The sequence below is a fragment of the Ambystoma mexicanum genome, chromosome 7p (genome assembly GCF_040938575.1).
Source record: "Ambystoma mexicanum isolate Mex_15411 chromosome 7p, UKY_AmexF1_1, whole genome shotgun sequence".
Taxonomy (NCBI): domain Eukaryota; kingdom Metazoa; phylum Chordata; class Amphibia; order Caudata; family Ambystomatidae; genus Ambystoma; species Ambystoma mexicanum.
This window is the reverse complement of record NC_090939.1, coordinates 58,298,619-58,370,707: the sequence shown is the minus strand read 5'-3', so window position 1 is coordinate 58,370,707 and position 72,089 is coordinate 58,298,619. Positions and strand designations below refer to the sequence as shown.

The following is a 72,089-nucleotide window of genomic DNA, read 5'->3' as shown; positions in this document are numbered from 1 at the left end:
CCAGAACCACCAGATCTTGCAACACTCTGTGCTTGACAGTGCCCAGATTCCACCTAAAAAGGGCTGGGGGGGCCAACTTCACAGTACTTGCCTCCCAACTCTGGAACACCCTACCTCTCAACATGAAAACTATCGAGTCCTTTCAGATTTTCAGGAAGCAGGTCATCAGTTGGCTCCTAAACAAAGAGTAGCTTCACTAACACCTGACCTCACACCCCTACTCGGTAATTGCTCCATGTATTGTATAAGACTGTACATGGAAACTGTATATTGATAATTGTATGCCATTCAAACTGTAAACTGTACTCCATTTTGTTATATATGTATTATAAGTATGTATGTACGAAGTATGCAACTCCAAGATACTTTTCAATGTTGTAACCATCTTCTTAAGCGCCCTTCTAGCCCTGGGTCTGGAGCGCTATACAAATTAAATAAACAAACAAACAAACATACCTACATACACACACACATCCATGCATACCTACAAACGGAAAGCACAGCGGTAATTTGCTTGTCTTGGAAGCAAGGCCACGCTGAGCAGCATGGGTTTGAGATCTGGTCCTGTGCTTAGAGGCTGGACTCATGCTGGTGCATCATATAAAAGTCCAATTTAATTTTAATTTTAATACATACCAGGAGATCATTCAAGAGGCGAGAACTATCTAAGGATAATTGCCTTCACTGGATGTTAGTCTTCTCGGTGAGCAGGATTTTGAGAAATGCCCAACCTTCGCGGACCTCCACTGGGTGCAACGTTCTCAATCAGATTAAATGGGCCTCTACAAGGGCGGTGTCTTGGATCAGGCAGAAAACGTCTGGTTCTCTTCCGTCAGGAGGAAACAGACAGCGACATGTGATCAAGATTCCCAGAAGTCATCTAGAGACACGCAAATGAGCGGGAACGCTCCGTAAGAGGGCACCAGAAGAGTGTGGTAGATCACCTCAAAGCAAACCGTCCCAACAAAGTGTGGGGTCACAAATGATTGCTCATCAGCGCCAAACTCAGCAAAGGCAACAATATATTTGCTTCCTCTTTAGAAGAGAAATCGTGCCAAAAAGATTAGGGAAACCCCCAATTTTTAAGTAATACCCCAGTAAAGAAATTCCATAGAGATGCTCACCACATTTTATCCACATTCATAGAAACCTGTCCGTGCTCAACAGACAATAAATCACCAATTTTCTGACAAATTACTTTTTATTGTTATAAATGAGTAGAATGTTTCAGTCTTTACAGCCAATCGGGATCCAGTGCTTTGGGGCAATATTCACCAGGGTAGCCACGGATCCTGTCGCCTTTCAGGATTCCAATGTTCTACCTGGCACTCCGCGCTCCCTTCCCCGCTACCTCACTGCTCTCTGCCCCCTCTCCCACTGTTAGCGTTTGCCTGAGGCGGTGCCGCCAGCAGTTTGAGGAAGTCAAGTCTTTTCTTCATATCCACAGCACAAAGGCGGAGCCATGGAGTAGCGAAGACAAAGGCGTATGTTACTGGCACCCCCGCATCCACCTGGGACCCCTGCCCCGCGTGCTAATGGCGTTTTTGACTGTGAAAGCAAAATGGCCCTTATGTAATATTAACCCCTTCATCAGCAACCATGCTTTGGTCGGGTCCATAAATCGGACCTACAGGCAAATAAGAGGCCATATTGGCTGCTGGCGTGGGCAATAACACTTAATGAATGTACCTCAATTTAAAATCTAGTTCCCAACAAATGTATAGATGGTGTCTCTGAATACATATCGATTAACAATTACAGTGGACTATCCAACACATAACGTTATTATCCCAGATAATTCAAGGGTTATGTGAATCCTATGTTTCCGCCAAGGCAAGCTACTTAAAGACTTGCAACTATAAAACCTGCCTCAACACCTAGTAAACTACAAGTCTCCGGCACATTGACGTGCAAATAACACATATTCACAAAGAAATATAAAATACATTTACGCCGATGTTGGCCTGCAACACAACACATATCAAATATATCTCATGCTCTATGTTAAGGGTCAACTAGTTTCTGCCTGAAGCCTACAATTATCTCACCTTCATTCTTCAGGGCCAGGCATGGATTTCTGTGTGGAAATAGACATGTCCATTTGTAGGTATTAACTTTCTACAGGGTATTATATTCTTGAGATAAATATACAGCATCATGTTTAAGAATTCACTGAACTTCTTAGGTATGCAAATGGATATTCGACTTTGAGCAATCCAAGTTATAAACGTGAATCGTTTCCCAATTAATCAAGGACTGTATGTCATGGCACAATTGGGCGAGGCATCTCTGCTTGGAAGAATGTAGGGGGACTTAAAGATGTTCCTACTAAGAATATTTTTAAATGTTTTAGCAGAAAATAATAATTGACTAATCTTTTAAAAAAATACATTTAATATTTTGATCTTCCTTTTGTATTGGACCAACCTATCAGTGGAGCCAACTTATGTATTACCCAGGAGGTGCCGTTCACAAGATTTTAGTGCAGTGACTGTGAAAGAGTATTAAGGTGGTAGGGATTGGATTTTCGTCGGGACGGGAGGGCAGGGACTGCCTGAGCCTTGGACACCAGCATACCCATCTCCCTTGCAACCTATAGTTTTTTGGTAGAGTTATATCCAAACACCACCACAGGGGCCCTAGTGAAAACATGGTCTGGAAAAGGCAACTGGAAATCAATAGAAACCAGCATGATTGAAGTCTTGCTTAAAGTCTTGATGGGACAGTCATGATAGACAACCGAAGCAGCACAGAAGATGAGAGGAATACATTTGTTCTTTTTGGGGCCCGGCTACACATTAGGGAGACATCAAGTCTTTGCTGAAGAAGGTATAAGAAGCATTTGGCAGCGCTGCACAATACCAAGGATAAGATTGGCTCTGGGTGGCACCTGAGAGGTGTTATGTCCCTGGGGAAGGATTCTCATTGCCTATGATCTCCATGACAGGGCAGAGGCTGCCACCTGGATTTCTTCATCCCTCAAGGCTTGGGTAAGATGAACCCGTTCCCCGGCTCAGATCACAATAGGCACAAAGACAATGCGCGAGCTTTGTACACTTCCTGGGGTGGTAGAACTTCCTATGGCATTGGCCCATCCCAGCAGTCAGTGCCAAGGGAGCTGCTAACCTGGCACTAACGCGATGCCGCCACACCCAGAAACATGCCTTTAGCGTTAGCAGCCTCGGCTACTGACAATGAAAGCTTGATCTTGGCTTCGTAGGGGGAGAACGGTGACCAAACTCAACAGAAGATGAGAACGGTTGCCTAGGCTCCAATGTTTGAGGTTGGTAAACAGGAACATCGTCTAACGAGGGTGTAGGTGAGGACCTCTCTCAGCACACGCACTTAACAGCACTTTAATGTGCAGTGCTGACGTCAGCTAATTCTTAAGAGTACTTTCAGAGAAATACATTGATTTTCAATGGCTTTCTAACATGGCGTTCCGACAGTTCCATGCCAATAAATTGTGCATGATAGGAGGGATGAAAGATATCTTGTGCATGCATGGGCCCTTTGCCCTCCACTGCAAGATAATGAAAAGACATCACTGCTGGACTACCCTGAGAGAGGCAGGTGAACTTGACCTGGTCAGATTACAGCCATCTTCACTCCAAGCACCTTAGTTTGGATGGGTCGAAGTTCTGAGCTAGGATCTAGCTAGTGGCAGTCTGACAGGGATGGAATAACTAAACATCTAGCCCAAAGCACGGATCATTGCTAATCTGCTGCTTCTGAAAGATGTAGATCGAGGAACCACAGAGCAAATACCAGAGGCCATCTTGGATCCCCACAAGAAAGAGCTACCCTTGCCACGGGGATACAAGATGATATCAACAAAACGCAGGGACTGGTCCATTCAACCCAACATCTGATCCACAGCTGCCAACTACCCACAATGCAACCCTCACTGTCCCTCTGATCTGACATTATAACTTCTGGAAAGAGAGGACATCAAGAATGAAATGTCCACCCAGGTGCCATCTTCTAGTCGGCTCTCCTCGCCTGCAGCCTACGCCAAGTTGTAGGACATGTTGGTGTTTTCATCCCTTGCCAGTGACATGTCCTTGGCAGTACCATTCTGTCGCTCCTAAGAGATGACTGCCTGGAAGGGTTCAGATCATTGCATTGATCTTAGAGGGGCGTTTTTCAAGATTTCTTTTTTTGCTAAGACTCCTTGCTATTCCATGTGCCTGTGACACTTGTAATATTTCTGTTTCCTGAGCGGGCCCATTAGATTTGCACATATTTTTCTGCAGCACCAATTTGCCTCTTTGCTTTCCTCGTTCCCCTTTCTGTGCAGCTGAGTACGTAAATTAACTTCTATTTCTTCTGTGGAACTGCACTACCTTTTGGAGGGGAAAATATGCCAAACAGGTTCTTATTGTAAGTATGTTTTTTATGAATCAGGTACAGACCAGCAACCCCTAATTTCCATTTGCCAATGTCATGACAATCTCTTCCTCCAACAGCATCCCTCTGTGAAGGATGGCCACCTAGTGAGAGGGGAGAAGCCCCAGCTTTTGTTATTTTTATTAACTGATAAAATGATGTCTGTAATCCATCCCAGATAGGGTGGTTTGCTAATCAGGCCCCCCTTTCATTAAAGACTCTGCCAAAAGCATAGTGCACACGTGTACCTCCGCATGAGTGTCTGGATCTGCAGTGTTACCGGACTGGTTCAAAGGTCACATGTGCACCGTTTGGCAGCTGCTGTGACACCAAAGTCACTACAGAGACAGGAGGCATTTAACCTCTGCACCTCTGATCCAAAACATAATAATTGTGAGACGATTCATCAGGTGGCAGGGTATGCTCTAAGAATAAGCGACACCTGGTTTTGGTGTGGTAACTGATAGTGCACCCAATTACTAAAGCCACATCAAATCGGTATCATCCTCAAGTCAACTGGGACCAACTTGGCATTTTGTCCAACGGTATGCTCCTCTTTGGAATTCACATCACCCCATGGGCACCGAGCCCACTGTTGGCACCGTGTCCAACAGCATACTATTTGCAATCCACAGCACCCCACGGGCACCAGGCCCAACATTGACACTGTGTCCAACAGCCTACTCCTCGTTGCAATCCACAGCACCCCATGGGACCGAGGTCCAACGTTGGCACTGTGTCCAATAGAACACACCTAATTGGGATCCACGGCTCCCCATGGGCACTAGGCCCACTGTTGGCACTGTGTCCAACAGCATACTCCCCATTTGGATCCACTTCTCCCCATGGGAACCAGGCCCAACGTGGGCACCATGTCCAACAGCCTACTCCTCATTGCAATCCACAGCACCCCATGGGACCCAGGCCCAACGCGGGCACCATGTACAACAGCATACTCCTCATTGCAATCCACAGTACACCACGGACACCAAGCCCAACCTTGGAATGGTGGCAGTCCTTCCTGAGTAGCAAAGAATAGCAAATGGAACTAGGAACTTTCTTTGCTAAGGTTCATCAGCCATCCATGACACTCCAGAGAGAGAATGGACTACATTTAAATGTGTACATGTTGACCTTCATTCCCTTCTGTGTCGAACATTAAGTATTCTTCCTCTCCTTTGCAGAGAAACCTCTAATTTACATCCATTTTAGGGGTCCTTTGGGGTCCTTCCCCACTCTACCCAGCAGCCTGAAGGCTGTGATGGACTAGCTGAGAGGGAATACCCCTAAACTCAAAGGTACAAACACTGAAGTCAACAGTACATACTCACCCTCCTGCTGTCACCATCTTACACCACGTACACAGCTACACAAAATGAATTAACAACCTAAGTGTTTCAAAATGAATATGTTTCCCAGGTCGCTGCTGCAACCGAAGTGGCCTTCTTCAAGCTTAGACAACTCAGGAACAATGTACTCCACATAATGCCATTGACTTCGATCGAAGCAGTAGCTTTTGGATCACTATTGAATGAGCTACATTGAGACCTTCCAGAAGATCCACACATCCATTCTCAGGAGACACAGAAATCATCAGCGGCCTGAACAATCACAACCCAGTAGTTCTGACACTAAAACAACTCCATTGGCACCCGGCGAGTCCGTTGACCCTCAGAGCTGAACCTCCACACCTTGCAGTTCGCAAAGCCCTCAAAACATGGCTGTTTGTTTAAACCAAGAGCTCTTGTGCAAATCTGCGATTGTTACGATGAATGCAACTGTATAACTAAGCCGCGATCTCCTGTAACGATGCCTGTATGCTTTATGAATGTAAAAAATAAATAAATAGAAATAAGGACACACCTCAAAATAGACTTTAAAAATGACCAACTGGCCCATTCTCTGCCAAACTCTGCAAGATGGCTACAGAGACTATCCAGTCCTACATCAAGAAACGTCATGAAAGGAGATCGACAATTCTGCTCTCAAGATGCTACGCTCTGGTCCAATCTCCCACTCGACCTCAGGTTATCCCCCACCTTCATCTCATTTAAGGACACCCATCAGTCGTTCCTACTCACTAAACTGCCAAAACTGGGACGCACAAAGTGCCACTCCTGCTGAAAGAGAACAACCTGGAATAAAGGTAACTGGCCCCTGAATGAATTATTAAGAGACAACCAGCAAATGACTGAATCCCTGAGTACCCGCGACCCTCTCACTGCTTGGAATACATGGACGGAGACATCAGAGTTTGCGTAGCAGAAAGTCAATGGACTTGCAAATTGCACGGATCACAAAAACATACTTATCCGTACATCAAGGTTTTTACATTTTAATTTCTATAGCATCTTAGTTGTCCCCAAAAAGGATTTGTACCTGATTCTGAAGTCTCACAAACCAATTAGGGTTTACAATTAAAATGTCTTAATGTCACATTCCTCCCCACCTTAAGCAAACTTGACATCCAATTGTAATGACAGATAAGTTGAGGGATGTTGTCCGGGTATTATCCAAATTGACCTTTTGTCCTAATTGACCTAATTATAGTGGTCCTAATTGACCTTCTGCACAATTGACCTTTATATTATTTTTGTTATTTTATATATGTATTGGGTTGGTTTTGGATTATAAATAATATAAGGGGATTGGGTGGTGTGTTGAGGGGGGTTTTGGATTGGATTAGGGGGAGGTGGGGGGTTTCCCCCGCATTGATGTCTTAATTGACCTTTTAAATTAGGTACATTCTCCCGATGTCAATTCTCCCGAGGTCATTGTGAAAAGGTCAATTAGTTTACAAACGTTGTCCGACTGTACCCTTGTTGCGCAGATAAGTGTGAGTGTCTTCAGAAAGGAATTGAAGCCATGGTTTTGGCAAAGAACCAACAATGCTCTAAGACAGTCTGGGATCATGAATGGCAGTGGCGGAGCTTTCGGACATTTCATACATGTGACCCGTAGATAGATAGGTGGAGCAAGGAGGGAGTAGGAGCAAAACTGCATCCCCCCATCTACAAATAGTAGATGGGGGGACATAAAGATTCAGAGAAGGGTGTTAGAGTGGAGGTTACAAGGGGGAAAGTAGCGACAGATTGCCTAAATTGGGTGTTAGAGAGGGCAAGCCACGTATGGATTGCAAGACAACAGGAATTTGGAAAGGGACTGCTTTATCACAAACAGCCATCCCCCCATGGAGGCAGTTTTGGGTATCGGGGGAAGGGCTGGAGAGATTATAGAGTGTGAATGTGGCAAAGCTGAACATTTTGTCAATTGGAGAGAAGGAGCAGAGAGGGGAGGCCAAGAAGGATGGCACAATAGTCGGGTCACTAACTAATGCACATTTTTTGTCAGAGCGATAGTTGCATTGGGGGAGGGAGGATTTTCTTGATTCTGAGTACACTACCCCTGGCAGCAGGAGAGCAAGCAGTAATAAAGTGTTGGCGATTAAGATCACTGTCAGAAAGGACCCCAAGATTGGGTGATTTATAGGAAAGGGGGACAGGTCAGAGGACATGGGATAGGCGAAAGAAGGAGAGGGGGCATTGGAGGAACGGAGGTGGATGAAGTCAGCCTTTGAGGAGTGAAGAAATTAGGAGGCAAAGTAGAGAAGGGAAGAAGATTTGACTGTCTTCTGCAACAAGTTTATAGGAAAACCCCAAAAAGGAGAGGAGTTGAGCAAGGAAGAACATGAAGTGTAAAGGAATATGAACAGGGCCTTTGGCGAACCCAACTGAGAGTGAGTTTGTGTCAAAGATGGCAATGTTCCATGAGATTGCGAAGGTAAGATTGGAGAGACGGGAGTCAAGTGACTTGAGAGTGGTATCCTGTATGCTAAGGTCATAAAAGGTGCAAAGAAAGGGATGCAGAAAGATCCTGGAGGATTAGGGGAGGTTTTTTGATGGTGAGCAGAGGTCAGGAGACATGAACAAGTGATGTTTCCATAGAATGGTGGCTGCAGAAGCCAGATTCTATTGGGTTACAGAGTTGGTTAGCATCTAGGTAGGTGGAGATCCTGTTCGAAATGACCTTTTTGAGGATTTTAGAAAAGTTGGGAAGGATAGAAACAGGTTGATAGTTGTCAGGAATGTTATGGTTAGCGGAAAGCTTTTTCAGGAATGGTAGGACAAGAACTACCTTGAAGAAGAAATAAAAGATGCTAAGAAACAGGGAGAGGTTAAAGAGGGAAGAGAGATGGGAGCATGTGAGAGGTGCATGTTCCTTTATGGCCTGTGGGGCAAATGGATCAACACAGCACAAGAAGGGTTGGCAATCCTCTGGATGGGTGCATGGTCGGTTGAAGAACTTGGGTGTGAAGGAAATCAGGTGGGAAGGGGGAGAAAGGGCAGGGGGAAGACAGGGATAGGAGTGTTGTGAGAGTATACCAAATTGTGAGATCTTGCAACAGAAGGACCGACTAGGAAATCATGTTTGAATTTAGGTTAAGAGCAAGGTTCCATCCTCTCCCCAGTGATCTTCAATTTATACATGGAGCCGCGGGGATCCTCCTAGACACACACAACATCACATTCACCAATACACCGATGACACACAGCTATATCGCAAGATGACCTCCGTCAAGGACACCCACAAGCTCAAAACCTGCTTCTCGCTGAACCAGTCTTGGATGTCCAGTGCATACTTGAAGCTCAACCCCTCCAAGATGGAATTCCTACTCTTCAGCAACAACACAAGACATACAGACATGGCTATCAACCATGATCCCTGAGGGTTTCAAACCAGAGCTCACCTCTTGTGCCAAGTCGCTTGGGTTCCACATCGACAAACACCTCTCCTTCAAGACACACATAGCTAAGAAAACTCAGACGGCTTGGTATCAGCTCTCCCTCCTGTGGAAAGTGAAGTCCTCCCTCTGGGCAGCTTTAGATCGACCGTTCAAGCACTGGTCCTATCCCACCTGGATGGAGGCAATGCCTTTGTCAAAGGCCTCCCGTCATCCCCCCCTTGTGCCCCGAGAAGTGTCCTACACACACCCACACACCTTCTCAAGGGTCTAAACAGATACAACCACATCAGCCCGGCCCTCGACGACCTTCACTGGCTCCCACTGTACGCACAAAATTACCTTCAAGTCTTGCTGCATCGTCTAAACCCAAACTCGACACTCTCCATCTAACTACCGCCCAATTTCCAACACCCGCTTCATTCTAAATGAGCATGTGGCATATAAGCAACTTAGCCTCTTCACAGCTGCCAAGTCGGGGTTGCAACCTCTCTGTGGAACAGAATCTTCTCTGATCTCCATCTGGGATGACCTAGACCTAAAAAGAATCTCTGACTCGGAAGGGTGTGCCGCACTCATCCTCCTGGATCTGTCTGTGGTCTTTGATACAATCGACCACACAACACTGAGGAACAGGCTCGTCACCCTAGGCATCAAAGACTCCACCCTTAATTAGATCTCCTCCTTCATCTCCAACTGCTCACACATCGGTCTCCTTTCCCCGTCCTCCTTTACCCCACCTAGTCACAAAAGGAGTGCCACAAGAAGCCTCCCTCTCACCACTCCTTTTCAACCTCTACCTTAGCCATATGCCAGCCCATATTCGCTCACACAACCTTACCTGCTACAACTGCAAGGATGATACCCAGATAATTTTCAAAATCCCCAAAAACGAAGCCTCGCTACATCCTGACCTCACCTCCTGTCTCTTAGAGATCGACAATTGGATGACTAACAATCACTTAACCCTCAACCTGGGCAAATCAGAAATCCTAACATGTGGCAAAACCCCTCTAATCTCACAACGTTAACCATGGCCGTCTGCCCTTGAAGCTCCACCTGCCCCCTCCACCTACGCCAAATAATTTGGATGCACCATGGACACAGAACTATTCCTCTTAAAGCACATCAATTCTGTATCCAGAACCTGCCACTTACACCTACGCATCCTAAAATGAATCTTTCCATACCTCACCTACACACAAAGAATTTCTGCCATACTGGCCATTTTCACCTCCCGCCTGGATTACGGCAACTCTCTCTATCTGGGTGTCCCAGCATGCCAGCTAAGGAAACTTTAACTTATCCAAAACACAGCAGCCAGACTGCTCTGCGCCCTCTCGGCCAGAGAACGCATCAACCCTGCACTCAGAATTCTGCACTGGCTCCCAGTTAGCCTAAAAGTCACCTTCAAAGCCATTTGTATCGCACCAAGCTCTCAAGCATTCGGGCCCTAAGTTCCTCCCGAATGAAATCATCCACTACCAGCCACCCAGAAACCTCACATCAGGCTCAGCTCTCCTCCTAGCCATCCCGCTGTACCACTCCACCAGAGTATGCGGCTCAGCTTTCTCTATCCTAGCACCCACCATCTGGAACACCCTTACTCTACACATCTGATGCACCAAAAACGACCTCTCCTTCAATAAAACCCTCAAATCCTAGCTTTTTACCACTCTAAACTGAAACCCCCATAATTCTGAAGTATATGAACTGTTCTCCCCAGGCAGGCCTGGCTGCCTTCATGGCGTCTCCGACCTTTCTTGCTCCAAACACTTGACAGTGCTGACTGTGTTCATGGGGGCCCGGACCTCACAGTCTCTCATACACCGATAACGACGCTGCCTTCCCTCAAGCACCACAAGCAGCTTCACAGCACTCTCATAGACAATGCCACAGGATTGATGAACGACTGCACCAGCAAATTCACAGAAAACCTGGCTAATCACAACAATAGCAGTAGATTGAACCAAGACCTCCTCCACCGCAGTCGAATACAAAACCTACATAGAAGAATTCTGCCATCCTGTGGCGACCAGGAAACTACTGTTGTTGCAGCTAACTGTTTCGATCACAGCCGCGAGAACCAATGGAAGAAGCTAAATACCTGAGCAGGCGCCCTAACATCAAAGCGCCTCCAATTGATGGCAATGGTACAGATAATACACCACTCCACCGGCCGCAGGCACGGCTAACCACACACATCACACTGTGTGTACTAACTACTGCTTATCTGCATATATGTGTATATCCTGCTTTATTTCTAATATGTGTATGTACATAATTTTTGTTGTTGTAACTAAGCTTCGCAATCTCATGCAAATGCTGCGCACTGTTACCCGAGGGTATGCCTGCGCATTACAAATAATAAACAAACAAACAAACAAACAGTACATCAGTATACAACAAGGACAATGACAACAATCGCTCTGTTATGTATCTGAATTGTTGTACACCTCTGTAAAGCCCTCCGTTGCTTCTCGAAGCTAGGCCCGCTCTCAATAAATATCATAATAATAATGATAAGAGATGGTGTTGGAAGGGGGAGTGTGTGGAGGAGAAACATCAATGGTGAAGTAGGGGATAGAGTGGACATAAGGGAAGGGTTCAACAGTGAGGTTAAGGAAGATAGGAGTGGAGGATGTCAAATTTGAGTCATTTCCCTTGGACATGACCAGATACATTGTGAAGGGAGGTCAGGGCATGGTTAGAGGGAAGGAAGTCAAGATGATGAATGGAGGAGATTTTGGGAAGGTTGAAGATGCCCAGGATCAATGTTGGGGCTTCTGTGGGAATAGAATGAAGGAGAAGGTGAAGATCGGACAAGAAGGCATTGAGGGGACGCGGGATAGTGAGAGGGCTGGGTGAGAAAGGTTGGGTCACCATGAACTCAAAGGAGAGTGGAAGAAAGTCAGATGGGCAGAGGAGTCAGCCATATCTATAATTAAGTCAACTATGTGGCCTATTTTTTGACGAGTGGGAGGAGTGGACACATATCCCACATGTTTATCGACATATTAAACAGATAAGACTAGTCTTCAGGACACTTCAGTAGTACGCAAGTCACCTTTTGTCAAACTGCCTCTAAACTGAGGCCGGCTACATGGGTTTAAAAAGATGAGCGCCGGACCAAGTCCGGTGAGGGAGTCGACCTTGTTGACGCACAGTGGAACGATCTGATGGTCCCATGAAACTCATCATAATAATCGGTCTTGGAATCTCAGTTTGATGGATCCTGCCTGAGGACAGCTGCTGGGGGTTGTGGATGCCAGAAGATTTTTCTATGCAAGTGTCTTAATGTTAGGTTGTGAAACTACCTAGTGTTGTAATATCCTAATATAAGCTATCAGACCTGTTCTGGAATGTTCTATGAAGAGATAAGGGTCCTGATGCCCCCAAGAAGTACATGACCGAGAGTGGGTACACGCTGCACGCCTAATATCAAGAAAACCTAAACAATCAATGGTACAAGAAGTAGCTATGCTGGTTTAAATGATCCAAGCCAATGTGTTTGCTGCAGCCCTGTGGTCTTGGTTCTCTGGGAACCTCCAAAGGAGCGAAAGGAATTTTTAAAGAGCCCAAGCGACCTTTGAGCGATCAAGAGATCAACATATCTAGTGGCTGGCAGCAGAAACCGGGCACAAACTAGAGCCACAGTCAGCTCCTATGTGGCCCGCGTATGCCATACACAAACACATACCAACTAAAACAGGGTGCCAGCGGTACTGATCTTGTCCTCCTTTTTATAAGTAGTAAGTCATAATAATGTTCTGCTTTTATATATCACTTCTTCCCGTATTTCTCCTGCTCCTAAGTGTTGTAATAATAGGTGTTATTACAAAACTTAATGGTAGCCAATGAATCAAGCGTAGAAAGATGGAAGGATGAGCCAGCCCTGCTGCAGGGTCTGAACTTGCGTTCAGCAGATAGGCTGCTTGTCTGAGTGGAGTGCTTCACTTGTGAGCTCCCCTTAGACTCACTGTACACCATTGACTATTTCAGCACTGAGGAGGAAGTGATTTGAGAAGTGCAATGCAAAGAGAAGGATAGATATAGAAGAGATCAACATGATCACAAATCTATGCACAAGAGACATTAGCACCCTGGTGGGGAAGCCAGCCAATCAGGTGGCTTGGAACGCGGGCTTGGAACGCGGGCTGAAACCGGCGATCTCAGCCCGCGTTCCACTCCGCCTGATGGCCGGTTTCCACCGGCACATCTTCCCTTCCCCCTCCGTCACGCTTTCTTTTTTTCCCCACCTTCCCACCCCCAACTTACCTTATTTCAATGGCGGCACTTGGCGCCGCCACAGCCGCTCCTTCATCTCGGCTCCCACAGGCCGCCATGGAAAGGGAAGAGGTGCTTTGTACGGAGCCCTGCCTTCTCTTTCCATGGCGACCATCTTAAGACACGATTTTCAGTCATTGAACGGGATGTCCGCGGCGTCTTGTTCAATGACTGAAAACACTTTTTTTTAGCACTCCGGTTTACCGGTTTGGTAACCCGGGGTGCTTATGGCCCAGAGCCCTCGTTCCACTCAGGCCATTAACTTGGGCTGCCAGGCCGTTACCCCCGTCCCATCCCTTGGAACGGGAGCTTAACGTCACAGTATGAAAGAATCCTGAGCCAAACAATTACAAAAAGTGTGAGAAACTACGCTGGGTCTGGGGTGAGTACTCGCTGTGATCACCAGGATACCAAAGTTCAAGTTACATACATACCTTAAAGGGGCCCGGGTTCCCAGGACGGGCCCGACATCGAAAGAAGATGCAGATCTAACGCCGGTTAGTGTGGAAGAACCGGGACTTCCAGCACCACCAGTCTGAACAAAAGATGAGTGAGGACTGTGTGGTGCTCCGGGGCACCGGAGCAGGACGCAAGTTCCCAGGGTCACCTGGGTTTATGGTTTTACTGCAAACACGCAGTAAATGACAGTGGAGGGGGCCAGCCTCTGGCAGCAGGATCACCCTCTGGTGATGGTACACTGGGGGCACCCAGCACACAATGCCCAGGCACGGTGGTCACGCCGGCCCATGCTGCTTATAGGGCTGTGATCACACTGACCCAAACGCACACAAATAATTACAGGAGCCAGGAGTTGCCGCTAACTGGGTCTCCACTGCAGTCCCACCTGTGCCTGCACTGGCCCCTTTTATTAACATTCATGACGCGGAGATGACCCGCGTCTCGTCAGGAATCAACACGCCCTCCTTTAAAAGGGCACTACATTACAGACCGCAGGGCATCTGTGCTAGTGAGTGGCGCTGCGGAGAGGGGGGCATCCCAGTGTGGAATTGTGTGGACCTTAAGCCAGTACCAGCACAGCCGAATTAGCCACTAACCTGGCCTTAGAACAACCTTAAATAAGGTTGTGTTTGTCTCCTTTATCTAATGACTGCCCAACTAGTCACATTGAAGCCTTGAACCTTCTCTTTCTTGCAGGATTATTTAGTTTTACATAACAATAGAACCATAAAATACATAGAAAACAAGGTTCTGTGTCATTTCATCGACAGATTTGTTTTCGATGAGTTCTTTTACAAATATTTTTCAACGAACAACTAATTGAATGTTTTTATTTTTTATTTTTGGGGGTTCTCCCAAACCCCCCTCCCTTTAACACATTTTTTTCAATGAATTTCATAGGTTTTTATTTGTGCAACTTAACCATAACGTCCCTTTAACAAAGTTTGTTCATTGAATTTCATGGGTTTTTACCAGTGCTTTCTATTTTCCTACAATTTACTAATATCATACTTACCAAATATAACAATATTTGTGTCCAATTTACAAAGTGTCACCATAAAACTCTGCCATTTCCTACCTTATAGAATCATTTTTAACACGTCTATACACTTTTTGCAACTATTTCAACTAGTTTTGCATCGTAGATATCTACGAACGTCTGACTTCAATGCGGACCTTCCGGACAGTGCCACATGACAATACGCTGGCGCACGGCACAATGACGTGTCTGAGAATCCTGCCCGCACTTCACGATAAGATCCATCCTTCGCGGACAGTTCGGAGCTGCTCTTTCTACTGATCTAGGAACTTTCCACTTCAAAATTTCCCTTGCACACCTCCTATGCCTTTTCGTACTCATTATCCATTACCAATCTAGTACACAGTACATACTTGGAAGAACTTTATCAAAACTGCTATTTATCTTAAAAATTGCATCAGTTATTGCCATCCCTCATCCCCAAGAGCCACCACCAGCTGGAGGACCTTCACAACAAAAAAAAAATAGCGCACTACTTTCAAAGACAATGAAGAGGACCAAGAAGATGAGGTAGAGGAAGTGCCTACTTCTAGCACCCAGAGAGAATCATGGGTGTGCCAGTTCGAAACCACTGTTGGGAGTGTACCAAAGGCTAAAGCTACCAAAGTGAAATGCACTGAGTGCAATTTTGTACTCAGTCGCAGACTACCTGGACAGTACTCCTCCGGGACCACCTCCATGCGCCGCCACACCAAATCCAATGAATGCAATGCTCTCAGAAAGGTTATTCCTTTCTCAGCAAGTAGTAAGCTGTCTTCCTCCACCTCATCTTCCTCAACAAATACTATAACCACACAGCCTGATGTCTGCGGGCATTGGTGCGTTATAAATAAATAAATAAATAAATAAATAAATAAATAAATAAGGAGGGCTACGGACCATTATCGTCCATTGCATCCCCTGAAATGGGGGATAAAGGCCATTAGCACCCCTGGTTCCCAAATCGGGAACCAAGGGTGCTAAAACATAGATTTTTCTTCCTATAGCAGGTTGCCTGCGGCGTCCCGCTGTAGGAAGGAAAATCCTTTTCCAGGATAGCCAACATCGAAAGAGAAGGCGGGGCTCCATACAAAGCCCCTCTTCCCTTGCCATGGCAGCCCGCAAAACCCTATGAACATATTACCACAAACACTTTTTTTCCCCTTTCAAACCTATCCTACCTTCGAATATCTTTACCACATAGCCGGTCCCAGGTAGACTTAGCCACTTAAACACAGTTTTTCATCCCAAGCGGTCATGGCGAGTAGCCAGATTGTCCGTGTCATAACCTTATGCCATGAACCAGACAATCTGGCTACTGCCCACGGCCACAGGCTATACCTCAGTCACCAAAGGTATATGACTATTTTTTGTACCTACATTATTACACTTGTCAAAAAATAAAACACGGCACATTTGCAAAACCATGCTTTAATGTCCTTCCCAATGCTTCTCACGCGTTTGCTCAAAATCCGCCCATGTTTTATTTTTTAAAAAGTGTCAAAATGTATGTACATACAATAGTCAAATAACCTAGCCCACACTCGACAAAATCCATTCAGTCTTTACACAAACATTGAAGGTTTGGTCTATAATCTTTCTCAAAACCTTTGTCCACATTCGTCAAATAGCAACAAAGTTATAAGCCATCAAAAAATGTTGAGACGTCCCCTCTAATTTCGCCCACTCTTGAGAAAATCCCACCAAACTTTACAAAATCATTTATATCTAGATCCAAAATCATTTTGCCAAATGTTGTGCAGATTCGTCAAATGACACATTTATATGCCTTTACAATATTTTGGGACCCCCCACTCTAATTTTGCCCCCTCTTGACAGAATCCCAAAAAAATTTGCAAAACCATTCAGGATTAGTTCTAGAATAAAATGGCTAAATTACATGCAGTTTCAGTGAGTGGCGCAAAAGTTATAAGCCATCCAAAAACTGCTTTTCCCCAACCCTGTAATGCAGAAATAGGTGCAGATGTCCTAAGACATCTGAAGTGTCGCGAACACCGCAGGACTGTCCCAGGACATCAGACTGTTTGCGGACCTTCGGGGGGTGAAACAACCCGTTTTTTGGCTTTTTATGGCCATATCCAATCAAATCCTCATCCCCCCACCTCCCCAGAGACGGTTTGTCGAGTTTGACAAGTGAAATGCTGCTTTTAAAAAAAAGTTTTCACCACGCTGTTTGCGGACCCCAAAAAAGTCTGTGAATCCAAGATGGCGGGCGTTTCAAGAAAACAGACGCGTTTCACGTTTTCTCACCATCCAATCAGCGGACGTGTCCCGGTGTCCGCAGACTACGCAAAAGTCTGCACACTTTTCTGGCCAATCGGAGGCCAGTCCGTGTACAGCACAGCCAATCAGAGGCCAGTCCGCAGACCGAACAGGGAAGTGAGTCCGCGGACCGGACATAGATATCACTAATATTTGTGCCTTATGTTTTGGTTATTTAATAAAAAACTACTGGACAGATTTACAGCAAATAAAGCACACTTTCGGGAGTTTGGTGAGGATTCGTCCAGGGAGAGCAAAGGTATAAACTGCCCAAAAAGTGCTCTTCCTATGCAAACAGCAACTTAACCATAACTACATAAGTACCTGGTTTACTTTCCCTAATAGGTTCTTTTTTGATTGTGGTACTTGATGCAGTATTAGTTTCTTTTAATCTCTTTGGAGGATTTGCAGTGACATCCTGTTGCATTTCTGTTTGATTTAGGTTTTTTTTAGAACATTTTACTTTTTGTGGAATAGGATATGTTTTTAGATGGGGGGTGTATAGTGAACAAAGTCTATTGTATTCTGAAATGCAAGGAATATCAGTGTTTACTTTACTTGCATCAAAGTTGATTAGAAATAGACAGTCAAGTGTACGTAAGCATGATAGTGCTACGTAGCTCATGCCTTCTTTAAAGACTGTGTTACCAATGTCTATCAATGCTTTGTCTAGGGTGAGACCTTGTGATTTATGAATGGTGACTGCGTATGCAAGAGTTAGAGAAAATTGTTCTCTTCGTACATACATGTCTTTGAAGAGAAGGAATCGAGCTGTTGAGCGTCCTATCCTTTTCACTTCTGAAAGTTTATCAAAGAGAATATTGACAAACTGAATGTTTGGGTAAGTTTGAAAGCCGACAACTGTAGCCAGTGCTCCCTTAACTAGTCCTTGATCCACGTCAAGGTTACGTTTAAGCATTACTCTGCAATTTAAGGATAATTTTAATATTTTTTCCAATCCAGCTGTGTTGGAGAGTGAATTTTCTAAATTATTTAGTCTCGTTGTGGCTTGTTCACACATGGGTAGTGTCATACCATGTATGTCTAGTTTGTCTGTGGCGCTAATTTCAATTATTGGTTGCATTTCTTTTTTGAATATTGTTTCATTGAATTTGAAACAGCTTGCAAGAGTTGGCATTAGGGCCATACAATTTACATTTTTGTGGGCTAATTGTTCCATAACATCCGTAGCACATGCATTATGGCCATAAAGTGCATGAATGTGCTGGGTTTTCAATATTGTTTGTGCTTCTTTAGAGAGTATACCAACTCTAATACTTTTTAAGATGTTGGCATAAGGGAGATCTGCAGATTGCTGCATATTTTCTGTTCATTCTCTGTATTGGAAATGTTGCCAAAGGTTGACATTTCCAATGCTGCCAACAGTTTTACGGCAGAGTTTGTGTCCTAAGGTTTTAAAAATAGGCTCACCTTTCACAGGTGTTAATTGAAGAAGATCTCCGAAAACAATAATGTGTTTTCCTCCAAAGAGCTCTTCATAGTTTGTTTTGAGTACTTCTTGTAATCTGAGGTGAATCAAGGCCAACATTAGGTTGGAGACCATGCTCACTTCATCTATTAGTAGCATTTTCATTTGTTTTAATACTCTGCGTAGTTCAATTGCAGCTTCTGGAGAAAGTTTGTAATAGTCTACTTTGTTTTGGTGTTCTACTGGCAAAAGTAGTAATCGGTGTAAAGTGACACCGCCTATGTTGTAGGCAGCTAAACCTGTGGGGGCAGTGACAACAGCTGCAGTTTGTTGTTTGTCAATTGTTGAAGGAATTTACTGATTTTGATTAAGAATGTTTTGCCAGAACCAGCTTCACCACTGACGAACAGTAGTATAGGTTTGTAATTTTGGCAGGTGCATTCTTTGTTTGCATGTTGTACACCATGTGCAAGTTCTTTTGTTACTTCTTCAAAAATGCTACGTTGTTCATTGTTTAGTTTTGATTGTAGTATAGTTAAGTCTTCTTTATCTTCATACTGACACATGGTGTTTTCTACTTCTGTCATAGCTAATTCTGCCTCATTTGTTATTAGTGGCTCTCCCAGTGGTTCTTGGCTTCGTGTTACAGAAGGTTGACTACTGTCAGAGTGTCCTTATCTAGTTGGGCCTGCAGTTCTTCATTGCAACTTCATGTTGCTGTTCGTTGTGCACCATTGTTTTGTACTGTGTAAAGTTTACATCAGTTATCCTGCTTTCATTTGCTTTGAAAGCGTCTTCATAGGAGTCATAGTTATCTAGTATTTCTTCTTCTTTTCTCCATGGTTTAAAGAGTTGTAGCAGGGACATGTAATATAGTTCTTTATGTTGAGGAGTCTTTAATGACAATTTGATATGATTAATTAATTTGGTTTGGGAGTTTTACTAAGCTGCCTTCACAATTTGACACTCTGTATTTACCTTTTTTTTCATCGGGTTTTATATTATTTTTGTATGTGAAGTTTTGGGCTATGTGGTATAGACACATGGTTTCCAAAGTGGTACTTCTGTTTGGGTAGTATGTGTCCAGCAAATAGTTTTTTAAAATGTCTTGGCTGTTGGATACAGTGTGCTGTCTGATGACAGGTCATTCCAGAGGTCTTGTATCTCTGTTTTTTCTGCTTTGGTTAAGTATGCTGTAACATATTGTGCAACTGCAGTGGAATTGTCTGCAATGTACTGCACATCTATGTTTGTATTCCATAAGTGGGCAATGATTGCATTGTAATCATTGATATATTTTTTTCTTCTGTTCTTTTTATGTAATATGTATTTTTAGGTGATTTGCCTTTAACACTATGTCTAACTGAAGACATGAAGCTGTTCACTTGACCTGTTTTTGTAACCGGTCTAGGGAAACCAAAGCGGCATTTGGTGTAGTATTTCCCTTTGTTTTTGTATTTGCAATGACAATATTTGCCACATTTGTGTCTTTGAAATTGTAAAGTTTGTGCTTGGAGATCACTATTTGTTGCTTCTGATGGAATTTGACAAGTGAGATATTTTTCAATAAACTATAAAACAGTGGCGTCACTGTCTTGACCAAATTTAGGAGCATCTTTAATCCATAAAAGCATGTGGATATGTAGTGCTCCTCTGGCTTGGTATTCTTTTCTCCAAAAGAAGTGTTGCACTTCTCCAAGGGGAGGAGCAGTTTTATTACAAATAAAGTATAGCATTGCAATGAAGCGATGGTGAAAATATCTTGAAACATTAACAGGATCTAGAGAACAAATTTCTCCAGGTGTTAGTATATCTATGTTTGTTTTGGTTTTGTTTGATATGCATAGGAAATCATATAAATCTTCCCATGCATATTCTGCACAACTTAGTGTACCAAACCAAGTTGGTGGGCCAAGGATTCTTAACATACAACGTACATCTCCGTGATGTCGAAACCAGTATTCTTTAGTACCACGCATATTTGCTAATAGATTTGTAATATTTGATTGTAAAACCTCATCTTTTTGTTGCACTTTTTGTAATAATTGTGTAGCTGGCATATTTTGAAAGTGGGATCCTGATTTTAATGTGTGTGCAACTCCGTAACATAAAGTTGCGAGTTCACTTTCAAAGAGTAGGTGGAATATGTATTCCACATTTTGTCTAAATCTGGGATCTTCAGAATACATCCGTAATGAGTGATATGCTGATGCTGTTATTTGAATAGGTCTATCATCGTACCTTCCTCCTTTACCAGTAGGAAAAAGTAGAGGAATAGCATGTGCTTCTATACTTTTTTCCCCTATGCTGATTGGTGATCCTTTTGTTTGACGCATTTGGTACATTTCTAGTGCATCTTCTACGGTGTCATTAGAATGCAATGGGTGAATTGTATAATGGTCTAAAGTATTGGATATTGTAGCAGGCTTTAGGAGCTCAAATTGACCAGCTTCTTGTGTCTCTTGAATTATTTCAGTGGTATCCTTCAAGTTTTCTTCAATATTAATTTCTTTGTAGTAATCATTATTGTCTTTTAGATATTGCAAAGCTTGTCTAACTTTATGTAAATCTACCATTTGTTGCCAATTTTTTTGTCTTTTGTAGATACACCATTTACTAAGATAATTAAAGATTGCTCCATTGGATGTTGCACTCCTAGAGTGTGCACATTTTCTTTTAGATCTAATGGCAAATACACTAATTTTCCACAAATACCTTTCACTAATTCAGAGGGAGGTAATTTTGCTGTTTTTGGTTGAAGGCGTATTATTGCTTGAAAGGGGTGCACTGTTTGAATTATGATGCTCTCATATAAATTGAGTTGTTGTAGGGGTTTTGGTAGTGGATATAATTCTAAAATATTTGTGATAGCACATGAAGGAGTTTGTTTGTTGTCAAGTTTTGTAGTGCAGTAACTGCAAAGTATTAAGGGGTCAGTTATTTCGTATTTGTTTTCTGCTATAAGGTAGAGAGCTAATTCAGACCATTTAGAATCTTCATTGTTTTCTATTTTATATGTTAGGTCTACATTTTCTGTGTTACTTTTATAGAAAGTGCTACGGCAACATACACACACATGGTTTGGTATTTCAGCAGATGTACTTTTAAATTTCAGTATTTCTTTTTTGTATGTGTGTAGTAGAAGGTTGCCATGCATAGAATTGTTGCTAATTTGCTTTAAAGCTATTTCATTCTGTAAGTGGCTTTCACATGCAAAATATTTTTTCTGGATATAGTCGATTTCTTCATGTAGGTCTTTTGCTGTACCATGTAGAAGAATGTTATTTAAATTGGCTAGTGCTAAAGCAGGACTTTTAGCATAATACAGTTTATAGACTAGATTTCCTATAGTTGAATGATGTGTTGATATCATTTTGATATAATTGAAGGAGGTTTTGCAAGTAGGTCCTGAAATGCTGGCCAATGAATGTCCTTGTAGTCCTGTGTACTTGCGCACTGGACAGGTATCCATATTTTGCTGTAGTTTCATTTTCATTTTATCTTTGCCTTTCACATATTGATTGAGGAATTGGCGTAAAGACTTGAAAGATTCTTTGGGAATGTTACACATTGACGTGCATGGCCATTTGTATACTAGACGTTCTGATTCAGTTGAATGGAGAGGTCATTCTAAGTTTTCTGGGGATATTTTTGTAAGTAGTATTTCTTGTTCCATTATGGTATTATTAAGTTTTTCATAACCTCGTCCACTGCTGTGTATGGCAATTGCATTTGTTGGCTTTAGTTTGTATGCTTCTTCACTAAAATGTGGTTCTTTGCTCATAGTGTGACTCCATTCACCTCCACAGATACTTAAGAAGTTATTTCTGTTGACATTTCGTTTATTGAGAAGTGTTTTTGTAATTTAGTCATTAGTTTTGTTAGTGGTTTCATTTTGTTTAACACTAAAATAAATACGTTTCTTTTGAGACGGATTTCACTGTCTATCAACGCTTCTAAGATTAATTTCCTACGATAGGTTCTAAGGGTTGAGTTTGTTTTCTCTCCTGTTTTTATAAGATTTTGCAGGACTCTGTGACGGCAACATTTTTGCTAAAATACTTTTTTTGGTATGCTTAGTTTGCACTTTATCAATATTTATAGGAGCAGTTTCATCTGTAGTGGTAGCTGATTTTTTGTTAATTGTTTTGTGGTTTGTTTTACATTTTGATAGAGGAGGCAAAGTTTCTGTACTTGAAGCTTGTTTTGTTTCGCTAAATGACTGTATTAGCTGTTTTGTTTTAACTTTTTTTTACAAATTCTGCTAGAGATGGATGCTTGTTTTGGACACTTCTATTTTCATTTGCTCTGTTTCTGTGTTGCTTTCTACGGACTTGATTTTTGGTAGGCATTCTTTAGGGTATGTTGAAAAAAATAAAGAAGGTATAGGTTGGGGTGTTCTTAATGTGTGTGTGCTGTTTGCATGAGTGTGTGAGTAAGATAATAAAGATGTATGTAATGGTGTGTGATTGTGCATTGGGCAACTACAACTAGTTGGGATGTCTATTCTTGAATGTATGTGCTACTAAACTGGGGTTCAGATGATAGTAGAAAGTAAGCTGGTTGTGTGGAGAAGTAGAAATAGTAAATCTAATGGTATACAATTAAAGCAGTTGTTCGTTCTATAATATGAAAATTCTAGGGGTTGAGTTGGGTTATTTGTGTGTCGAAATTGTGCGTCATTCTGCCTGTAAATCTCTGTTTAAGAAATGGGGATTTGTAGACAGAATGGTGCACAATCTCTATTTTTAGACACAGAAATAGCATGAATTAACATTACCGTGTGTTTGAATAATAGTACAAATATTATGGTGGTATTCAACTTACTTTTTTTTTAAATTAGCAGGTTTCTTCTTAGTTGTTCTTTGTACTTCAAATTCGGGTGATTCTTTTCAGGAGAATGGTCTTCACTGCAATTGTAACGGAAACAAATCAGGAATTTTGTTTGTATATAGTATTGTTTTTAATTTAGACATTGATTTTTTTGATTGACATTGACCCTCAGCGCCTTCCTCAAAATCATGAAAACGATCGTATTCACATAAGATGCGTTGCACCAGTTGAATACATATCATATGTTCTTAATGCATAAACTGTATTGTAATGACTAACTGTACCAACCAAAATATCATTAGTATGCCTTGTGGAATTCATAATGTACCAATGAATACCACTATTTCTGTAACCTAGCTCTTGTAAGTAACAGCGCCTCAATGTCATGGGCTGCTTGCGCAGTATATAACTATAAGTAAATAAATGTTTACATATTTGTACAAGTATTGTTGTTTGATTTTTGAACATATGGTGTGCATGCAATTTTGTTCGAGTATGTTAACTCTTCATATTGTACTTTAAATATGTTAGTTCAACATGCTTTGAAAATGTGTGTGTAAAAAGAAATTAAATAGCAGATAGGTTTGGAAGTGACAGTTGATTTTAGGAGATGGAAAAATGACAGTAAATTCATTTTATAGATTATACAAACTAAAAGTCAGTTAATCTGTAATCTGTGTACATGAATCTATAAAAATTGTACATGTACTATATAGAAAATATGCAAACCTGTAGTTTGTGTTCATGCATATGGATATGCATGCAGCTGCAAGTAGAAATCTTGGAGGCTTGTACAGTATTTCTTGTAGAAGGTGCTTTCCAATGATATGACACTTGTACTCAGAGAGATTAACAGAATATTTAAAGTAGTGATCTATGATGATGCAGTTAGATGTAGAGGACTTGGATGTGATTGGTGGATGTTCATGTGACTTCTTAGCTATATCCAATGAGGGAATGGCACAGAAAGTGAAAAGGAAATTGTAGAAGGACTGTTCATGTTACGATATGTCTGCGGACATGGTGGTAGATTTTTGGGTTGGGGAGCCATGCAAATGAGAATGAGCAGAGAAAGGGATTGGTCAGGAAAGTTTAGTGGGTGTGTTGTGCCAGGAGAGAGTTTCTCAGATACTCTTTTTGCTGAGAGAAGAACAGATAGCTATGGCTGCGTGTTTAAAAAAACAGATTGTTTGGAATTTGGGAGACTCGTGGATACATTGGTTGAAGGTGCATGCAGAAAGCTATGGAGTAGCTGTAGATCTTGGATTGGCACATGTGGAAGTGCACTGCCATGGAGTACGTGGAATGAAATGGTTGGACTTGCTACCTCTGTGTGCTACTTTGGAGACAGAACAACATCCAGACATAATTGTAATTCATTGTGGAGGGAACAGTTTAGGACATGTGGTCTGAAATGTCTTTGCAATTTGCAATGAAAGAAGGACTTGGGAAGGTCATGGACATGTTTCCAAATTCTCAAGTAATTTTTTCACGGATTGCGCAGAGACAAATGTGGCTTCGTTCTTCTTCATTTGGTCCACTAATGGAGAAAGCAAGGCGCAATGTCAATAAGGCTGTTTGTGCCTTTCTAAGAGATTTAGGCATGTCCTCTTTTCACAATGAAAATATTATGTTTCGTAGTACATACATTTTTCGCACAGATGGAGCCCATTTTACTTATGCTGGCAATTAGATTTTTTGGAGAAATTTACAAAATTCATTGCAACCTTTTTTGGAATTACAGCATCCATTTTATAGTAGGTGTTGAACATTTCAAATTTTTCAAACACAAATAAACACCACCAAAAGGCTCTTTTCAGAGCCACCACTTCCTCCCAGATAAAACTGCAATGGTTATGATAGGGTAGCACCCCAACATTTTAGACTTCTAAAAAATACACTGGCCCTCATTACGACCCTGGCGGAAAGTGACTGACCGGACCGCAATAGCGTAAATAGCGTTTCCGCCATTGCACGACGGAGCAAAGTGCGGCTAATTCCGACCCATCGGGCACAAGCACTACGCCATGGCGGAAGTGCAAAGTCCGCGAAGGCGGAAATGTCCCCAAAACGGCCCTCACCGCCGCCGTACGGCGCCCTAGGTGCAATACCGCCACCCATCTTAGCGGTCACCGCAATGAGCGGCAACCGGAAAGTACGGTGACCGGAAATATACGGAAACGGAAGCAAAAACATGGTCCCGGAACGGGAAACAGCACGCCGTACACCTATAAAACCACAATTTCCACACAACCATTAAAAACACTACCCTGAGACTCATCCCAACCCGTCATCCACCCTAGAGAAACCAAAAAAAATGGGAAAAGTAGCGAAAAAAGCGTGCGACCGCAAGCGGCAGGTCCACTTCTCCCGTGAGGAACTCAACGTGCTCACAGAGACCCTCCAGGAGAATGCTGCCGTCGTCTTCTCGACGCAAATGACCAGGACGGCACTTGCGAACAAGAAGGCCATATGGGCCCTGGTGGCACAGCGGGTAAGTGCGGTGGGGACCGCACCCCGCAACCCACAGCAATGCCGAAAGCGATGGGACGACTTGCGGATACGCGTACGGAGCATACTATCCGCCAACCGGAACATTGCCACAGCCACCGGGGGAGGATCGGAATCACCCATCAAGTTGACCCCCTGGGAAGAAATCTGTGCCTCCACCATTGGAATGGAGACCATAGAGGAAGTCGGAGGGATGGAGAAAGGAGTGCAGACATCCGAAGAATCAGGTAGGTGGGCCAAATAAAACAATGCTAAATCCACAATGTCCAATCATGTGAAGCACCACGTGTCCACATAGAGCAACAGAAACACATGTCCAGGAGAACGTCCACATACATAGGCCTGATAGCACACTTTAAAAGTCACATTAAATACATAAATAATTAAAAATCCTAAAAACACCAAGTTCCGTCCAGGGCAGCCCCCAACGTAGATCTGGGAGGAACCTGCGCTCCACAGGCAGGGGTGCCCCTGATGCCCGGAGAGGGGGCTTGCAATAGCGACTGCCCACTGACAATGAGCATCTTTGGACACTGGTGTTCGGGGGGGAGGTAGGAGGGTGGAGGGGGTGTGTTGGGCTCACTTGGGTGGCGGGTCGATGGGGTGTGTAACATAATTTCACATATGCCATAAACAATGCACGATCATCCAATGAGATGTGTGGACATTGATCTTTGTGTACGAGGCCATTATAGGCGTACAGTCCATATTGTGCATGTTCCAGACACACACAGTGCCACAAGTCCCGTGTCCATGTATCAGCCACCAGGCGTGAGTGCTAGAAGCATGCATCTATGATATGCTGACGAATGTCACGGCCCTCCTGTGCCTCGCAGACTCCTTGAGGTGCTGCCACATCCCCACCCTCATCATGACCATCTTCAGGTGCTTGCAGTTCTGCGTCAGGGGGCATGGGCACATTTCTACGTACGCACATGTTGTGGAGCATGACACATGCCATGACCATCTTTGCAACCTTCTCATGGCGGTACAGGAGTGCCCCGCCAGACCTGCTGAGGCAGCGGAAACGAGTCTTCAGTAGGCCGAATGCCTGTTCAATGACTACACGGGTACGTGAGTGGGCATGGTTGTAGTCCTCCTCATGCTGGTCCTGTGGGTTCCGGAGTGGTGTAAGGAGCCATCTCTTCAGTGGATACCCGGCATCACCTGTATGTGGACAATAAAGGATGTTTGTGGAATGACATTGCTACGTACGCACCCCCCCCCCCTTCCTGCCAGGTCATTGCCGCATCACATACCCCACATTATCATGCATGAAATGAGACTCACCGAGTAGCCAGGATCTGTTCCCTGCGTGTCGCTCCATGTAGCGTGGTATTGTTGAGTTCCTCAAGACCATGGAATCATGGGTTGATCCAGGAAATCGGGCACAACAATGTGTAATGATCCTGTTGGAGTCACACACCATTTGTACATTCAGGGAATGAAATTGTTTTCGGTTGCGGTACTGGGCCTCCATGGCATGTGGGACGACCAATTCCACATGGGTGCAGTCGATGGCACCAATGCAGCCCGGTATGCCGGCAAGTGCATGGAATCCCACTTTTGTGTTGGTAATTTCCTGCTCCGAGCGTGGTAGAGAGATGTAGTCGTCTGCGTGCTTCAGGAGGGCATCGAGCACTTGCAATAGTGTCCGTGAGAACAGTGGCTGTGAAATGCCATGCAACTGTCCGACTGTGTGCTGGTAGGTGCCTGTGGCCAGGAAGTGGAGTACAGACACCACCTTCAGTAGGGGTGGGATGGCGGTTGGGCTATCTATCATGCTGACAAGGTCAGCCTGTGTCATGTCCACAATGGCGGTTATGGTGTCCCGGTCCAAACGGTAGAGGGTGTGGATCTGCTCATCAGTGAGGTTGAACGGATGTGCTCGGAGGCGTGGGATTGCGGGCTGCCTGCGTGGTGGTAGTGGCTGTGCTGGTGGCCCTTGCTGGCCCTGCCTTGCCCTCCTCCTCCTCCTGCGTCTCCTCTGTGCGGCCGGTTGTAGTTGGTGTTCGTCTTCTTCTTGTAGTTGGAGTACTTGCAGTGCTATCAGGTCCCCCAGGGCCAACATCGCTAGTCCTGCCGGTAGCATTTCGGAGTGGGTGTGGTTGTGGGAGGGGGTTGGGTGTGCAATTTATGTGTTTTCAGGCTGTATTGCCTCCATCTGTGGTGATTCATTCCACCTGTGCAAGCTGCTCTCCCCTTTGGGCGAGCACGTCCCGCACACAGCGCTGCAATCCGGCGAATGGCATCTTGCTATTACAATCATGTATTTGTTCCCGATGGCAGTGAAATATTGGTTCATATGTTCATTCTGCTATGGTCCCATTGTTTCACATACTATCTTTGCAGTCGTGAACAAACTTGTGAAGGGTCAGTGGAATGTAGTACTCGATTAACGGTGGACCCTCATGCAGCACTGTACCGAGGTTCACCGACGGGCGGGGCGTCCCATTTGTGAGTGAAGCCAGTTGCCATTTTCACACACTGCCGCACTAGATGGATGAATTTGTGATTTCAAGCGGTCACAGATGCCTTTTCGACGTGATGTTGCAAATGAGGAATTCGAAGGACAGCGCTTTCGGTTTTCAGCTAGCGGCGAGGAGTTGCCCACAGGTCTGACTGCAAATATAACGTTCTATTGTTCGATGTCCTTGGGACAGGGGCCATGGCGAGAATGCAATGATTGATATGAATGGTATGGGATGCGCAATAGCGTAGTGGACGATGAGGCCGGACGTTCCCAAATACATGTTACTTCACAACACTGGAATTACGGGCTGGAGCACAGTGGATTTTGCAGTCTGCATTACGCACAGACTCAATGGAAATTTCACATGTTATGTGAGTATGAAATCAGGCGTTTTCATTACGGGATGTGGGAATGATGTATGGATGCATGGACAGATGATTTAATACAGAGTTTGCCATGTACAGGGCTTTTTGGAATCTGTCCACCTCCCCTGCGCTATGTGATGCAGAGCTGCCATAGTGGGACCATCGTCTATCTGGCCTTGTTGAACCCTCCCTGTCTCGACGCGCCTTCAGACACTTGTGTCTATGCACGTTACTAATCCCATCTAATGGATTCTGTTCTAACAGATGCATGCACACGAACACTCGTTTGTAATAGTGTTTTCACCTCGATATGTGTAGGTATGATTCGCAAGTGGTTTTTGGGTGGGAATAATCCTTTGGAGTGGGCTAGCATGCATATGGCTGTGGATTTAGTGTGATCATTGAAGTGGGTGATTCAAATGAAGTTCTGATGGCCATGCTATTCTTTTTCATTTCATTTGGGTGACAGGTATCTCCTCCCCTTTTGCCACTGCCATCTGTATGCCACTCCTGCAGATGGATTTTACTCCCGACACCTGCTGCTTCGTGTCAATCAGTGGAGCACCATTTCGATCTTATGGGACGATCGGCAATGGGCCACATGCCCTTACGCAGTACTAGTGGCTAGGAGCAACATTTCGGCCTTTCAGCTGGACTAGTGCCTACCTAATGGGACGGCCCTGCGGTTCTAGGCGCTTCCATGTTGCCTTTTTGAACGTAAATGTAGCCCCTGTGTACCATGAAGGAACAGGGCGTCACACAAGAAGAAGCTGGTCATTTATTGCGGATGCAGGCCACAATGATGGAATATGTTTTGGAGTTCATGACCTGATGGCTGTATGGGCTTGGTGATTTTGTCGTGCATTAAATTTCTATTCTGATGTGAACCGTGTAGCGTTCTTCTTTGCAAGTGATGTAGCATATTCCTATTTGTGGAGCGATGTATTGTGAGGAGATCTGCATTGGGTTCCAGCTTCGGAGTATAGTTGCGTGGTACTGTACTGGGCGCGTTTGCCTACGAAGCCCAGTGAGGTCAGGGATAGGGGCTGCCATTATGACTGTTTTGATGATGTGGTGCTCAGGGGCGGGGGATTAGCTTTTGTGTAACAGTTGCCGGTCAGCCAGGTGGATTGGTGGAATGATGTGATTATCAGTATATGGCTGGTCACAGGTGCCTGTGTTTGCGTGCATTTCTTGGAAGGAGACTGGGGTCATGTCCATTTGAATGGCTTCTGTATTCGTGCTGTCTGTGCCCTGCAGCTCCCATTGGCCCCTCTTGGGATGAGCCTGGCTGCTCAGTCACTCTGCCAACTTGTGTGGTGCATGCTTATGCTGATGGTTGGTTTGTTTACTGGCAGGTGTACAGGGCTGGTGCAGTGTCACTCAGGGTACTGCTTTGAATGTTGCCTTACACTGGTGTCAGTCGATGAGGGGGGGGCCTGTTTTTGTTTGTCTCATCTTTCGGTTCATGTTGCTGGACTTGGCCCTTCACATGCCTGTGCTGCATCAGTGCGGCAATGGTGCCATGGCAAATATGGATGGCCACTCACAAGGCACTTGGAGCCCCCTACATTCATTTGTCCGTTGGCATGCATGGATGACTTGTACATTTCACTGGTTGCATTGTGTGTCTTCATTGCACCTACGGGGAGTTGTGCAATGTGGCCAGGGAGTGGTGTACAGGCACTCAGTAGGGCCGTTTACGGTTGGTGCGCGATGCCGTACTTCTCACCATGGCGGAATGGTACTTTCCGCCATGCTTGATGGCGTTAGGTGCATGTCCGCTAGGGTCAGAATTCGCGTACCGTTGCGCCATGGTGGTGTTTACGGTTTGGCATGGCACGTGTGCGCGTACTTGGTGCAGTTAGCGTTGGCGTTCACTACGGTGTCGCTGATGCCATCGTAGTTTACGGTGACAGGTCATGATCGCACCGAGCGCTATTCGATGGCGGTATTGCATTTCCGCCATCGTTTTTCGATTTCCGCCAGGGTCGTAATGAGGGCCACAGTGTCCTGCTTCATTTATTTTCACTTCTATTTTTTAACTGTAAAAGGCCGCTCTGAAAAGAGCCTTTTCTTTTTAGATTTTTGTTGTTTTAAATTTTTTTTGTTTTTTTTATACAAGACACACTAGGAGAGGAGGGGAAAGGAGGGTAGGGGGGGGACACCAACCACGGGGATAAGAAAGGGTGAGCTGAGAGAGGAAGATGTAGAGTGGGTTTCACTTGGGTGGTTAGCAGACTTTTTCGTGCTCTGAAACAATAGCCTCAAAAGCACTATGAAGTCTCTCTTCCCTGCACAGTACTGCTTCGCAGTACATACACACAACTGTGACCCTCGAAAGGTAAGGGTCATCAGCATTGCGTATGGCCTGTGAGGCAGCTTGAGGAATACGATGTCCCACAGGAGAGTTCCTTGTGGTGACAGGATCGGAAACAGAGGATGAAGTAGAGCAAGTCAACCTGCTACGCTCCTCACAAGGTACAACTTTGTGAACGGCCCCCAAGTGGAATGACTTTAGGTGTCGCTTCATGGTAGTTGTCCCAAAGCTGTATGAACCATGCCTCCCGCAACTGAGCACCATTTTGGTTCGCACGCGCATTAGGGCCATTACCATGAATGGTAATCACGCCGAGTGCTGGTAGTAGGGACTTCCACTACCTCATTCTCATCATCCTCTTCTTCCTCCTGTGCATCCTCACCCCTGTTCCCCTCTTCAGGCCCTTGGGTAGGTGGTGGTGGTGGAGGGGGTGGGGGTGGTGCTGAGGCAGATGCAGCACCAGGTGGCAGTAGTGGAGCCACGGATGCCATCAAGTTCGCAATGGAAATCTGCAAATTGGCAGGAAAATTTGCTGTGCTCTGTAGGATAGCCAGAAACACAATGAGAATGAGCTCTAGGGTGTGGTCTTTTATAGGGGTGCTTGTGCATGGTTCGCGGACATTCGTGCTGTCCGCGGACAGATCGAACAGAAAAAAGGTTTCAAAAAGTCACAAAAAGTATGTAGAAACTCAGGATTACTATGTGGGACTTCTATGGTGAGTTTTTTTGGGAAAATATTATAGATTACTTGAAAATGTAGTTTTAAATTGTTCGGGGGCACAAACAGTGTTCGCAATCACAACATACGCTGATCGTGGGCGGGGTCACATGCTAGCTTCGCGAACATGTCCGCAAAGGGAGCGGGTGTCCGCAGGGCACCAAATGCATTGAAACTATTTTGCGCATGCACGTTGGTGTTCTACGGACACTGTTCGGGTCCTGGAGTGATTAAAAGTGCGTCACAAGTGAAACGAACAGTTACGGACAGGCGTTTGTTCTTAGAACAGTTTCAACTTGTCTGCGAACAATACAGACAGGCATAGCGACCTTAGGACACCCCCATTTTGTTTATTTACGAACATTCCCGGACACTTGATGTGTTCTGAGAACAGTTTCAATCTGTCTACGAACAGTACGGACAGGCATAGTGTCCTCAGGACACTCCCATTTTGTTTATTTACGAACACCCCAGGACACATAATATGTTCTAAGAACACTTTCAACTTGCCAGCGAGCAATACGGACAGCGTCCTCAGGACACCCACATTTCGTCCATTGATGAACATTTCAGGACATCGGGTGTGTTCTTAGAACAGTTTCAACATGCCAGCATCCTAAGGACACTCCCATTTTGTTTCTTTACAAACATTTTAGGACACAGCCTGTGTTCTTAGAACAATTTCAACTTGCTTGCGAACAATATGGACAGGTATAGCGTCCTCAGGACACCCCCATTTTGTTTATTTATGAACATCCCAGGACACATAGTGTTCTTAGGCCACCTCCATTTTCATTTCTTTATGGACATTCCGGACTCCCGTGCTGTCCGTGGACACCTGAATTTCTTTTTTTTTAAAAAAACAAGAAATTAATTAGGACACAATATAATAATTTTACTTTATTTTACATATATGTTACATTTATGACAGAGAAGGTGAGGCAGAAACTGAAACAAAAACAGGAGAATTAGGGGTTTCAATAGGATTTATATGAGGTGAAGAAGGGATGGAAGTCTCATCAAAACGTTTTGGTTCATAGAGAGGGTTTGGGGATAATTGACTGGGATATGGTGAGGGGGGACAGGTACATGTGGGACAATGGTATGTAGTTGTTTGATTGAAGTGATCCTCCGCAAAGTTTTTCAAATTATAAAAATTTGCCAAGAGTAGGTCCATTTTTTCTTTTATGTGCTGAAGAGTCTTCTCCAATACAGCTTTTTCATTAGTATTTTCAATTTTTGTATGGTCTGTACAAACAAAAAATATATATGTTAAATGTATATAAAATAATATTAATTAATTGGTTTATATAGTAAAGTGTCTACCATTAGGTTCACTATCTTCTGACATTTCCTCACGTGGGAAATTCTCCTCTAGCTACTCCAGAGTACTAGACATTTCTGTGAGAAAAAAAAAACATAATATCATTGTTTTTTGTATCTAATACAGAAATTTTATAAATATATGAATAAAATGCAGTACACTTACTATTTTAGGTAAGGTGTGTTCTGAGTGGTCTGTAGATCTGCTGTTGTTCTTAGTTGTGTAGTTTCTGTGAGGTAATCATGTTGGAAGCCTATCTTTCTTCTTTTGGTATTTTCCATTTTAGAAAATATTGTATTTAAATGAATGGTTAGTGTGTTATATATATGGGCTACACTTCTTATTTATTACTAAATTTAATGTGTATGTGTGCTGGTTTGTGAATTTGTAAAATGTTCATATGTTATGACATAACAATTAAACATACCCCCCCAGACTTTTTGGGTATTTGTGCTGTTGTCCGAACATGTCCGCAGACATCAAAAGAGTTTGCGGACATCAAATTCAGTAGAGGGGGTTCAGTATGTTCCATATTACATGTACATAAAGTCAGAGTTATTATTGTTAAGTTTCGCTACTAAAAACCTATGAAATTCAGTGAAAAAACTTTGTTAAAGGGACGTTATGGTTAAGTTGTGCTACTAAAAACCTATGAGGTTCAGTGAAAAAACTTTGTTAAAGGGACGTTATGGTTCCAAGTAAAACCGAAAAACCCCTGAAATTCGCCAGTTATGGTAAGCTAAGCAACCATAACTCGCACCACCACTGTGCACTGCTAAGACTAACACCCGATACATCAAAGATGACATCACAAATGTCATTATGACATCACTGATGACATCACATGTCTGTCTCCCTCTTTTATCCTTTACTGACATAAGTAGGCCACATGGTTTTCTTCAGTAACAGTCATGAACTAAAAATTGTAAACGTACTATATTTGTAGACTTATCCTTCAAGTATGTTCTTACAGTAATTCCCTTAGGGTCCAGTCATATCATATGAAACATATACAAATGGGAAGACAAGCTAGAAAAACAGCAATTCTTTCTGTGCATGAAGATAATCAGTAGAGTTATCAACACTTTCTCATAGTTCTGTTGTTTTTTTATTACTGTATTTTCCCTGTATATGCTCATATTTGTATACATTGTACTCCCACTACTTTCCTTAGGGTCCAGTCACATCATGTAATACATGTACATAGGATAAATAGCAGCTTTGAAGCAGAGCAATCATTTATTTACATAAATATAATCAGTTAGCTTATGAAATATTTCTACTACTACTTCTGCTTTTTTGCTTACTTTACTTTCCCTGTATATACCCATATCTGTATGTGCTCTTGTCTCTTTGTGTTTTGTTTGTAATAATGCAATTATGTAATACGTGGGTTTTATTAGCTACTTATTACATATTTCACAGTACGCAAAACTCTAATAAGAAAACAGTTATCTTTCATTATTCAACATATTAACATTATGAATATTATACCTTCATCATAATTGCTGCACACAATGTCTATGTTTCTGCATGAGTAGCTTCATATACTGGATAGAACTTCATAATAGAATGCTATTTATATCAATGCATTGCTTAATGCACTAATTAGCTCATGATATTTTTTCCAATGATCCTTAACAGTTTTTTCTCAACATTATAATAAGAATCCCTTGTACATACATTTCCTGAAAAGTAAATACACATGTGATGTCATCAGTGATGTCATCAATGACATTTGTGATGTCATCTTTGATGTTGTGGGTGTTAGTCTTAGCAGTGCGCAGTGGTGGCGCGGGTTATGGTTGCTTAGCTTACCATAACTGGCGAATTTCAGGGGTTTTTCGGTTTTACTTGAACCATAACGTCCCTTTAACAAAGTTTTTTCACTGAATTTCATAGGTATTTAGTAGCGCAACTTAACCATAACGTCCCTTTAACAAAGTTCTTTCACTGAATATATATATATATATATTTATCAGCATCTAAGAAGACAGCTCGCCTCAGCTAACCATGTGTCTGCCATCCTAAACCAGATGCAAACCTGGATGAACGTAAACATGGACTCCTTGGGCAAGGCCAAAAGGGATCTCCTCACACTCAGAACACGTACATCCATCCTCCTGCCAAAACCCAGTAATCCTGGACCATTACATCTTTCACAGCCATGAAGGTCAAAGTTCTTGGCATGACCACTCAGTCATTTGAGGCTCATATCGACTCCATCATTTCTTTTGACTGCTTATCTTTCTAATATAGAACTTTTTGCCTCACTCTCAACTGTTCAACTTGAGCCGCCATAGCCACAAAACTGGACTATTCAAATTGCAGCATAAGAAGGAGCCGCCTCCACTCCAATGAAGAAACCAGCGGCCTCTAGGCGTCATTGGCAATGCAAATTCCATGCATCAGTTGCCTTGGCCTATAAAGCCAACCCTCAAAACACGATAGCGCCTTGCTGTTGGAGAGAGACGTGCATTCAAATCCCTGGTGCTCCTCCGCAAAGCTCTCTGCGGTAACGTCCCAGTATGCTTTTGACAACTTGTGGAAAGCAAAATAAGTACCAAGCAAAACAAATCTGTTCATGGATTCTTTAATGGAAAAATAGCCAAGAAAATGCGTGGGTACGAGTCAAAGCCTTCTTGGCATATGGAACATCTGAATACCAGAGCCGTGTCCCTGGCCTCTCCAGGGCCACCTACATGTGGTTTTGCCACCACATACAATGCTTGGTGCGGAGCCACAGCCTTAAAAGCAATGTGGCACAACCTACATTGAATCTTTCCACAGACTCAGCAAACACTTGCATTAATTCAGTAATAACTTGCTTGCCTCACACCTTTACAAAACCAATTTTATTGAGAGCAGAATATTTGCAGTGAAAGGCTCAATTCAGTGGAAATCTCTACCCAACATTTAAGGGACAACACCAACTTCCACCACTTTTAATGGAATTTGAAAACGTGGCTATTCTCCCAGACTTTCTTGGCGCGTTCCCTTCTTGTTTTTCTTGTCTCCTTATCCAGGATCCTTGAGACGTCCCTGTGACAAGAGTGCTCTACGAATGGCCAAATTGAAGACAATGTATGTGCGTCCAACGAGAAGAACTGATAATGGCACCACATGACTGTCACAGGGTGTGCACACACAATAGTTCCAGGGATAGGCTTCTAAAACTGCAACAAAATAACAAACAATTATAAATACAGGTGAAGGCCTACAAAACGGGTCTGGCTTATGATCTAAGCCAACAGGCAACTATCAGTCGCTCGGTAAACGGATTACACCAATATCAAGATCAGTGATGGTACAATCTGTCTCGGATGCCATTATTGCAGTATCAAGGTACACATGGATGCCAATTGCCACCTTCACCTCAAGGCAAGTAAACAAAGAAACATACAGAATGTCATAAAATCGAGGGCAGGCTATTGGAAAAACCCTCAGGTGCTAAATGTGATCACATATTGCATGCATGGGATAATGTTTCTTCGTTCAGTTACCATACCAACCTTACATCATAGATACAAATAAACAGCATCATCTTTCTAAATGTATACGACAGAACCAATAAATGAATAGAGAACCCATTCAATAATTCATTTGAAAACCAATCCCATCAAACCATTAAGACTATTACCATCAATCAGCACCTTCATTGAGCTGTTTTCAGAAATGTCAACCGCCTCAGCCAAGCCCTAGAGAGTTACTTAGCTACTAAGAAAGTAACTGTTAAGTCATCAGTCCAAACACCTAGGAGCATCCCTTGCACAGATGATCGTTTTCCTTTGGAGGCCAGCAGGGCTGTCAAGTGTTGCCTCCTCAGTTCTAGACAGAGAGGACACATTAGAAGAAAGGGAGCTTCACTTTTTCTTAAATCCCTGCAGTAGGAACATTTATCCGATACGTTGTTATCCCAACAATACAGCCGCACTGCTAGGGGAACAATGCCAAACCTAAGCTTCAAAAAAAGAAGCCTCGAAAATTTGGGATCTAAGTATTTCTCATAACCAACCCTTAGGTTTTTGTTCCAATAGAGGGTGACAGACGCAGTACTTTGCATATTGGAAGCTAACAATTCATCCTCTCTCTCAAGATACCGCGTCTTGATAATATCGCTAGTAGGCATATTACTCGACGCAGGGCACGGCCAGAAATGACAGCGACCTAAACTAAGCAAGCGATTCCTCGTACACAGGAACCTTGGGGTACATTTCCCTCCCTCCTGTGACAATAGACCTCTGGCAGCATCTCTGTATTTTGCTAGACAGGGCGAACTCCACATTCTAACCCACAACAGAACAGGTTTCATCAGTGCCCAGAGGCTCAGACTCTGGATGTTAAATTCTAGCAATAGCGGGATTGTTGGAGTAGACCGAGGAAGCCCAGTGATATTTTTCAGAAAAAAACTATTCTCTGAAACAACTTATTGCTTCAAATCCATTTGACCCCACAATTCAGCTCATAGAGGACAGCCCGGCGGGCCTGCAGCTGGGAAGCTTCTATCGAGACTTTCAGTGAGCTCCCTGTATAATCTCTAGAAAACATAGCAATCGCCCAACTATACCTTGTTAGAACCAGGTTGGCTGTGTCTGCTTTGTGTTGCCAAGTTCCTTTTGAGGGTACTCGCAACCCACGGTGCTGATATGAGTTAACCTGCCAGTCTGTATACTTTCACCTACTTGTCCTTTTTGACGTCTGCATGTCTGATGTAGCCCCCCGTAACATGAGATGAGGCTTTGCCCATCTGAATACCTACACCTACTCCGTCCTTATGATGTATGCATGCCTGATTGATGTAGCCCTCTCAAACATATGAGGCGTGTCAAGAGTATGCAACCACCAACCACCACTACGCTCTAATACTGATGCGTGCTCTTGTACCTATGAACTGCAACAAGCACCTAGATGTCTCAGGACTCTGTGTGCGGAAATAAATGCAAAATAAAATAATACAAATAAATACAAATGTTTCTCACCATTCAGGCAGTTCTTCCTTTCCTTTGGGACTACTGTCAGATTCTAGGAGTAAGAGGCGGATATGATATATGGCATTTTTAATGCGCCTGTACACAAGTGTTTCTAGGCGCCGACAGAAGGGTGACATGTTGTTTGGCAAAGACTTTGATTAACAACAAAAATGGGGATGAGTTGGAGAAAATCCTAACCAAGCCTATCTCTAAGAGGGGATTTCCTGCCTCAAGAAAATTAGCTAATGAAACTGGCCGTGCCAGGATGTCCAAAGTAAGGTTTGCCGTCCTGTGTCCAAATCCTAACCTGTCCCTCACGAGCTAAACTTAATATCACGTGACAGGGGAAACGTCTTTTGGCTGCCGACCTGCAGCCCAGCTTTGCAGTTCAAAACAAAAGTTCCCAAAAGGTGCAGAAAAGCAAACAAAGGTTCCACGAGGCTCAAGGGGTTGCTTCCCTTTCCCCAGAGTTTTTCAAGCATCATGAAAAGTGTTTTCCGTCCCTTCAATGCTTAAGATATGTCCTTATCTACGTTAGGCAGACCTGTCTCCCAGGCCCTGTGACCAGGAATAATGGCCTGGACTCCTTTTCCAAGCCGTCTTGAGGGTCCCAGCCCCTTTATGAGCAGACCTGGCGCCCAGGGTACTGCAATGAGGAAGAATAGCCTGGCTTTCTCTCTCAGGCTGTGCTGAGGGTCCCTGACCCCGTCGTCTCAAAAAACCTTTCTTGGTCCACTCTCGTGCCAAGTGGGGTATTCAACGATCTTGTTCTCCCCGTCCTGCTCTCTGGCTTCACTTCCACCCATAGCCTTGGTTTACTCTCCTGTCATGGTCCGCCGAGTGCCACGGGTGTATGTTAGCCTTGTGTTTCTCTTTGTCACTGGTCAGGGTGCAGCACGCCAGCACGTGTCCCAGACCCCCTTTGCTTGCTCAAACTCTTTGTTCTCTTTATGTGATATTTCTGGATGCCACATCCTTGGTTTACCCCCTGCCAAGATTTGTAAATGGCAACTGGAAATGCAAAATGTGTGTTTCCTCTTAATGCTCTTTGGGATATGTTTCTCCAAGTGTCCTGACGCCCTTTACTGTTCTGCTGTGCGTCAGCAAATGTTAGTCCTTCATTCACTTAGTGTTTCTCGTGTTCTCTGGGTCTCCCCAACCCTGGCCTGAGCTACCCTGGTATCTGTAGGGTGCTGGAGGCCGCCCTCTAGTTGTGTCTGGGTCTCCCATGGTCCTGTGGCTTCTCCAGCTACCACAAGCCTGTTACCATGTCCTGGGAGCCTCTCCAACAGCCCGACAGTGTGTTTTATGCACTCCGTCAGTCCCCGCTCCTGGCGAGCGTACTTCCCTCATCTGCTGAAAGCTCTGCGCTTCATGGGACGCTTGCAGATGCACTGCTTTCTCTGACTTTGTCTGCTTCTCTGATCTTGCCTCCTTCGTGTTGCCTACCGAGCTCCCCGTCCATGTAGAGAGGTAGAAAACGCCATTGTTCTGTTCCCTCTCCTTTTTTGAATGACAGTATGCCCATCGATAGATTCGAACAACTAGACTGTGTGTCTTGGTTCTAAGCATTGATCATGATTACTCTTGTCGTCTTTCTCATCGCAGTACTGTCAATTGATATGTTATGAATGTTTTCCGTCCCAGTCGTTTCCACCTGAGATGTGTAGAAAAGGTACATTGGGGCATCTTGTGGGGGGTAAGAAAAGGTTTTTGAGGGAAGGTTGTCGAGGAGGAGCCAAGTACCCCCACCTCAACCACCTCACCCATATTGCCTATATGTTGGGAGCCCGGATCCAAAAACCGTGCAGTACCAGTGAAGATACCGATACCTAGGAGAATCCTAGAGGCAAGGTTCCCATTGAGAAAACCATACTTGCATACAAGGAAATATGATGGTTGTTTGAATGAAATTCCGGAGGAAGCAGAGCAAATGAATGACCAAGGCGAATGGTGATGTCACACAGAGCTGAGCTGACGTGCACTGGAAAGATGCAGAGACTAGAGAATGCAGATATTCTATAAGGCATCAAGAAAGTATTGAAGATAAGTGACATCTTGGGATCAAGGTGTAGAAGCTTATGCTACAGAACTGGTAGAGAAGTCAGTTTACACATGTACAGTTGCAAAAGAAAGGCAAGCAGACAAAGTAATCCTGAGGCTAGCTTTATAGTGAACAGATTTCGGCATGTGCCAAACAAATATACATATGATAGGTTATTTATAACGCGCTTAATACCCAGAGGTTTCTAAGCACGGACCTGGGGATCGAACCTGTGTTGCTCTGTGTCATCTTGCTTCCAAGGCAAGCACGCTGCCCTTGAGCTATACTCCCAAGAGTTAAGAGTAAAGGATGCAGGTTTCCTCTACGTATTATAGCACTGCTGGACTTTAGAAAGAAGGCCTCATTTCTAGTGTGTCGCAGTAAGGAAACAAATGAATTACCAAGTGAATTTTGGAAAGGCGAGGTTGGAGGAGCCATGAAGCCAAGCCAAGAAGCCAAGGTCTTATCAGGCTGAAGTTTAACTAACATTGGATACAAGTCATGGGAAAGAACAAAACTCATGTTCAAAGACATGGACAAATCAAGAAGACATCAGAGGTCTATTAAAAAATAGTATTTTAAAGACAATGAAAGCTCGAAATCATGGTCTTCAGTCATGTGGAAGGAAGAAGTTGGACGAGCAAGATGCTCACATCTACGCATGAGGGCAGAGTGTGCCTATATTCCCCTGATTCTCCACAGTACAGAACAAACTCAGGGCCGAGCTTCAAAGCTTAATTGAATGGCTGACCACTGAGATGATGATAGATTGATTTGCTAATTGGTGGGAAGCTGGGATTAAAACGAGCTCACCAGACTGGAAGGCCAGCCTGCATGCTGGTAACGTAGGAGGAAATGTACTGACGAAGTAGGATCGCAGGTAAGCTGACTCAGAATAAAGTGATCTGTTTTCTTCCTAAATAATCAAAGGTTAGAGTGCCAACTAATTGTAGGAGACCACGTAATTAAGGGTCCTATAGGTTGAGTAGACAATGGGACGTTGTATATTTAGTGACGTTCATATTGAACATTTTGAGGGGGGGCTTAGTTGCCCCACCTGATGTTAAGAAACCTATCACTTTCATTCATTGTTCCATACTAGTATAGAGTTTTATACTTAGATAGTTTCTTAGACCCAATCACATTTGCAACTTGGTTTTTGTAGTTTGCGAAGTAGGATGAAGCTGGTAAAATGCAGGTTTAACGTCACCTATGATGATTTTTTGCTATATAAGATTACTTTTTTCTGAAAAACATTGCGAGATATGCTTTGCAATGTCAGATGATGTCTGTTATACTCCCTGTTTTAGACAATTGAAAATAAAACAGTTATTCTTTTTGCCAAGTAACTGTGTTGTTTTGATTATTGATGTATGAATACAACTGCATCCCCATCCATCACCAGGGTAATTGCTACTCATTTTAAAGCGCTGAGGTTATTCAGTTAAAGGTGATAGGTTCAAAGGGATACTGAATACTCCCGAAGTGGTCACTACTCTCAATGAGATCCTCTCTCCCCATGAAATCCTCCGCTGAGTACCACCCCAAGGGGGTCTATCGGGTAGCGGCCTCACCTCCCTGGCCTCACATAATGGGGCTTCCCCATCTAAAGCAGTGACGACACGTCGGGATTCATCGCACTGCCATCACATTAGTCTTAGTTGCATTAATCTCCAGCGCATTGTCTTTACAGAACCATTCAAACAACAGACGATTGCTTAATCAAACCTCTTGGGGTCAGAGAGACCAATACTGTATCATCCGCAAACATCAATGTAGAGAAGGCATCACTGCCTAGTGGTGGTGCATCCGTCGGGGTGGAAAGTAAGTGATCACCTGGTTTATAAAGAGGCAAAACAATTTGGGATCCAGGATGCAACCCTGGCGCACCCCTTTTAAAATGGGGAATGTCCTTGATGTTTCACCACCTGCGCCCCAATCTTAGTGTCACATCCTCCCCACTGTATAATCGTTGGGTTGCCAATATGATAGAGTCAGGCACTTGTAATGTAGCCAGACACTCCCATAGCCAGACACTCCCATAGTGATTCCAGAGACACAGTCAATGCGGGTCTCAGATCTATAAACTTTAGAACTCAGATCTTTAGCCCCAAAGACGTTCTAATTTTTCAGAGAACTGCATATTTTTGAATGAGGAGATGCAACCTGAAGCACTTATCGATTGTGCTTACCCCATGCTAGAAACCTGCCTGGAGGTGGCTTATTGGTCTGTTTTCCGTACATCACTCTTCCAAGTGGCAAATCACAACTTTGGTGAACAGATTACCTCCAGAATCCAACAACGATATCGGGCGATAATTGGCCGTGTGTTCTCTTCCCCCTTTTTTGTATATCAGGACTATCTTGGCACTTGTCCGTGATTTTGATCTAATCTTAGTTGATGTAAAAAGCTTAGGTAGGTAGCCCACATACAAGGTTCTGGATTATATAGGTGCATAAGGACCTTGTGAGGACCTGGGGCCTTGTTCGCTTTTTGAGAGATGATCGCTCTGTATACTTCATCAACTGAGCAAACCAAAGTATCATGCGCTGGGCTCACTTGTGACAGGAATCGCCTGTATTCAGCAGGATCGAAAGAGTAATCGCTATACAAGTTTTGTAAGTGGGTTGCCAATGCCTCTTCTGGGATGTTACCATGTTGGGTTATCTTCTCATCACTACTGACAGTACTAATCATGTGTCAGAAAGTTGTACTATCTTTCCTGTCAATGGTATGTAACAGTTTGTCCCAAGTTGCTAACCTGTGTTCCCATTCTTGCGTCGCTAGGATGGTTTTATAATTTCTTCTTGCCAGAACAAGATGACCTCTGTCAAGCAAAGTGGTGGCCTTTGCACAGCAAATTAAGGTATCCTTCGCTATCCTGCATTCTCTATCAAACCAAGGACACTTTTTAAGGGTCGAACCCTTATTATCCGATCAAGGTTTCGTAACAGAGGTATACATCTTAGATATAGCATATTCATAAGAATCAATGCCCCCTCAGCTGCACAGTTCTTTAGCTACAAGCACCAATTCCAGGGAGGGTAGAAACTCTTAATAAATCTTACAAATTGATTCAAGTTTGTTAATCCCAGACCATATAATTGAACGCCTGGATGTGCCACTGATATGTATGGGCATATTCCTACCAGCTCTCTGTGCATTCGACCAATCATTATCACCTACATCCAGGCATAAACTTACTTAAGGGTTGGTGGTTGCTGTCTTCTCTCTCTTGCACTTCCATGTTTTTTTAAAATATCTGGCCAAAATGCCAGGCTCACCAGAACATAATCAATATTACTTGACTGGTCTCCCGACACAAAGGTTGGTTTCACTGGGAAAGTCCCTCTTTATGCTGCCATTGCAGGCTGTGAGTAGAAGATTACACCAGGTCTGGGCCACTTCTAATGCAAGAGTATGTTGACACTTTGGTCTATTGGCATGTAATTCCTCATCCTTTAACTCCTTGGTCAATTCAAGGGGTTTCGAACTAAATGTTAAAATCTCCTGCTACTATTACAAAACAGTTAATTGGATACAGTCTTGTCCACGAGTCAATGCGCAAACTCATGATTCCAATGTCATTTAGCCCCCTTTTGAGTGGTTGACAGATATACGTATTAATTAATAAGATCCTCATTCTATTTTTTAAAACCAAATCTAATTCTTGCTCATCAATACTCCCTGTGTCCATAATAACAACTGATTTAACTATTGCCAGATCTACCCAGGTACACAAGCCACCATTTGTCCTACCTACCATTGTGTCCTTTAATCGCAAAATGTTACATGAAGCAAAACCTTGTAAGCTAATAGCGGCGGTGGCCCAGGTCTCTTGGAAACAAATGATGTGGTGAGACCTTATGAACTGGCACCAGCCTACATCACACACATTCGTATTCAACCCCGCTATATTCCAAAACAATAATTGCATCTCGAGGTCAACGGGGGTAAACTCCAACACTATGGTGGTGTTCACAACACAAGAGGGCGGTACCCTGCTCCCATGATGTTTCAAGGGTAAATCCACCATGGACTCTATATCAACTCCATGTTTTCCCCTCGGGTTGGCCACAATAGCAGAATCAACATCCAAAAGTGGGGCTTTGCTTTGCTTTGGAACTTGGATTGGGATGCAACGGTGGTGGTACCTTGATCACGAGGGGCAGTGGTTAGGTGATGCCTTGGGTAGACTGGATTAGACCTGTCAATTTTCAGCTCAGGGGAGTAAGGCCTGATGATAAAACATCAATCTTTCGGAGGGTAGGATCTGAGTTCAATTGAGAGCAAACGGTCCACCAAGTGGGGGTTGTTAAAATCAACTCGCATATAGTCCATCTCGCTACCATCTTTAGCATGCAAACGGGCACATCATCACGTATGATTGAACCCTTATCCAATGAGTGACCTTATTAAGAAGCGGAATCCTCGTTTACCATATATATGGACTTACCATCGCACCTATCCTTCTGAGCCTGGGAAATCTAATTGCATCGCCTCCAAAGTTGATCACTTTAAAGGGGAGTATGATGGCTTTGTTTGCTCAATTTGGGATTGTAGATTATTCTCATGCGACAAACATCAGCTTATATAAGTCTTTCTCCTGGAGTGGGGGTTCTTGTGGTAAACGTATCCATTACTTTGCAGGAACCTGAAACTAAGTCCCCGGGACTCTCACTGCCCACCGAGTTCCCACCCAGAATGTAGCGATGCTTGTAGTTCAGCTCTGGGACTCTTACTACCCCTCACGTTCCCAGAATCTAGCGATACCTGTAGTTCAGCCCTGGGACTCTTACTACCGCTCAAGTTCCCTGAATCTAGTGATGCTTGTAGTTCAGCCCTGGGACTCTTACTACCCCTCAAGTTCCCAGAATCTAGCGATGCTTGTAGTTCAGCCCTGGGACTCTTACTACCCACCAAGTTCCCAGGATCTAGCGATGCTTGTAGTTCAGCCCTGGGACTCTTACTACCCCTCACGTTCCCAGAATCTAGCGATGCTTGTAGTTCAGCCCTGGGACTCTTACTACCCCTCAAGTTCCCAGAATCTAGCGGTGCTTGTAGTTCAGCCCTGGGACTCTTACTACGCCTCAAGTTCCCAGAATCTAGCGATGCTTGTAGTTCAGCCCTGGGACTCTTACTACCCCTCAAGTTCCCAGAATCTAGCGATGCTTGTAGTTCAGCCCTGGGACTCCTAATACCCACCAAGTTTCCAGAATCTAGCGATGCTTGTAGTTCAGCCCTGGGACTCTTACTACACCTCAAGTTCCCAGAATCTAGCGATGCTTGTAGTTCAGCCCTGGGAATCTTACTATCCCTCAAGTTCCCTGAATCTAGCGATGCTTGTAATTCAGCCCTGGGACTCTTACTACCCCTCAAGTTCCCAGAATCTAGCGATGCTTGTAGTTCAGCCCTGGGACTCTTACTACCCACCAAGTTCCCAGAATCTAGCGATGCTTGTAGTTCAGCTCTGGGACTCTTACTACCCCTCACGTTCCCAGAATCTAGCGATACCTGTAGTTCAGCCCTGGGACTTGTACTACCCCTCAAGTTCCCAGAATCTAGCGATGCTTGTAGTTCAGCCCTGGGACTCTTAATACCCACCAAGTTTCCAGAATCTAGCGATGCTTGTAGTTCAGCCCTGGGACTCTTACTATGCCTCAAGTTCCCAGAATGTAGCGATGCTTGTAGTTCAGCCCTGGGACTCTTACTACCCCTCAAGTTTCCTGAATCTAGCGATGCTTGTAGTTCAGCCCTGGGACTCTTACTACCCCTCAAGTTCCCAGAATCTAGCGATGCTTGTAGTTCAGCCCTGGGACTCTTACTACCCACCAAGTTCCCAGGATCTAGCGATGCTTGTAGTTCAGCCCTGGGACTCTTACTACCCCTCACGTTCCCAGAATCTAGCGATGCTTGTAGTTCAGCCCTGGGACTCTTACTACCCCTCAAGTACCCAGAATCTAGCGGTGCTTGTAGTTCAGCCCTGGGACTCTTACTACGCCTCAAGTTCCCAGAATCTAGCGATGCTTGTAGTTCAGCCCTGGGACTCTTACTACCCACCAAGTTCCCAGAATCTAGCGATGCTTGTAATTCAGCCCTGGGACTCTTACTACCCCTCAAGTTCCCAGAATCTAGCGATGCTTGTAGTTCAGCCCTGGGACTCTTACTACCCACCAAGTTCCCAGAATCTAGCGATGCTTGTAGTTCAGCTCTGGGACTCTTACTACCCCTCACGTTCCCAGAATCTAGCGATACCTGTAGTTCAGCCCTGGGACTTGTACTACCCCTCAAGTTCCCAGAATCTAGCGATGCTTGTAGTTCAGCCCTGGGACTCTTAATACCCACCAAGTTTCCAGAATCTAGCGATGCTTGTAGTTCAGCCCTGGGACTCTTACTACCCCTCAAGTTTCCTGAATCTAGCGATGCTTGTAGTTCAGCCCTGGGACTCTTACTACCCCTCAAGTTTCCTGAATCTAGCGATGCTTGTAGTTCAGCCCTGGGACTCTTACTACCCCTCAAGTTCCCAGAATCTAGCGATGCTTGTAGTTCAGCCCTGGGACTCTTACTACCCACCAAGTTCCCAGGATCTAGCGATGCTTGTAGTTCAGCCCTGGGACTCTTACTACCCCTCACGTTCCCAGAATCTAGCGATGCTTGTAGTTCAGCCCTGGGACTCTTACTACCCCTCAAGTACCCAGAATCTAGCGGTGCTTGTAGTTCAGCCCTGGGACTCTTACTACGCCTCAAGTTCCCAGAATCTAGCGATGCTTGTAGTTCAGCCCTGGGACTCTTACTACCCCTCAAGTTCCCAGAATCTAGCGATGCTTGTAGTTCAGCCCTGGGACTCCTAATACCCACCAAGTTTCCAGAATCTAGCGATGCTTGTAGTTCAGCCCTGGGACTCTTACTACACCTCAAGTTCCCAGAATCTAGTGATGCTTGTAGTTCAGCCCTGGGAATCTTACTATCCCTCAAGTTCCCTGAATCTAGCGATGTTTGTAATTCAGCCCTGGGACTCTTACTACCCCTCAAGTTCCCAGAATCTAGCGATGTTTGTAGTTCAGCCCTGGGACTCTTACTACCCACCAAGTTCCCAGAATCTAGCGATGCTTGTAGTTCAGCCCTGGGACTTTTACTACCCCTCAAGTTCCCAGAATCTAGCGATGCTTGTAGTTCAGCCCTGGGACTCTTACTACCCACCAAGTTCCCAGAATCTAGCGATGCTTGTAGTTCAGCCCTGGGACTCTTACTACCCACCAAGTTCCCAGAATCTAGCGATGCTTGTAGTTCAGCCCTGGGACTCTTACTACGCCTCAAGTTCAGAGAATCTAGCGTAACCCGGTACTAAAACCAAAAGACTAGCTAGCCCAGAGTCCGACAGTCCTGACATTAGCGTAACCCAGTACTACAACCAAAAGGCTAGCTAGTCCCGAGTCCCGACAGTCCCGACATTAGCGTAGCCCGGTGCTGCAACCAAAAGACTAGCTAGCCCGAGTCCCGACAGTCCCGACATTAGCACTAACCCCAGATCTTTTACAGACCTAGCAACACCCCTGATGAACGTTATGTGAATAAAACGGCAAAGCCCCTGCACGCACAGAGACCCAGAGAGGAATACCCATAAATTAATTCCATACATCCCAGTTCACGGGAATCCTTGTCCAGCAGGTTTTACAAAAGAGTAGCAGGGAGGAGCGGCCAGCGCCCTAAGCCACTGAGAGCCATTTTTTGACCTGGGTCACTGCGAACAATTAGTCGGGCTCGCAGTCACCATTAGCAAAAAGACAAGTCGGAGATCAAAGTGGCAGCTCTCTAGTGTACCTCACGCTGCCGACGGCTCTTTCCACGCGTGTCGCAGCTCATAATAACACAAGTGTGGGTTCCCTGGCTTGGGTGAAGCCGGGCAATGGCAGGGGGCCATTTCTTAGATCGCGTGTATTGGAATTGTAAACACGGCGTTTTTAACATGGACAACGTGAAGGTTGAATTGCGACCATTTTTGAGTAGATAGACACACGCCACACTCCTTATCAGCAACCAGGTAATAATCCTTCCCCAGTGGGGGGTTCTGTGAACAGATAACATGATGTTAACAACGCATATAGTAGATTTAGAATAATTTTAGCGCGAGTTGCCGATTACTGGGCTAATTGTTTCCGAACACCATGGATGGGAATTGCCTATTTACTACTGAAATTTTGATTAACCTGAATCGGTCATTTTTGTTTCCTCTAAATACTTGATCCGGGCAACTGGACATATAATTGTTTGTAACATGTTCAGAGCTATTGGCCCTGAGGATGGCCCATGGGCCGAAATGCCCTGGCACTTGTAGCTTTGCTGGGCAAAGGCTGTCTACCACAGTCCTGATGATTGGCGCTAAAAATACAGTGGCTGATTTTTGAAAAATCAAGAAGTGTTTGGACATGATTTGTGTTTTCAATACTTTGATAGAAGCTGCTCTATTCAGCATCTTAAGAACTTACATTTAAATGTGTTTCTGTCGTTGAACTAGTTGAAGGGTGTGCAAACTCTCACCAAAAGTGTTCTGACCTAGGTCCACTTTAATGGCAAAGGGCCACCCGGAAACTGTGCTTAGGAGCAGGGCCACTCCGGGCCTGTGCACTGCTAGGATCGCAGAGGATGACACACGGTACAGGAGCTAAAACAAGCGCTTTCCTACAACAAGCGCTTTCCACAGAATGACACACCATGCAGGAGCTAAAACAAGCGCTTTCCACAGAATGACATAGCGGGGCTAACCCCTACTCTTTGGCCCCTTACGTCATATCAGTAACATGCATAATATTACCCGCTTGCTTACCCCCAATGATGGAGTCAGAGACATTCTGAAAGTTGGAAACATATATAACATTTTATTGGAAAACATATGGTCGCATAATTTGGAGTCATCTTATGAGGGCGGCCCCCGTTCCCTGCTCAGGTCTTATGACTGCCTGGCCCCAACCATGGTCCTTATCCGGGTGGCTCCGCCAATCCCGCCTTCCAAAGTCCCATGTCCAAAAGCCTGTGAGCCATCTCACACCATTCCGTTCTTGCGAGAACGGCCCGCCCTGGATTCCACTGCCAGTTCAGTCATTCCTCCAGAGAGTATGGAGCCAATAAGGCCACTGCATCGGTTGTTGAGGAGTCCCAACCGTCCCTAGTGGAATCAGCGCCCGTGTCACCCCATCCTGCCTGAAGCAGCCAGTGGTTGTAGCTCACGGACCAGACCGCAGCGTGCCTCCTTCTCTGGGACCGCCCTCGTAACTCTGCCACGCTTTGGGGTGGCCCTCCCGCGACCCCAAATGCCCCCACACCAAATTCCTCGTCCTGCTAATACTCACCAACCACTATTTACTTTTTGACTTTCGAATATTTTGTATTCGAAATTATGTCTATGAACCACCTGGCAGACCACTATAGCGGCCGGTAAGTCTTGCCACCAATCGATCCGGCGCATTTCGGGCAACATTCCCCAAACTGTCATAAATCGGGCCACTCGCCTTGCTTATATGCATAGTGTGCACCTTAGATTGCACAGTATTTCCCCAGGACGTATCCCTGCTTTACCACCGCGTCCTCTTTAGCCCTGAATTTGCATTCCCGCCCACTCAGCGTTCTTCTGGTTCCCAGACAAGCGCATTGCCATTTTGCAATAATACACAAAGACCAGAAAAACATTCGGCCTGCAGAGCCCTGGCGCCGCGTGCCCCTGCCACCCACCTGCCGTGGGAAAGGCCGCAAACAAACTGATGCCCGCAGGCCTGTAGTGGTCATTTCTATTTTGCAGAAAACTGCAGTCCATCCAGCATGCACCTCCGCCAGAATGTTTTAATATTGCAGAATCTAGCACGTGCTACCCACTAACTGTCCAGCAGTATTAACCACCCTTAAGCCATATAAGCCCTCGGGTGCCTGTGAATCCCGCGTCCTCTTGCGCACATCCAGGCCCAGACATTGTGGCCTCTGACCCGTGCAGAAGACCCACGGACACACAGCGGCGAAACATCGCCCCCCTTTCTACATAGACCGGAGCCACCACGTGTTTAAAGGCTCTGTCTATGATCGTTGAGCCCCCCGCAAGTACCCGTCCTTCAAGCTCAAAGATTACCACTAGCACTTGCAGCAAACGTAATAGCCCTTACCTTTCCTCGGCCCTCACGTACCAAGTCCCACATGCCTCACAGCCAATAGTGCTAAACTGAAAACAATAACCTGTACTTGCGCTACACAACCGCCTCCATTTCATTTCTGTTTTGCTGACTTGCAGGCGCGGTAACATTTTCCTCCCTAAAGAGCAACCATAATGCCCGTATTGTGGGCAGCATCTCGTGCAGTTCCTACACATTGCGAACCCAAACTGGCGCTGTTGAAACCGCGGTTGCCCGCTACGTTCTGACCCCCAACATAGTGCCCCACCACAATCATATTGAACATCTTGCCATACCCCAGTACCAAACATACAAGAAACGTGAGCAAGCTTGGCTGAACTGCAGGACGGTGCCCGTTTCATTCATACCCCAGACATAGTATAAAGCATAAACTGCATCCTACGTAGGTCGTGCCTCGCGACCGAGGTTATTTTCCCAAACCTACGACATACATTGTGCCCCCCCACCTCATCATGCCGAGACCCGTGCGGCCGTACCCGTCGGCCATGCCTCGTGCAGTTCCTCTGATGTAAACGTTTTTAGCCACACAGCCCTTGGCCCTTCCGAAAAAGCTTTTCATAATCAAACAATTTCGGACCTCTGTCGGTCCATAATCCCAAACCTGTCCCCAGCCCCCAGGCCGTGTCCCATAAGGCAACACGCGGTATGCCGTATGCAGCACAAGCAGTATTTAAAAACTTCATAATTATGAACACCATGCTAAACGGCGACATTGCCCAAACACCTGATCGCACTAAGATAAAAACAGACGCGGCTTAGCAGATATATATGGTGAGGCGACACTGGCAACCGTCTCCCCTGCCCAGCATGCTTAATCGTGACAAAATGACCGCCTTTTTCAGTCCACCACTGCGGCTACCTTCCCAAGAAGATACATACGTGGCCCGGCGACCGTGTTTAAACAGCCGCCTTACTTATTAGCCAAGCCTGATAGCTGTCGGTCTTTACCAATGCTATCCTTCCCTTAAACAACCCGCCGTGGGGGATATGCCGAGGACCAAAGTAGCACGGCAAAAGGCAATCCAGGCGCTGGATGCGCCGACCCCTCAAATCCCCTCCTACCTCCTCTGCGGACCCCCATCCTCTTGTCGAGAAAGGGGGGGGTGAACGCCAAACCTTCGGACCTCCGTCCTCGCGCTTGTCCTCTTAGCCCTAGGCAGCGTCCCAAAAGCCACATGTGGTGCGCAGAATCCTGTCTGCCCCAACTGAAACCCATGCAGTTTTGAAAATGTTTGTGTCCCCTTAGTCGGGAACATGGGCTGGCCCGCGCCCGGTGGAGGAAATGCCCTCGGCCCCCAGACCTCGCGGCAAGGGCCGGCGCCTCTGCGCCAACTCATCAACTCCACACCACCATACCTTCTGCTCCTCTAACGACCTTGCGACCCCGACCGACCGTTATTGCTGCTGCCAGGGCTGGATGAGAGGTCTTGCTCTCTCCGCCCTGGCTATTTAAGCCCCCCGAGGTGCCGGCCGTTTCCGGCCGGACCCCCGAGGGCACCCTGACTGTGTCCTCCCTAGAGGAGGCGAGTCCACGCAGGGGGCGGCCAGAGGGGCGGCCCGCTATGTGAGCTGCGCCTCTAGCGCCCCCTGCGTGGGCTGGCGCATCTGCTCACCATGCAGCAGCTACAACAAGCGTTTTCCTACAACAAGCGCTTTCCACAGAATAACACACCATGCATGAGCTACATCAAGCGCTTTCCACAGAATGACACACCATACAGGAGCTACAACAAGCGCTTTCCACAGAATGACACACCATGCAGGAGCTACAACAAGCGCTTTCCACAGAATGACACACCATGCAGGAGCTACAATAAGCGCCTTCCACAAAATGACACACCAAGCAGGAGCTACAACAAGCGCTTTCCACAGAATAACACACCATGCATGAGCTACAACAAGTGCTTTCCACAGAATGACACACCATGCAGGAGCTACAACAAGCACCTTCCACAGAATGACACGCCATACCAGAGCTACAACAAGCACTTTCCACAGAATGACACACCATGCAGGAGCTACAACAAGCACTTTCCACAGAATGACACGCCATGCAGGAGCTACAACAAGCACTTTCCACAGAATGACACACCATGCAGTAGCTACAACACGTGCTTTCCACAGAATGACACACCACGCAGGAGCTACAACAAGCGCTTTCCACAGAATGACACACCATGCAGGAGCTTCAACAAGTGCTTTCCACAAAAGGACACACCATGCAGGAGCTACAACAAGCACTTTCCACAGAATGACACACCATGCAGGAGCTACAACAAGCGCTTTCCACAAAAGGACACGTCATGCAGGCTGCTACAACAAGCGCTTTCCACAAAATGACACACCATGTAGGAGCTACAAAAAGGGTTTTCCACAGAATGACACACCATACTGTAGCTACAACAAGCACTTTCCACAGAATGACACACCATACAGGAGCTACAACAAGTGCTTTCCACAGAATGACACACCATGCAGGAGCTACAACAAGCACTTTCAACAAAAGGACACGCCATGCAGGAGCTCCAACAAGCGCTTTCCACAGAATGACACAGCATACAGGAGCTACAACAAGCACTTTCCATAGAAGGACACACCATACAGGAGCTACAAAAAGCGCTTTCCACAGAATGACACACGATACAGCAGCTACAACAAGCGCTTTCCACAGGATGACACACCATACAGGAGCTACAACAAGTGCTTTCCACAGAATGACACACCATGCAGGAGCTACAACAAGCGCTTTCCAGAAAAGGACACACCATGCAGGAGCTACAACAAGCACTTTCCACAAAAGGACACACCACGCAGGAGCTACAACAAGCGCTTTTCACAGGATGACACACCATACAGGAGCTACAACAAGTGCTTTCCACAAAAGGACACACCACGCAGGAGTTACAACAAGTGCTTTCCACAGAATGACACACCATGCAGGAGCTACAACAAGTGCTTTCCACAGAATGACACACCATACCAGAGCTACAGCAAGCGCTTTCCACAGAATGACACAGCATACAGGAGCTACAACAAGCGCTTTACATAGAAGGACACATCATACCAGAGCTACAACAAGCGCTTTCCACAGAATGACACACCATACAGGAGCTACAACAAGCGCTTTCCACAGAATGACACACCATACAGGAGCTACAACAAGTGCTTTCCACAGAATGACACACCATACCAGAGCTACAGCAAGCGCTTTCCACAGAATGACACAGCATACAGGAGCTACAACAAGCGCTTTACATAGAAGGACACATCATACCAGAGCTACAACAAGCGCTTTCCACAGAATGACACACCATGCAGGAGCTACAACAAGCGCTTTCCACAGAATGACACACCATACAGCAGCTACAACAAGCACTTTCCACAAAAGGACACACCATGCAGGAGCTACAACAAGCGCTTTCCACAGAATAACACACCATGCATGAGCTACAACAAGCGCTTTCCACAGAATGACACACCATACAGGAGCTACAACAAGCGCTTTCCACAGAATGACACACCATACAGGAGCTACAACAAGTGCTTTCCACAGAATGACACACCATGCAGGAGCTACAACAAGCACTTTCCACAAAAGGACACACCATGCAGGAGCCACAACAAGCACTTTCCACAGAATGACACGCCATGCAGGAGCTACAACAAGCGCTTTCCACAAAAGGACACACCATGCAGGAGCTACAACAAGCGCTTTCCACGGAATGACACACCATGCAGGAGCTTCAACAAGTGATTTCCACAAAAGGCCACACCATGCAGGAGCTACAACAAGCGCTTTCCACAGAATGACACACCATGCAGGAGCTATAACAAGCGCTTTCCACAAAAGGACACGCCATGCAGGCTGCTACAACAAGCACTTTCCACAGAATGACACACCATACAGGTGCTACAACAAGTGCTTTCCACAGAATGACACACCATGCAGGAGCTACAACAAGCACTTTCCACAAAAGGACACACCATGCAGGAACTACAACAAGCGCTTTCCACAGAATGACACAGCATACAGGAACTACAACAAGTGCTTTCCATAGAAGGACACACCATACAGGAGCTACAACAAGCGCTTTCCACAGAATGACACACCATACAGGAGCTACAACAAGTGCTTTCCACAGAATGACACACCATGCAGGAGCTACAACAAGCGCTTTCCACAAAAGGACATGCCATGCAGGAGCTACAACAAGTGCTTTCCACAGAATGACACAGCATACAGGAGCTACAACAAGCACTTTCCACAGAATGACACACCATACAGGAGCTACAACAAGAGCTTTCCACAGAATGACACACCATACAGGAGCTACAACAAGCACTTTCCATAGAATGACATACCATGCAGGAGCTACAACAAGCACTTTCCACAGAATGACACAGCATACAGGAGCTACAACAAGCGCTTTCCACAGAATGACACACCATACAGGAGCTACAACAAGTGCTTTCCACAGAATGACACACCATACAGGAGCTACAACAAGTGCTTTCCACAGAATGACACACCATGCAGGAGCTACAACAAGCCCTTTCCACAAAAGGACACGCCATGCAGGAGCTACAACAAGTGCTTTCCACAGAATGACACAGCATACAGGAGCTACAACAAGCACTTTCCACAGAATGACACACCACGCAGGAGCTACAACAAGCGCTTTCCACAGAATGACACACCATGCAGGAACTACAACAAGCGCTTTCCACAAAAGGACACGCCATGCAGACTGCTACAACAATGCTTTCCAGAAAAGGACACACCATGCAGGAGCTACAACAAGCACTTTCCACAGAATGACACACCATACAGGAGCTACAACAAGCGCTTTCCACAGAATGACACACCATACAGGAGCTACAACAAGCGCTTTCCACAGAATGACATACCATACAGGAGCTACAACAAGCGCTTTCCACAGAATGACACACCATACAGGAGCTACAACAAGCGCTTTCCACAGAATGACACACCATACAGGAGCTACAACAAGCGCTTTCCACAGAATGACACACCATACAGGAGCTACAACAAGCGCTTTCCACAGAATGACACGCCCTGCAGGAGCTACAACAAGCACTTTCCACAGAATGACACACCATGCAGGAGCTATAACAAGCGCTTTCCACAAAAGGACACACCATGCAGGCTGCTACAACAAGCGCTTTCCATAAAATGACACACCATGCAGGAGCTACAAAAAGCGTTTTCCATAGAATGAAACACCATACAGTAGCTAGAACAAGCACTTTCCACAGAATGACACACCATACAGGTGCTACAACAAGTGCTTTCCACAGAATGACACACCATGCAGGAGCTACAACAAGCACTTTCCACAAAAGGACACACCATGCAGGAGCTACAACAAGCGCTTTCCACAGAATGACACAGCATACAGGAACTACAACAAGTGCTTTCCATAGAAGGACACACCATACAGGAGCTACAACAAGCGCTTTCCACAGAATGACACACCATACAGGAGCTACAACAAGTGCTTTCCACAGAATGACACACCATGCAGGAGCTACAACAAGCGCTTTCCACAAAAGGACATGCCATGCAGGAGCTACAACAAGTGCTTTCCACAGAATGACACAGCATACAGGAGCTACAACAAGGAGCTACAACAAGCACTTTCCACAGAATGACACACCATACAGGAGCTACAACAAGAGCTTTCCACAGAATGACACACCATACAGGAGCTACAACAAGCACTTTCCACAGAATGACCTACCATGCAGGAGCTACAACAAGCACTTTCCACAGAATGACACAGCATACAGGAGCTACAACAAGCGCTTTCCACAGAATGACACACCATACAGGAGCTACAACAAGTGCTTTCCACAGAATGACACACCATGCAGGAGCTACAACAAGTGCTTTCCACAAAAGGACACGCCATGCAGGAGTTACAACAAGTGCTTTCCACAAAATGACACAGCATACAGGAGCTACAATAAGCACTTTCCACAGAATGACACACCACGCAGGAGCTACAACAAGCGCTTTCCACAGAATGACACACCATGCAGGAACTACAACAAGCGCTTTCCACAAAAGGACACGCCATGCAGGCTGCTACAACAATGCTTTCCAGAAAAGGACACACCATGCAGGAGCTACAACAAGCGCTTTCCACAGAATGACACACCATACAGGAGCTACAACAAGCGCTTTCCACAGAATGACACACCATACAGGAGCTACAACAAGCGCTTTCCACAGAATGACACACTATACAGGAGCTACAACAAGCGCTTTCCACAGAATGACATGCCCTGCAGGAGCTACAACAAGCACTTTCCACAGAATGACACACCATGCAGGAGCTACAACAAGCGCTTTCCACAGAATGACACACCATACAGGAGCTACAACAAGCACTTTCCACAGAATGACACGCCATACAGGAGCTACAACAAGCGTTTTCCACAGAATGACACACCATACAGGAGCTACAACAAGCGCTTTCCACAGAATGACACGCCATACAGGAGCTACAACAAGTGCTTTCCACAGAATGACACACCATGCAGGAGCTACAACAAGCGCTTTCCACAAAAGGACACGCCATGCAGGAGCTACAACAAGTGCTTTCCATAGAAGGACACACCATACAGGAGCTAAAACAAGCGCTTTCCACAGAATGACACACCATACAGGAGCTACAACAAGCACTTTCCACAGAATAACACACCATGCAGGAGCTACAACAAGCACTTTCCACAGAATGACACGCCATGCAGGAGCTACAAAACGTGCTTTTCACAGAATGACACACCATACAGGAGCTACAACAAGCGCTTTCCACAGAAGGACACACCATGCCGGAGCTACAACAAGCGCTTTCCACAGAATGACACGCCATGCAGGAGCTACAACACGTGCTTTCCATAGAAGGACACACCATACAGGAGCTACAACAAGCGCTTTCCACAGGATGACACACCATACAGGAGCTACAACAAGTGCTTTCCACAGAATGACACACCATTCAGGAGCTACAAAAAGCGCTTTCCAGAAAAGGACACACCATGCAGGAGCTACAACAAGCACTTTCCACAAAAGGACACACCACGCAGGAGCTACAACAAGCGCTTTCCACAGAATAACACACCATGCATGAGCTACAACAAGCGCTTTCCACAGAATGACACACCATACAGGAGCTACAACAAGCGCTTTCCACAGAATGACACACCATGCAGGAGCTACAACAAGCGCTTTCCACAGAATGACACACCATACAGGAGCTACAACAAGCGCTTTCCACAGAATGACACACCATGCAGGAGCTACAACAAGCGCTTTCCACAAAAGGACACACCATGCAGGAGCCACAACAAGCACTTTCCACAGAATGACACGCCATGCAGGAGCTACAACACGTGCTTTCCACAGAATGACACACCATGCAGGAGCTACAACAAGCGCTTTCCACAAACGGACACACCATGCAGGAGCTACAACAAGTGCTTTCCACAGAATGACACAGTATACAGGAGCTACAACAAGCACTTTCCACAGAATGACACACCATACAGGAGCTACAACAAGAGCTTTCCACAGAATGACACACCATACAGGAGCTACAACAAGCACTTTCCACAGAATGACATACCATGCAGGAGCTACAACAAGCACTTTCCACAGAATGACACAGCATACAGGAGCTACAACAAGCGCTTTCCACAGAATGACACACCATACAGGAGCTACAACAAGTGCTTTCCACAGAATGACACACCATACAGGAGCTACAACAAGTGCTTTCCACAGAATGACACAACATGCAGGAGCTACAACAAGCCCTTTCCACAAAAGGACACGCCATGCAGGAGCTACAACAAGTGCTTTCCACAGAATGACACAGCATACAGGAGCTACAACAAGCACTTTCCACAGAATGACACACCACGCAGGAGCTACAACAAGCGCTTTCCACAGAATGACACACCATGCAGGAACTACAACAAGCGCTTTCCACAAAAGGACACGCCATGCAGACTGCTACAACAATGCTTTCCAGAAAAGGACACACCATGCAGGAGCTACAACAAGCACTTTCCACAGAATGACACACCATACAGGAGCTACAACAAGCGCTTTCCACAGAATGACACACCATACAGGAGCTACAACAAGCGCTTTCCACAGAATGACATACCATACAGGAGCTACAACAAGCGCTTTCCACAGAATGACACACCATACAGGAGCTACAACAAGCGCTTTCCACAGAATGACACACCATACAGGAGCTACAACAAGCGCTTTCCACAGAATGACACACCATACAGGAGCTACAACAAGCGCTTTCCACAGAATGACACACCATACAGGAGCTATAACAAGCGCTTTCCACAGAATGACACGCCCTGCAGGAGCTACAACAAGCACTTTCCACAGAATGACACACCATGCAGGAGCTATAACAAGCGCTTTCCACAAAAGGACACACCATGCAGGCTGCTACAACAAGCGCTTTCCATAAAATGACACACCATGCAGGAGCTACAAAAAGCGTTTTCCACAGAATGAAACACCATACAGTAGCTAGAACAAGCACTTTCCACAGAATGACACACCATACAGGTGCTACAACAAGTGCTTTCCACAGAATGACACACCATGCAGGAGCTACAACAAGCACTTTCCACAAAAGGACACACCATGCAGGAGCTACAACAAGCGCTTTCCACAGAATGACACAGCATACAGGAACTACAACAAGTGCTTTCCATAGAAGGACACACCATACAGGAGCTACAACAAGCGCTTTCCACAGAATGACACACCATACAGGAGCTACAACAAGTGCTTTCCACAGAATGACACACCATGCAGGAGCTACAACAAGCGCTTTCCACAAAAGGAAATGCCATGCAGGAGCTACAACAAGTGCTTTCCACAGAATGACACAGCATACAGGAGCTACAACAAGCACTTTCCACAGAATCACACACCATACAGGAGCTACAACAAGAGCTTTCCACAGAATGACACACCATACAGGAGCTACAACAAGCACTTTCCACAGAATGACATACCATGCAGGAGCTACAACAAGCACTTTCCACAGAATGACACAGCATACAGGAGTTACAACAAGCGCTTTCCACAGAATGACACACCATACAGGAGCTACAACAAGTGCTTTCCACAGAATGACACACCATGCAGGAGCTACAACAAGAGCTTTCCACAAAAGGACACGCCATGCAGGAGTTACAACAAGTGCTTTCCACAGAATGACACACCATACAGGAGCTACAACAAGCACTTTCCACAGAATGACACACCACGCAGGAGCTACAACAAGCACTTTCCACAGAATGACACACCACGCAGGAACTACAACAAGCGCTTTCCACAAAAGGACACGCCATGCAGGTTGCTACAACAATGCTTTCCAGAAAAGGACACACCATGCAGGAGCTACAACAAGCGCTTTCCACAGAATGACACACCATACAGGAGCTACAACAAGCGCTTTCCACAGAATGACACACCATACAGGAGCTACAACAAGCGCTTTCCACAGAATGACACACCATACAGGAGCTACAACAAGCGCTTTCCACAGAATGACACACTATACAGGAGCTACAACAAGCGCTTTCCACAGAATGACATGCCCTGCAGGAGCTACAACAAGCACTTTCCACAGAATGACACACCATGCAGGAGCTACAACAAGCGCTTTCCACAGAATGACACGCCATACAGGAGCTACAACAAATGCTTTCCACAGAATGACACACCATGCAGGAGCTACAACAAGCGCTTTCCACAAAAGGACACGCCATGCAGGAGCTACAACAAGTGCTTTCCATAGAAGGACACACCATACAGGAGCTAAAACAAGCGCTTTCCACAGAATGACACACCATACAGGAGCTACAACAAGCACTTTCCACAGAATAACACACCATGCAGGAGCTACAACAAGCACTTTCCACAGAATGACACGCCATGCAGGAGCTACAAAACGTGCTTTTCACAGAATGACACACCATACAGGAGCTACAACAAGCGCTTTCCACAGAATGACACACCATGCAGGAGCTACAACAAGCGCTTTCCACAGAATGACACGCCATGCAGGAGCTACAACACGTGCTTTCCATAGAAGGACACACCATACAGGAGCTACAACAAGCGCTTTCCACAGGATGACACACCATACAGGAGCTACAACAAGTGCTTTCCACAGAATGACACACCATGCAGGAGCTACAAAAAGCGATTTCCAGAAAAGGACACACCATGCAGGAGCTACAACAAGCACTTTCCACAAAAGGACACACCACGCAGGAGCTACAACAAGCGCTTTCCACAGAATAACACACCATGCATGAGCTACAACAAGCGCTTTCCACAGAATGACACACCATACAGGAGCTACAACAAGCGCTTTCCACAGAATGACACACCATGCAGGAGCTACAACAAGCGCTTTCCACAGAATGACACACCATACAGGAGCTACAACAAGCGCTTTCCACAGAATGACACACCATGCAGGAGCTACAACAAGCGCTTTCCACAAAAGGACACACCATGCAGGAGCCACAACAAGCACTTTCCACAGAATGACACGCCATGCAGGAGCTACAACACGTGCTTTCCACAGAATGACACACCATGCAGGAGCTACAACAAGCGCTTTCCACAAACGGACACACCATGCAGGAGCTACAACAAGCGCTTTCCACAGAATAACACACCATGCATGAGCTACAACAAGTGCTTTCCACAGAATCACACACCATACAGGAGCTACAACAAGCGCTTTCCACAGAATGACACATCATACAGGAGCTACAACAAGTGCTTTCCACAGAATGACACACCATGCAGGAGCTACAACAAGCACTTTCCACAAAAGGACACACCATGCAGGAGCCACAACAAGCACTTTCCACAGAATGACACGCCATGCAGGAGCTACAACAAGCGCTTTCCACAAAAGGACACACCATGCAGGAGCTACAACAAGCGCTTTCCACGGAATGACACACCATGCAGGAGCTTCAACAAGTGATTTCCACAAAAGGCCACACCATGCAGGAGCTACAACAAGCGCTTTCCACAGAATGACACACCATGCAGGAGCTATAACAAGCGCTTTCCACAAAAGGACAAGCCATGCAGGCTGCTACAACAAGCGCTTTCCATAAAATGACACACCATGCAGGAGCTACAAAAAGCGTTTTCCACAGAATGAAACACCATACAGTAGCTACAACAAGCACTTTCCACAGAATGACACACCATACAGGAGCTACAACAAGTGCTTTCCACAGAATGACACACCATGCAGGAGCTACAACAAGCGCTTTCCACAAAAGGACATGCCATGCAGGAGCTACAACAAGTGCTTTCCACAGAATGACACAGCATACAGGAGCTACAACAAGGAGCTACAACAAGCACTTTCCACAGAATGACACACCATACAGGAGCTACAAGAAGAGCTTTCCACAGAATGACACACCATACAGGAGCTACAACAAGCACTTTCCACAGAATGACACACCATGCAGAAGCTACAACAAGCACTTTCCACAAAAGGACACACCATGCAGGAGCTACAACAAGCGCTTTCCACAGAATGACACAGCATACAGGAACTACAACAAGTGCTTTCCATAGAAGGACACACCATACAGGAGCTACAACAAGCGCTTTCCACAGAATGACACACCATACAGGAGCTAAAACAAGTGCTTTCCACAGAATGACACACCATGCAGGAGCTACAACAAGCGCTTTCCACAAAAGGACATGCCATGCAGGAGCTACAACAAGTGCTTTCCACAGAATGACACAGTATACAGGAGCTACAACAAGCACTTTCCACAGAATGACACACCATACAGGAGCTACAACAAGAGCTTTCCACAGAATGACACACCATATAGGAGCTACAACAAGCACTTTCCACAGAATGACATACCATGCAGGAGCTACAACAAGCACTTTCCACAGAATGACACAGCATACAGGAGCTACAACAAGCGCTTTCCACAGAATGACACACCATACAGGAGCTACAACAAGTGCTTTCCACAGAATGACACACCATACAGGAGCTACAACAAGTGCTTTCCACAGAATGACACACCATGCAGGAGCTACAACAAGCGCTTTCCACAAAAGGACACGCCATACAGGAGCTACAACAAGTGCTTTCCACAGAATGACACAGCATACAGGAGCTACAACAAGCACTTTCCACAGAATGACACACCACGCAGGAGCTACAACAAGCGCTTTCCACAGAATGACACACCATGCAGGAACTACAACAAGCGCTTTCCACAAAAGGACACGCCCTGCAGACTGCTACAACAATGCTTTCCAGAAAAGGACACACCATGCAGGAGCTACAACAAGCACTTTCCACAGAATGACACACCATACAGGAGCTACAACAAGCGCTTTCCACAGAATGACACACCATACAGGAGCTACAACAAGCGCTTTCCACAGAATGACATACCATACAGGAGCTACAACAAGCGCTTTCCACAGAATGACACACCATACAGGAGCTACAACAAGCGCTTTCCACAGAATGACACACCATACAGGAGCTACAACAAGCGCTTTCCACAGAATGACACACCATACAGGAGCTACAACAAGCGCTTTCCACAGAATGACACGCCCTGCAGGAGCTACAACAAGCACTTTCCACAGAATGACACACCATGCAGGAGCTATAACAAGCGCTTTCCACAAAAGGACACGCCATGCAGGCTGCTACAACAAGCGCTTTCCATAAAATGACACACCATGCAGGAGCTACAAAAAGCGTTTTCCACAGAATGAAACACCATACAGTAGCTACAACAAGCACTTTCCACAGAATGACACACCACACAGGTGCTACAACAAGTGCTTTCCACAGAATGACACACCATGCAGGAGCTACAACAAGCACTTTCCACAAAAGGACACACCATGCAGGAGCTACAACAAGCGCTTTCCACAGAATGACACAGCATACAGGAACTACAACAAGTGCTTTCCATAGAAGGACACACCATACAGGATCTACAACAAGCGCTTTCCACAGAATGACACACCATACAGGAGCTACAACAAGTGCTTTCCACAGAATGACACACCATGCAGGAGCTACAACAAGCGCTTTCCACAAAAGGACATGCCATGCAGGAGCTACAACAAGTGCTTTCCACAGAATGACACAGCATACAGGAGCTACAACAAGCACTTTCCACAGAATGACACACCATACAGGAGCTACAACAAGAGCTTTCACAGAATGACACACCATACAGGAGCTACAACAAGCACTTTCCACAGAATGACATACCATGCAGGAGCTACAACATGCACTTTCCACAGAATGACACAGCATACAGGAGCTACAACAAGCGCTTTCCACAGAATGACACACCATACAGGAGCTACAACAAGTGCTTTCCACAGAATGACACACCATACAGGAGCTACAACAAGTGCTTTCCACAGAAAGACACACCATGCAGGAGCTACAACAAGCGCTTTCCACAAAAGGACACGCCATGCAGGAGCTACAGCAAGTGCTTTCCACAAAATGACACAGCATACAGGAGCTACAACAAGCACTATCCACAGAATGACACACCACGCAGGAGCTACAACAAGCGCTTTCCACAGAATGACACACCATGCAGGAACTACAACAAGCGCTTTCCACAAAAGGACACGCCATCCAGGCTGCTACAACAATGCTTTCCAGAAAAGGACACACCATGCAGGAGCTACAACAAGCGCTTTCCACAGAATGACACACCATAGAGGAGCTACAACAAGCGCTTTCCACAGAATGACACACCATACAGGAGCTACAACAAGCGCTTTCCACAGAATGACACACCATACAGGAGCTACAACAAGCGCTTTCCACAGAATGACACACCATGCAGGAGCTACAACAAGCGCTTTCCACAGAATGACACACCATGCAGGAGCTACAACAAGCGCTTTCCACAGAATGACACACCATACAGGAGCTACAACAAGCACTTTCCACAGAATGACACGCCATACAGGAGCTACAACAAGTGTTCCACAGAATGACACACCATACAGGAGCTACAACAAGCGCTTTCCACAGAATGACACGCCATACAGGAGCTACAACAAGTTCTTTCCACAGAATGACACACCATGCAGGAGCTACAACAAGCGCTTTCCACAAAAGGACACGCCATGCAGGAGCTACAACAAGCGCTTTCCATCGAAGGACACACCATACAGGAGCTAAAACAAGCGCTTTCCACAGAATGACACACCATACAGGAGCTACAACAAGCACTTTCCACAGAATAACACACCATGCAGGAGCTACAACAAGCACTTTCCACAGAATGACACGCCATGCAGGAGCTACAACACGTGCTTTCCACAGAATGACACACCATACAGGAGCTACAACAAGCGCTTTCCACAGAATGACACACCATGCAGGAGCTACAACAAGCGCTTTCCACAGAATGACACGCCATGCAGGAGCTACAACACGTGCTTTCCACAGAATGACACACCATACCAGAGCTACAACAAGCGCTTTCCACAGAATGACACACCATACAGGAGCTACAACAAGCGCATTCAACAGAATGACACACCATGCAGGAGCTACAATAAGCGCTTTCCACAGAATGACACACCATGCAGGAGCTACAACAAGCGCTTTCCATAGAAGGACACACCATACAGGAGCTACAACAAGCGCTTTCCATAGAAGGACACACCATACCAGAGCTACAACAAGCGCTTTCCACAGAATGACATACCATACAGGAGCTACAACAAGCGCTTTCCACAGAATGACACACCATGCAGGAGCTAAAACAAGCGCATTCCACAAAATGACACAGCATACAGGGGCTACAACAAGCGCTTTCCATAGAAGGACACACCATGCAGGAGCTACAACAAGCGCTTTCCACAGAATGACACAGAATACAGGAGCTATAACAAGCGCTTTCCATAGAATGACACACCATACAGGAGCTACAACAAGCGCTTTCCATTTCCACAGAATGACACACCATACAGCAGCTACAACAAGCGCTTTCCACAGAATGACACAGCATACAGGAGCTACAACAAGTAATTTCCACAGAATGACACACCATACAGGAGCTACAACAAGCGCTTTCCACAGAATGACACACCATGCAGGAGCTACAACAAGCGCTTTCCACAGAATGACACAGCATACAGGAGCTACAACAAGCGCTTTCCACAGAAGGACACACCATACAGGAGCTACAACAAGCGCTTTCCACAGAATGACACACCATACAGCAGCTACAACAAGCACTTTCCACAGAATGACACACCATACAGGAGCTACAACAAGTAATTTCCACAGAATGACAAACCATGCCCTAGCACAACAAGCACTTTCCACAAAAGGACACGCCATGCCGGAGCTACAACAAGCGCTTTGCACAGAATGACACAGCATACAGGAGCTACAACAAGCGCTTTCCAGAAAAGGACACACCATGCAGGATCTACAACAAGCACTTTCCACAAAAGGACACACCACGCAGGAGCTACAACAAGCGCTTTCCACAGGATGACACGCCATGCAGGAGCAACAACACGTGCTTTCCACAGAATGACACACCATACCAGAGCTACAACAAGCGCTTTCCACAGAATGACCCACCATACAAGAGCTACAACAAGCGCCTTCGACAGAATGACACACCATACAGGAGCTACAACAAGCGCTTTCCATAAAAGGACACACCATACCAGAGCTACAACAAGCGCTTTCCACAGAATGACACACCATACAGGAGCTACAACAAGCGCTTTCCACAGAAGGACACACCATACAGGAGCTACAACAAGCGCTTTCCACAGAATGACACACCATACAGCAGCTACAACAAGCGCTTTCCACAGAATGACACACCATACAGGAGCTACAACAAGCGCTTACCACAGAATGACACGCCCTGCAGGAGCTACAACAAGCACTTTCCACAAAAGGACACGCCATGCAGGAGCTACAACAAGCGCTTTCCACAGAATGACACACCATACAGGAGCTACAACAAGCACTTTCCACAGAATGACACGCCATACAGGAGCTACAACAAGCGTTTTCCACAGAATGACACACCATACAGGAGCTACAACTAGCGCTTTCCACAGAATGACACACCATACAGGAGCTACAACAAGCGCTTTCTATAGAAGGACACACCATACAGGAGCTACAACAAGCGCTTTCCACAGAATGACACACCATACACGAGCTACAACAAGCAATTTCCACAGAATGACACGCCATGCAGGAGCTACAACAAGCACTTTCCACAGAATGACACGCCCTGCAGGAGCTACAACAAGCACTTTCCACAGAATGACATACCATACAGGAGCTACAACAAGCGCTTTCCACAGAATGACACACCATACAGGAGCTACAACAAGCGCTTTCCACAGAATGACACACCATACAGGAGCTACAACAAGCGCTTTCCACAGAATGATACACCATACAGGAGCTACAACAAGCGCTTTCCACAGAATGACACACCCTGCAGGAGCTACAACAAGCACTTTCCACAGAACGACACACCATGCAGGAGCTATAACAAGCGCTTTCCACAAAAGGACACGCCATGCAGGCTGCTACAACAAGCGCTTTCCATAAAATGACACACCATGCAGGAGCTACAAAAAGCGTTTTCCACAGAATGAAACACCATACAGTAGCTACAACAAGCACTTTCCACAGAATGACACACCATACAGGTGCTACAACAAGTGGTTTCCACAGAATGACACACCATGCAGGAGCTACAACAAGCACTTTCCACAAAAGGACACACCATGCAGGAGCTACAACAAGCGCTTTCCACAGAATGACACAGCATACAGGAACTACAACAAGTGCTTTCCATAGAAAGACACACCATACAGGAGCTACAACAAGCGCTTTCCACAGAATGACACACCATACAGGAGTTACAACAAGTGCTTTCCACAGAATGACACACCATGCAGGAGCTACAACAAGCGCTTTCCACAAAAGGACATGACATGCAGGAGCTACAACAAGTGCTTTCCACAGAATGACACAGCATACAGGAGCTACAACAAGCACTTTCCACAGAATGACACACCATACAGGAGCTACAACAAGAGCTTTCACAGAATGACACACCATACAGGAGCTACAACAAGCACTTTCCACAGAATGACATACCATGCAGGAGCTACAACAAGCACTTTCCACAGAATGACACTGCATACAGGAGCTACAACAAGCGCTTTCCACAGAATGACACACCATACAGGAGCTACAACAAGTGCTTTCCACAGAATGACACACCATACAGGAGCTACAACAAGTGCTTTCCACAGAATGACACACCATGCAGGAGCTACAACAAGCGCTTTCCACAAAAGGACAGGCCATGCAGGAGCTACAACAAGTGCTTTCCACAAAATGACACAGCATACAGGAGCTACAACAAGCACTTTCCACAGAATGACACACCACGCAGGAGCTACAACAAGCGCTTTGCACAGAATGACACACCATGCAGGAACTACAACAAGCGCTTTCCACAAAAGGACACGCCATGCAGGCTGCTACAACAATGCTTTCCAGAAAAGGACACACCATGCAGGAGCTACAACAAGCGCTTTCCACAGAATGACACACCATACAGGAGCTACAACAAGCGCTTTCCACAGAATGACACACCATACAGGAGCTACAACAAGCGCTTTCCACAGAATGACACACCATACAGGAGCTACAACAAGCGCTTTCCACAGAAGGACACACCATACAGGAGCTACAACAAGCGCTTTCCACAGAATGACACACCATGTAGGAGCTACAACAAGCGCTTTCCACAGAATGACACACCATACAGGAGCTACAACAAGCACTTTCCACAGAATGACACGCCATACAGGAGCTACAACAAGCGTTTTCCACAGAATGACACACCATACAGGAGCTACAACAAGCGCTTTCCACAGAATGATACGCCATACAGGAGCTACAACAAGTTCTTTCCACAGAATGACACACCATGCAGGAGCTACAACAAGCGCTTTCCACAAAAGGACACGCCATGCAGGAGCTACAACAAGCGCTTTCCATAGAAGGACACACCATACAGGAGCTAAAACAAGCGCTTTCCACAGAATGACACACCATACAGGAGCTACAACAAGCACTTTCCACAGAATAACACACCATGCAGGAGCTAAAACAAGCACTTTCCACAGAATGACACGCCATGCAGGAGCTACAACACGTGCTTTCCACAGAATGACACACCATACAGGAGCTACAACAAGCGCTTTCCACAGAATGACACACCATGCAGGAGCTACAACAAGCGCTTTCCACAGAATGACACGCCATGCAGGAGCTACAACACGTGCTTTCCACAGAATGACACACCATACCAGAGCTACAACAAGCGCTTTCCACAGAATGACACACCATACAGGAGCTACAACAAGCGCATTCAACAGAATGACACACCATGCAGGAGCTACAATAAGCGCTTTCCACAGAATGACATACCATACAGGAGCTACAACAAGCGCTTTCCACAGAATGACACACCATGCAGGAGCTACAACAAGCGCATTCCACAAAATGACACAGCATACAGGAGCTACAACAACCGCTTTCCATAGAAGGACACACCATGCAGGAGCTACAACAAGCGCTTTCCACAGAATGACACACCATACAGGAGCTACAACAAGTGCTTTCCACAGAATGACACACCATACAGGAGCTACAACAAGTGCTTTCCACAGAATGACACACCATGCAGGAGCTACAACAAGCGCTTTCCACAAAAGGACACGCCATACAGGAGCTACAACAAGTGCTTTCCACAGAATGACACAGCATACAGGAGCTACAACAAGCACTTTCCACAGAATGACACACCACGCAGGAGCTACAACAAGCGCTTTCCACAGAATGACACACCATGCAGGAACTACAACAAGCGCTTTCCACAAAAGGACACGCCCTGCAGACTGCTACAACAATGCTTTCCAGAAAAGGACACACCATGCAGGAGCTACAACAAGCACTTTCTACAGAATGACACACCATACAGGAGCTACAACAAGCGCTTTCCACAGAATGACACACCATACAGGAGCTACAACAAGCGCTTTCCACAGAATGACATACCATACAGGAGCTACAACAAGCGCTTTCCACAGAATGACACACCATACAGGAGCTACAACAAGCGCTTTCCACAGAATGACACACCATACAGGAGCTACAACAAGCGCTTTCCACAGAATGACACACCATACAGGAGCTACAACAAGCGCTTTCCACAGAATGACACGCCCTGCAGGAGCTACAACAAGCACTTTCCACAGAATGACACACCATGCAGGAGCTATAACAAGCGCTTTCCACAAAAGGACACGTCATGCAGGCTGCTACAACAAGCGCTTTCCATAAAATGACACACCATGCAGGAGCTACAAAAAGCGTTTTCCACAGAATGAAACACCATACAGTAGCTACAACAAGCACTTTCCACAGAATGACACACCATACAGGTGCTACAACAAGTGCTTTCCACAGAATGACACACCATGCAGGAGCTACAACAAGCGCTTTCCACAAAAGGACATGACATGCAGGAGCTACAACAAGCGCTTTCCACAGAATGACACAGCATACAGGAACTACAACAAGTGCTTTCCATAGAAGGACACACCATACAGGAGCTACAACAAGAGCTTTCACAGAATGACACACCATACAGGAGCTACAACAAGCACTTTCCACAGAATGACATACCATGCAGGAGCTACAACAAGCACTTTCCACAGAATGACACCGCATACAGGAGCTACAACAAGCGCTTTCCACAGAATGACACACCATACAGGAGCTACAACAAGTGCTTTCCACAGAATGACACACCATACAGGAGCTACAACAAGTGCTTTCCACAGAATGACACACCATGCAGGAGCTACAACAAGCGCTTTCCACAAAAGGACAGGCCATGCAGGAGCTACAACAAGTGCTTTCCACAAAATGACACAGCATACAGGAGCTACAACAAGCACTTTCCACAGAATGACACACCACGCAGGAGCTACAACAAGCGCTTTGCACAGAATGACACACCATGCAGGAACTACAACAAGCGCTTTCCACAAAAGGACACGCCATGCAGGCTGCTACAACAATGCTTTCCAGAAAAGGAAACACCATGCAGGAGCTACAACAAGCGCTTTCCACAGAATGACACACCATACAGGAGCTACAACAAGCGCTTTCCACAGAATGACACACCATACAGGAGCTACAACAAGCGCTTTCCACAGAATGACACACCATACAGGAGCTACAACAAGCGCTTTCCACAGAAGGACACACCATACAGGAGCTACAACAAGCGCTTTCCACAGAATGACACACCATGTAGGAGCTACAACAAGCGCTTTCCACAGAATGACACACCATACAGGAGCTACAACAAGCACTTTCCACAGAATGACACGCCATACAGGAGCTACAACAAGCGTTTTCCACAGAATGACACACCATACAGGAGCTACAACAAGCGCTTTCCACAGAATGATACGCCATACAGGAGCTACAACAAGTTCTTTCCACAGAATGACACACCATGCAGGAGCTACAACAAGCGCTTTCCACAAAAGGACACGCCATGCAGGAGCTACAACAAGCGCTTTCCATAGAAGGACACACCATACAGGAGCTAAAACAAGCGCTTTCCACAGAATGACACACCATACAGGAGCTACAACAAGCACTTTCCACAGAATAACACACCATGCAGGAGCTACAACAAGCACTTTCCACAGAATGACACGCCATGCAGGAGCTACAACACGTGCTTTCCACAGAATGACACACCATACAGGAGCTACAACAAGAGCTTTCCACAGAATGACACACCATGCAGGAGCTACAACAAGCGCTTTCCACAGAATGACACGCCATGCAGGAGCTACAACACGTGCTTTCCACAGAATGACACACCATACCAGAGCTACAACAAGCGCTTTCCACAGAATGACACACCATACAGGAGCTACAACAAGCGCATTCAACAGAATGACACACCATGCAGGAGCTACAATAAGCGCTTTCCACAGAATGACATACCATACAGGAGCTACAACAAGCGCTTTCCACAGAATGACACACCATGCAGGAGCTACAACAAGCGCATTCCACAAAATGACACAGCATACAGGAGCTACAACAAGCGCTTTCCATAGAAGGACACACCATGCAGGAGCTACAACAAGCGCTTTCCACAGAATGACACAGAATACAGGAGCTACAACAAGCGCTTTCCATAGAAGGACACACCATACAGGAGCTACGACAAGCGCTTTCCACAGAATGACACACCATACAGCAGCTACAACAAGCGCTTTCCACAGAACGACACAGCATACAGGGGCTACAACAAGTAATTTCCACAGAATGACACACCATACAGGAGCTACAACAAGCGCTTTCCACAGAATGACACACCATGCAGGAGCTACAACAAGTGCTTTCCACAGAATGACACAGCATACAGGAGCTACAACAAGCGCTTTCCACAGAAGGACACACCATACAGGAGCTACAACAAGCGCTTTCCACAGAATGACACACCATACAGCA

General features: G+C 45.6%; 1 protein-coding gene across 1 annotated transcript; it reads left to right on the top strand.

Moving 5' to 3' along the window:
- The first annotated feature begins 11,857 nt into the window (after positions 1–11,857).
- LOC138525900 (melanoma-associated antigen C1-like) lies at positions 11,858–47,513 on the top strand. The gene is made up of 2 exons (XM_069636188.1): positions 11,858–11,994; positions 44,816–47,513. Exons 1-2 carry the CDS (start codon positions 11,858–11,860, stop codon positions 47,511–47,513), a joined length of 2,835 nt encoding a protein of 944 aa, XP_069492289.1.
- Positions 47,514–72,089: the final 24,576 nt, after the last annotated feature.

Bases quoted from the DNA above. Each gene is read 5' to 3' on its own strand.
- LOC138525900 (XM_069636188.1), top strand. From the start codon at position 11,858: ATGATGAATGGAGGAGATTTTGGGAAGGTTGAAGATGCCCAGGATCAA. The intron at 11,995-44,815 runs GTGAGAAAGGTT...ATTACTTTGCAG, and splicing joins CGGGATAGTGAGAGGGCTGG to GAACCTGAAACTAAGTCCCC.